The sequence below is a fragment of the Montipora foliosa genome, chromosome 7 (genome assembly GCF_036669935.1).
Source record: "Montipora foliosa isolate CH-2021 chromosome 7, ASM3666993v2, whole genome shotgun sequence".
In the NCBI taxonomy this organism is placed as follows: Eukaryota; Metazoa; Cnidaria; class Anthozoa; order Scleractinia; family Acroporidae; genus Montipora; species Montipora foliosa.
In genome coordinates this window covers 26,231,948-26,296,947 of record NC_090875.1, presented here as the reverse complement: position 1 = coordinate 26,296,947, position 65,000 = coordinate 26,231,948, and the positions used below count along the sequence as shown (strand labels likewise).

At 38.7% G+C, this 65,000-nt stretch overlaps 4 protein-coding genes and 1 long non-coding RNA gene across 7 annotated transcripts in view; 1 reads left to right on the top strand and 4 right to left on the bottom strand.

The window, feature by feature from the left end:
• The window catches only part of LOC138011584 (transient receptor potential cation channel subfamily V member 5-like), a 25,632-nt gene extending 25,321 nt beyond the window's left edge, over positions 1-311 (bottom strand). Inside the window, exon 1 of the mRNA XM_068858658.1 lies at positions 1-311. This exon is cut by the window's left edge and continues 275 nt beyond it. The gene's annotated coding sequence lies outside the window, so the exon portion shown is untranslated.
• Positions 312-30,374: 30,063 nt separating this feature from the next.
• On the bottom strand, positions 30,375-58,056 carry LOC138011580 (dynein axonemal heavy chain 6-like). Of its 3 annotated transcripts, XM_068858656.1 has the most exons (15): positions 57,750-58,056; positions 56,406-56,588; positions 55,881-55,975; positions 51,057-51,221; positions 42,389-42,542; positions 42,074-42,226; positions 39,761-39,928; positions 38,529-38,710; positions 36,853-36,949; positions 35,756-35,923; positions 35,403-35,441; positions 34,561-34,664; positions 33,041-33,150; positions 32,497-32,615; positions 30,375-30,844 (listed from the first exon to the last, which is right to left on the bottom strand). In XM_068858656.1, the coding sequence occupies exons 9-13, from the start codon at positions 36,934-36,936 to the stop codon at positions 33,102-33,104; spliced, it is 444 nt and encodes a 147-aa protein (XP_068714757.1). In that variant the 5' UTR covers positions 36,937-36,949; positions 38,529-38,710; positions 39,761-39,928; positions 42,074-42,226; positions 42,389-42,542; positions 51,057-51,221; positions 55,881-55,975; positions 56,406-56,588; positions 57,750-58,056; the 3' UTR covers positions 30,375-30,844; positions 32,497-32,615; positions 33,041-33,101. The 3 variants fall into 3 exon arrangements, with proteins under 3 accessions (XP_068714757.1, XP_068714755.1, XP_068714756.1); XM_068858654.1 differs by lacking the exons at positions 55,881-55,975; positions 56,406-56,588; positions 57,750-58,056 and adding exons at positions 51,388-51,568; positions 53,035-53,329 and having other exon boundaries at positions 30,377-30,844; positions 35,324-35,441; XM_068858655.1 differs by lacking the exons at positions 55,881-55,975; positions 56,406-56,588; positions 57,750-58,056 and adding an exon at positions 53,035-53,329 and having other exon boundaries at positions 30,377-30,844; positions 35,324-35,441.
• LOC138010046 (uncharacterized) lies at positions 44,703-46,493 on the bottom strand. The gene has a single exon (XM_068857012.1). The coding sequence runs from the start codon at positions 46,491-46,493 to the stop codon at positions 44,703-44,705; it is 1,791 nt and encodes a 596-aa protein (XP_068713113.1).
• LOC138011582 (uncharacterized) lies at positions 53,354-55,071 on the top strand. The gene is made up of 2 exons (XR_011124744.1): positions 53,354-53,517; positions 54,106-55,071. It is a non-coding gene; the product is annotated as an uncharacterized lncRNA (long non-coding RNA).
• A 4,151-nt stretch (positions 58,057-62,207) lies between the features above and the next one.
• The window catches only part of LOC138011578 (constitutive coactivator of PPAR-gamma-like protein 1 homolog), a 13,708-nt gene continuing 10,915 nt past the window's right edge, over positions 62,208-65,000 (bottom strand). The window contains exon 7 of the mRNA XM_068858652.1: positions 62,208-64,705. Within this exon, the coding sequence (XP_068714753.1) occupies positions 63,650-64,705 (1,056 nt within the window). The 3' untranslated portion in view covers positions 62,208-63,649. The remainder of the gene's footprint in view (positions 64,706-65,000) is intronic.

Here is a 65,000-nt window from a genome sequence, read left to right as displayed (position 1 = left end):
GGGATTCACCCCGGGGCTCCCTCTTGTAATCATCCTTGGACATCAGCAGGACTAATTTCTGAAGGTAACTAGTCATCTCGCCACCAGGAACTTCACTACGCTTGTCCTTCTTCCTCTATCGTCAAGATAGGCGTCCGCAAGAGCAAGCTTGACTGTGCGTACACGTCCATCAGAACCTTGGTAGACTGCTACAACACGTGCCAGCTGCTAACGATTGCGTGGGGCGTTATCTTCCTTAATGATCACAATAGGCCTTATCACGGTTTTCGACGCCATCTTGATGGGTAGGCAAAGCGGTCAGAAATTACAGTGTTTGTATGGGAATCCGATAGCAAGTAACTTCTTCCAAAATTGAAATTTCCACAATTTCTGAATCGCAACGTTAAAATACTAGGTAGAAGATTGTATTCACCAAGTTTGAAGGATGTAGCTTGGCTAGAAGACGCTCAGTTATTTTTTTTAATTTTCCACACATTCGTCTGTAAATTTGGCTGGGTAGACAAACGTCTAGACGCGGTTCGCGGGAAAAAATTTTAAAGACAAATGTATGGAAAATTTAAAAAAATTAGGTCAGCGACTTATAAGAAAGCTACATCCTTCAAACTTGGTGAATACAATCTTCTACCTAGTATTTTAACGTTTTGATTCACAAATTGTGTAAAATTCAATTTTGGAAGAAGTTATTTGCTATCGGATTCCCATACAAACACTGTAATTTCTGACCGCTTTGCCTACCCGTCAAGATGGCGTCGAAAACCGTGATAAGGCCTATGTCGTCAACACACATATCACGTCGAGGCGCTATCCACTTCTGACGCTGCTGTAGGCCCAAAAGATATTCCTTGCGCCATCGGGACCAAAATTCATTAGCCAGATGCTGGACGCGCCTCCACCGTTTTCGGCAGAACTTGTCCGCTGACGGGAAAACACCGGGTGGCGAAAGAACGACCTTTGTCTTCAGCGTGAGTAAGTGATTGGGCGTCAATGGGTTTGGCGAACTTGAATCGGCAAGGAAATCGACTGTTAATTGTCGGCTGTTGATAATAGCTTCCACCTCACACGTGAGGGTTCTTAGTGATTCGTCGTCAAGCTGCAGGCTGTTATCTTGCAAAAGTGGGGAAAGAACACTTCGCACAGACCGGATTTGCCGTTCCCATACTCCGCCCATGTGGCTTGAAGACGGGACATTCATCATGAAGGTGAACCAATCACAGTTATTCTTCAGAAGTTCCTTCTTAATGCGCTCGTGATCGAGTTCTGCGACAGCAGCTTTCAGCTCATGCTTGGCTCGTACAAAGTTCGTTCCTTGGTCGCTTCGTAGTTGACGGATAGGTCCCCTGCGGCATATGAACCGTCGCAGCGCATTAATAAAGGCGTCTGTTTCAAGTGTTAAAGAGGTCTCCAAATGAACGGCTCTTGAAGCTAGACACGTAAGTAAAAAGAACTCCGTATCTCTTCACCTCTTTTCTGCCCTGTTTGATAGTGAAAGGTCCGAAGTAGTCAACGGCACAATTCGTAAATGGAGGAGCCGGTTCTAGGCGATCCTCTGGCAAATCACCCATCTTCTGCTCTGCAACTTCAGAACGAAGCTTTCTGCAAACGATGCAGCTCCATATATAGCTTCAAACTGCACTCGTTCCGCCGACAATCCAATAACCATTAGCTCTTACCTCGTTCAACGTCATACCTCGTCCCTGATGTCTTATTTTCTCGTGAAAATATTTGATGATGAGGGTAGTCACGTGGCTTCGCCGAGGTAGGATCACCGGAAACTTTATCAAACGGGAGGGAAGAATTTGCTAAGCGTCCTCCGACGCGTAGAACTCCTTCTGCGTCACAAAATGGATCCAGCTTAAGGAGTGGAGAGAAAAACTCTTTAGACGACCCTTTCTCTCTCGGGCTGTCGACCTCTCTCCAGAAGACTGAAAATCTTGCGTGGATCTCAATGACTTGAGTTCTTCGGGAAAAGCGGCAGATTGGACTGACTTGATAATCACATTTTCAGCTCTCTGAAGATCTCCAACCTGGATTGTTGTTCTTGATCTGGATCGTTGCTGGATTGTTGCTACCCTTGCACTCTACAGATATTTTCTCTCGTAGCTTACAAAGGTAAAGCCAACTGAAGGCGATGGCCCTTTTTGCACGGAACCAATCTGAGAAGTAATCCAATCGGTCGGCGATCTTCAATTCTTTCTTTGTTGCCATTGTGGTTAGAAGTATGGCTTTCTTCACCTCAGGGTCAGAGGGTAATACTTCACACGAATCAAGCATATCTTCATTTCTGCCGAAAGGCCACTTATCTTCGACTTACCGCAAAAAGGTTGGTCCCTTTAACCACTTCGACGTTAAGAGAGTGCTTGGACTAAGTCCATTGATCTACCGAACTCGCATCATGAATCAGCTGAACTCGATTGGCTACAAAGACATGGAATCTTCGACTTTCATTTGCGATGTATCCCAAAACCACTTTGCTATCAGACCAGAAGAACTCTGGGACATCATTAAGGCTCAGCTCTTGACGTATCTGACGGCTGACCTTCACGGATGTCACTTGAGGGGGGTTACTCGTGACTTGCCGGCTACGAAAGAACAGTGAATTCTGCCAGAATTATCTTGAAGCCTTAGATAACTACATTGCCCATAACCCTTTGTACTTGCATCCGAGAAATGATGTAGCTCTTTCTTTAGGACAGATCCAAAGTTTTCGGGCTTGAAGCATCTGGGAATTGAGAGACGTTGAAGGATAGGAAGCTCAGCTCGCCATTTTTCCCATCTTTTCTTAATTACGTCAGGTATGGGGTCATCCCAGCCCACACCGTCACGACACAGATCTTGTAAGATGCTCTTTCCCTCCAATAGGAATGGTGCAACAAAACCAAGCGGGTCAAAAATTTAGCAAGGATGGCACAGTCGGTTAGTGCGCGGCCTTGGTGCAAGACGGAGGCCAGTCCTGAGTTCGATTCTCGGATCTCGCATCCTTGTTTCGACTCCTTTCCTTTCCGTGTAGCTAGTAGCTTTAAATACCCGTAAAACGGAGCACTGGTGGAGAGGGGAGAGTAAAATGAGCGCACCGTCGACCTCAGGTTTGTCAGTTTAATTACTGTTACGAGTTATCGACGTTAAATAAGGTCTACTTTACTTTACTTTACTTTTAAATTAGCTTATGTTGGACAGAATCCCTCTCCTTGTACAAGGACGATCTTTCAGCGTTAAGCGAAACTGAAACGTGTCTGACTGGATACACCAATGCACCCCGAGTGCTCTCTCTATTGGCAGCTTGTCCAGATCGAGATCTATGTTCTTGAGGTCATCAGCTCGGTCAGAAATTGGAATGCTTCTCAAAACCTCTTTCTTATTCGAAACAAACTTGTGCAGTTTTAAACCTGCTTTCTTGCACATCTCTTTCACAGACGATACCAGCATGGTTGCCTCCTCAACTGTGGAACAGGATTTCAAACGGTCGTCAACGTAGAAATTCTTTCGTAAAAAGTCCGCGGCTTCAGCTCCAAACTCTTCCTCACCATCCTGTGCTGTCTTCTTAAGGGCAAAGTTAGCGCAACCTGGCGATGAAGTCGCTCCAAATAGGTGCACCGTCATTCTGTACTCTACTGGACTCTTGGATAAGTCACCGCCTTCCCACCAGAAAAAGCGCAGCAAATCTCTGAACTCTCTTGTCACGTGAACTTGGTAAAACATCGACTCTGTCGCACATAATACCCACAGGTTCTTGACTCCCCATTGCACTCTGCGACCCAGTCAAACACCACGCGAATTTTATTATCGTCGATTTATATTCGTCGACTCGGGAAACAGGGATTTCTTCCTTTCCAAGCATGCATGGTGCTGAGAATGAGCTTCGAATTTACGCCGGGGCTACCAAGTTTCTCTTTGACGTTGGTCGTAATAAATGTTGTATCACTTGCGTTGTCTAGTAAGGCGTAAATCATGATTTTGACCTCAGGATTATCCTTATGATGCACAAAAACTGGCATAGTGGCATGATCAATGACTTGGTTACAACACCATGCCAATCGACTGCGCTACACACGCTGGCAGTGGGCTTGGAGTTCATATTTTCGACCACGACTTCAGAGCTTGCTTGATGACTATGAGCTGAATCGGACGAAGTTGATTGTGAGGTACTATGCTGACTTTTGTTCTGTTCCTTGTCATTAGGAATATGAAGAGAGGTGGGATGCTGTTTCCCGCATTTCTCACAAGTCAATCGGGCTCGACAGTTTTTTGACTGATGACCTTTCTTCAGGCATCCAAAACAAAGGCCTTTAGATCTAATAATCTCCATCCGTTCATCTACGCTCCCCTTGCGAAGCTCTCCACACTTGTCAGGTTGATGACTACCGCTGCACAAGGGGAATAAACTTGTTTGCTGTTTTGGCCTTGGTACTTCATTGGATTTCCGTCTGCTTTCCCTAGACCGGGTTCGAGAGGAAAGTGACACGAAACTGTTTGCTCCTTGAACACTCTTTCCCCTGTTCTTATCGGTCATCTTGTTTTTTTTTTCTCTTCAGGGCTTCGGGGGAAAATACTGGATCATTTGCGAGGTCTGCTTCTTCCTTGACGAAAACAACTAAGTCGTGAAAGGATGCTGTTCTGTTTGTCTTCTTCAAAACGTCACGTGCCTCGCGACACCACCTCGAGCCCGACCTGAGTGGTAACTTGGAACTGATTTCCTGCAATATTCTTGGTGAGTTCAGTTCTTCCATATACTGCATGGATTGCATAGCTCCTTCGCAGCAAACAAGAAAATCGGCGAAATCTTGGATACCTGCACTATCTCCTTCCGCTATCTGAGTCCAACTTCGCAGTCTGGACTTGTAAGCTTCGACCACTCGAAACGGATTTCCGAACCGCTGAGCCAAGAGTTTGCGAGCCTCTTCGTAACCTTTGTCGGAGTTCCAAGTCAAGAAACCTTTAATGACTTCGTGGGCCTTGCGGGAAGTATACTTGCACAAAAAATACAACCTATCCCTCTGTGAGTCCACCTTCTTATCTATCATCGCCTCGAAGGCAGCGATGAACGTAGGATAATCGAAATAGTTCCCACTAAACACTGGCGGTTCTTGAGAGGGCAGCGTGCTTGCTCTCTGCTGGCTCACAAACTGAGCACTTAATTCGGCTTGTTTGGCTTGAAGATTCACTATTTGTTGAAGCGTCGAATCTTAGGGCCTTGTTGTCCCTTCTGAAGCTGGCCTCTGCTCTTTTTTAACTATCGCGCCTACTGTAGACAACGGTGGCTCGAAAGAACTATGTTTTATGGGAAGTTTCCCTGCTTCAATTTTAGTTTCAAGTGCACTTTCTTGACTTTCCTTAATCAGTTTAAGATTTAGACGCGCTGCGCTGTTGGTCTCTGCCTGATCGGTCATGACCAATCTGATTGCTTCTTCTTCAGCGTCTGCCAATGCAATCTCCTTCTCTAACTGAATCCGCCTCAAATTGGTTTCATGTTCGAGATACTTCATTTCCAGTTTAAGCTTTGCCGCTCTAGCAGCCGCCTTTGCTCTCTTTTGCTTTGTCAAGCAATGCACCAAAGGCTCTATGCGCTACGTTCAAGTCCTCTTTAATTGAGTCTAGATTTTCCATTTCCTTTTCTAACACTTCACGACCAACACGAGAGTCAAACAAAGAATAGATAATTCCAATATGTTTTCGTAATTTCGTCTCAAATTCTCTTTTCTCTTTGCCGCGAATTTCCAACTGATAAGCTCTACCTTTATCGGTCAAAGTTCGCTCGTGCGGGGCACGCAATCCTGAATGACCGCATTGTATGTCCGGAAGACTTTGTTCTTCATCTAAACCAAAGTTTCTAACATCATGTAACCAATTTGAAATTTCGACATTTGGAGCTTCTTTATCTTCCGCAACGAGAATCTTTTGAACTGTAACTTGAGGTGAAGGGGTACCACGAACACTCATCTTCGACGAACTTTAATTCAAACCCAGGCGTCTATTACTTACTTACTTACTTACTTACTTACTTACTTACTTACTTACTTACTTACTTACTTACTTACTTACTTACTTACTTACTTACTTACTTACTTACTTACTTACTTACTTACTTATGTGTCATGCAATGTAATAGCCAATGTAATGGTCAAAATTTGTTGTGGACTCACACAACCATGCCTGGTGAGTCCACAACATTTTGACCACTGTGATGACAAATATCGTTGTCGATAAGATTACAAACAACGCTGAACCATATTCAATTTCTTAATTAAAAATGCCTTTTGTGAGAAAAGTTGGTTTTTCAATTGTGTTCCTGTTTGAAGTCTGTGTAAATTCCCCCATTACTTCAAATTTTTAATTTTAATAGCACTGTTTTGTTTTGTTTTTTTCAGAAGCCAGACATTGTAGTTCATGAATCTATGGTCGACAAGCACAGAGAACAAGTAGTAATAAATTTAAGGAGGCAATCGACGACTTTTCCTGACCAGTGGAAATACATTGTAACCATTTTGAAATTTGCTTCCAACTGCTATCAAACCTACATGCACACATAAATTGACCAGGGCTCCTACTTTCTACACTAGCTCACATGTATGTACAATACTCTTGTGCAACTCTGCCTTAGCGTTTGTCTGTGCTCTTAAGGACGGTGCCTACTAATTCGAAGGTATTTTTGCAGGGGTTTACTGAATATGCGTGAAAAGCAGATCTTAACAAGTGTTATTGAAATCCAAAAAGAAAACTGGGGGTAACCACATATTTTTAGAGGATAATTAATAAGCAATATTTGTAAAAAGCCTTGAAATACAAAGCAATGTATGGCATTTTTTGCCAAATTGAAGCTTAATTATCTCTGAAAAATGCATGGTTACCCCAATTTTCTTTTTGGATACCAAGAGCACTTGCTAAGTTCTGCTTTCTCCGCATAGTTTTAAACCGCACAAAAATATCCCTGTATTAATAAGCACCGCCGATAGGAAATCTGAGTATCTCGAGATGCGCGGAACGTATGCGCAATAACAATAGTAGGTACCATCGTTAAGTTTTTGTCCTGTGTGTATTTGTATGTGCCTTTAGTGTTTCCATTTACTCTTGTGTTTCAGTTATTAATGTCTGGCCTTTTCTGTGCCTGTGCCTTTTGTTTTAGTGTTTGTATGTACACTTCCTTCTCTGTATCTTTGTGCTCACAAATACCCTTGTTTACCTCTGTCTCGTTTGCCTATACTCTTGTACATGTCTCAGTGTTTGCATGTCCTCAGGTATGCCTGTGTCTTGGTGTTCACATCTACTCCTGTGTATCTACAGTATGTCTCGATTTTTGCATCTACTCTTGTGTGCCTCTGTGTCAGTGTTCACATCTATTCTTGTGTGCCTCTCGTGTGTCTGGTGGGGGGGGGGGGGGTACTGCCATATATGGATATATGGGCTACATAGGAATGTGCCCGCTGTGGAGGGTATGGTTTTCAAGCAGTTTACTTTAAGATAGGATAAAAACCAAAGCGTTTGGGTCTAGAAATAGGATTTCATTTTTCAACTGACCAGTTGGTTGACAATTTTATGTAGACTAAAGAAAATAGGAATTGCCACTCAAAAATATAAAAAAATTAAATTGACAAGTTTAAATTTACACAACTCAGCCTCAACAGTGTAGATAGATGTCTATCATTTTAACACTACTGGATATTATTAACTGTCAAAAATCGGGATTCAGACGGAAATCAGTGGTTTTAATGCTGGTTAAAATTAAACAATTTATTGCTCTTGATAATGCGTACATGCATGCTTGCCATTGCTCAGCATGTAACCTGCGACGCGACAAACAGGGAGTTTACCCTAGTATAGGGTAGCAAAATTCAGCTGAACTAGCTCTGGTATAGGCTGAAGGTTCCAGGGTCCCAGTGGCACATCCCCACCCAGAAATCCTAAAGTGCCCCCCCCCCCCTACCCTGGGGTGTCAGTGTTTGCATCTACTTCTGCGTCTTCTGTGTGTTTGTTCTTATCCCTCTGCACCTTTGCTTTGCCTAAAAAGTCTCAGCAGATGCCCAAGTGGCGTGGAATAATTCACAAAAAATGTGTGTTCTGCTGAGAAATTGCTTTGCTATCCAGCTGTATTTGAATTACCGGTAACCATCTGTTCAGTGAATGAACAGGGATTGCTAAAAATTGTTATGGCAGCTAAGAAAAGCTAAGAAAAGAAAGCTGCATTGACTGATTTTACTTCCATGATTTGGACTCAACCCTTTTGAAAACAAACATCTTATGATCTAGTTGTGAGGCCATTTCTTCCATGTTTCTCCTTTCCGTCTCTTCTTGTAGTTGTCTTTATGTTATGCTCTGTAACTTTGGTCCACAAGAAGCACTCATTACTGCAAAGTAATGCGTTACCTTAGCAACAAAAATCCATGCTGAAACACCCTATATTTTGTCTTTAAACGGGTATATCTCAAAAATACATTCAGTGACCCCTATTTTTTATTGCTGGAAAGTGATTATTAGGCTAAGGTAAACTCGCTGCCAAGTTTTTAAAAAAAATTATCTGCAGCGGATTTAGAGCCACCTTAAAATTTTTCAATTGTTGAGGTGGCTATGAATACGCCCCAGAGAAGTTTTTTTTCACTAGTTGTAATATGGAAATAAAGTTTCAGAAACGCATTTTCCAGTCGAAGTGAAATTAATTTATTCATAGGTCCGCAATTCGTGTGTGTATTGTAAAGAGGCAAGTTGGTATGAAAAAAATTAAGGCTGATTTGATGTTAAAATTAATTTGTTATTTTGAATTGTTATTAAACAGTTTTTAAACAGCTTAGTATCGTTTCGTATTGGGATTGGGTGCTGAAAGAAGACACCACGTTCTTCGAATTCGACGAAGCTTAGAGGACACCTCCGCCAAATAAGCGCCGGGCCAGCGGAAGGAAGAAATTTGCTCTGTCGTTCCAAAGGCTTTTCGCCGCAAAAGGAAGAGCGGTTTTTTGGTGGAGAAAAGCCCTGGGAACGAGGATGGCAAAGCTTTCTTTCGCTCATTCGGCAGATTATTGAGGGTACGGATATGTTAACAAAGAAGTTCAATCTTACTAGAGAAGTTGAAATTTTTTTTGCGATTGCTGCCAACGTTTCTGATTCTGTTCCAGGGAGAAGCCTTTAACGAAAATAATACTTGTGTCCATGGGTATGCGCAAGGAATCGTTCTCTGAAACCATTTTTAAAAAGTTTACCGGCTGTGCTTTGTCATTGGAGTAGTTTTGGTGTCTGTTTATAATAAAGAAAACAAACTCAGAACCATCATCCCGTGCATCCTTGTCTCCCATCTATGCATTTTTTGCATAGCTTAGCCTCCTAACGAATCTTTATCGGTTGTATACTTGTGCTCATTTAACTTTTATTGAACGAGTTTGTTAGGATTTCCACCTTCAGTATTTTGTATTATTCTCTCTTTCCTTCATGGAGAAGATGCTTTTAATGGTACCTCGCCAACTCTGTTTGAGTCAGTGTATCCAAACTCATTCCTAGAGCTTTTCTCAGAGGTTGTTTGTGTTCATAGACCACTACAACCGTTGGTCCCTTAAGCCAAAACTTTGCCAACTAAAACAGACGACCATTTGGGTTAAGGATGTAATAATTATTACATGTACATGTATGTGTTATACTATATGAAACCCTGGGAATTTCAAAAGCAGGAACAATACAGTCGCAATTAGATGTCGGACCGACCGTGACCCTGCACAATCTTTTGTTTTTGGTTCGCAAGTTAATTTCGAATAAATTAGTCGAAACTTTCGATTGGTTATCCTGCCGAAAAGAGCGTGTTTTTGTCGGGTTTTGTGCAGGGTCAAGGCCAAAAAAGCGAACAAAAACATGAAAGAAAGAAACTTGTCGAGTTTCATAACCAGCCTACATCTATTAACTATGATGAAACGTTCACCATTTATGGCTTAACAAGATGCACTCATTATTTTGACGTAATTAATCATTATAGTGACAAAAAAGCTATCTAATAACACGCTATTTTCTGCATACTATGGCTTGGAAATTCTACTCAAGACAAAGGTTTTGAGACGATTAATAAAATTGAAAAAAGAATTCAGAGACTGAATTTGGCTCCAAAAACATGAAGCCACTGATAGCCGGCCTCAAACGGTCTATAGATCCTTGTTAATAAGTACAATATATTTTGTTTGTAACCAACCCCTTCAGACAACGTTTATAGCAGCCGCATAGGTACAAAATTTGCTTGACAAAAGAAGTTAATGAGAGATTTCTTGTTTGCAGCATCCGACAGGGCGTACATGACATAACACGTAAACCACATATTGTTGTTTGTCGGTTATTTTGTAAAGCTTTAAATTGTCCGTGAGTTTCTCAGGTTGTTACGAAGAGGATTCCGTGTCCAACAGAAATAAACTTGTCCCGTGCTTGTGTCGTGACCCATATCCACCCTCTTCTGAGGTCAAAATTTTCTCGTCTGAAATTTAGGGCTCAGCTTTTGACCACGTGACTGATAAAATACATTCTCATTGGCCACGTACCAAAAACCGACAACAGGCAACGTAGTCAACCCGACTTTTCACTGCTCCTTGAATTAAATAAATGACAAAGAAAAAATGCTTCTGCCATCTTTTCTTATTATTTCATGTTTTCAATATGTTTCAAAACTAGAAAGAATGTCAGTTGTAAGGTCTTGTTTTGTATTTTAAAAACAAAATAAACAATTCATATTTAAATGTCACCGTTTTTCACGAAATCCTCACGGATTTGTACCAAAATGCTCAACGCGCACCTGAAGCGTGCATCACGTGTTTTCAAAGCGTTTTTTCGGCGGTGTTGTCGTAACAAATTATTACAAAAAAATCTGCACATGATGATTCTTTCCCATTAATCTTGCACGAAAAATGATAGAATAATTTGGTCAACGCCCTATTGCAATTTTCATTAAGATGAGTAGATTTGCATAGGAAACCAAATTAACAACAATGGCTCTGATTTTTCCAGGGAAAGCACGTCGGTGACGTTTTTTCTCGAGTAGATGTTACAAACATGAAGTTGCACGTGGCACACTTTGTTGTCACTTCGATTAGGCATTGGAATTTACGCGTACCAGCCAATCAGCGAGCTTCGTGAACGAAATAAATTGAGGCCCAATTTGGACACTCATCGTCTCAGCTTTTTGCCTTTGCCGAAGATGTTTATCGGAAGAAGTGATCTTGAAGAATATGACGCTGAGTTCCAGACACAAGGACGACTTCGGAGAAGACAAAATTCAAAGACGGAGCACAGTAAAGGTGAAGTATGGGCGTTTAAAAACAAGCGCGCGGTGCACAAAGTTATCACACTTAAGTGGGAAGCTTTTTGTCTTGTGGTGCATTTCTCTTGAGAATTAGCTCGCGTTAAGTGAATTCTGCCGTGGAAGGGTTGAGTTTTTCTAATTTATGCCCTATATTATATGCCTTCACAGCACTTCGTTGTCTAAAATGTCTTCCAAAAAAATCTCCGTCGAATCTTGGCAAGTCCAAAAGTTCCAAAATACTACTTTTCACATTTCTACACAAGTGTTTGACGAGAATTGAGCGAATTTCATCGATAACAGACGCAGCTTACAAACACTGTTGCATATTGTCGTTGCGCTTTGCGAACAAGGAAAAACCTTCTCTCCACACGACTTGAGTGAGCGTGCAACTAACGATTTGGATCTTGCAGACATCTTAAATTTTTCTTTTTAAATAAGCCGCGTTTCACCTCCTTTCATAAATGTAGGACGCGATGCACATTTAACTTTTAATGTTATTACCTTCTTTGCAGTAATTTTTAAAGTGTACAAGCTTATCACATTTTCGTTGCTACAATTGATGTCCTTTTGATATTCACTATCACCAACAGCCAGACTTGCAAACCACATACCCGCTCCGAGGTCGAACAAACCAATTCCTAGGAGAACGTTCGGCAACTCCATTTGGTGTGGTCTATTAAGATTTAATCTTTTGTTACCCACTCCTTTCAATTGCGTCAAATGCAGAAATATTTACATTTTTTGAGGTGTGACGTCAAAACATTTAGTCAAAATCCATCTTCAAAAAACGTTAGGAAACTCCTTTCTTTTGCGATGTCTTGGTCATGTCTTCATCATTAAGCAAATAAGGTATACTGACACTTGACAAAATAATATCCACGCCCCTGAATCACCTAAACATGTCACCTTGTCCTCCCCTCCCTGGTTTCCTCCAGTCTTATTTCCATTTTATAACTGCATAGCCCTTTTCCTCAATCTCTATTTCCCCTCGATCTCCTCAACGAGTACCCATATTTTTTTCAAAATCATGATGATAAAAATTTTAAAATGATCCCATTTTAAACTGTGACCCGTTGATGTAACATGCTCCGTAAGAGCCGACGTATGATTAGCATTAATTAATGCTTTAAAAGTGCCCAGTTTTTCTGTCATGCAATCGTCTTTTCTTTTTTGTCCGATATAAAAATCATGCAGTCCCAACAGGCAGCTTTATATATAATTTTAGCCATTAATAATGGTCATCAAACATCGGCTCTTGCGGACCATGTTACCTCAACTGATCACAGTTTAAAATGGGATCATGATAATCACCTTGGAAATTTACTCCCACTAATATTGTCCTTAAAATAAAGACTTCATGAGGTCATGTAATTCTCTTGCAATTCCGTCCTTGCACTCAAGCCCCTGTCATCATAAATCCATTGTTTTCATGAGGTCATTGTGTAATCGCTCCCCCTCCCGCATAGTTGAATTAAGATTGCATGTCCATAAGGCACTCGCAAAAAGGTTGGTTCTATATATATTTGAATTGGCAAGAATTGTGTTGATGTACCCTATCTAGGACCTTTCTATGACTTAAGCATCATTAACGGACTTGGTTGAAAGGAAAAAACTTTCATTCAATTCCAGTATTCATTAACTAGACTTTCCAAGCCGCTCCCGTTGCCTGACTGTAGAAACAGCAAATTGGTACTAAAGGGCCTTTAAGTACTGGGAAATATGTTATCGATAAGATAACCATCGCTTGAACTTACAAAATGAATCAAATACCTAGTTAAATTCGTTAGATGTTGTATGTAATCCATTTGGAACAAATTTGATCTTGCAGAACACAATCAGGACCCTAGATATTTCTACTATTCTTTCCACCAGCGGTATCCATCTATCTTACAAGCATTATAAATAATGAACAATACAGTGTACCTGACAATATCTAACGTATTAGCTGTTTGCACGTAATAGGTAACTATTTTTTTTTACAAATATTCCTTTCTTATAACAAGTCTGAAGACCGAGTCAATCTTCAGAGAACGCAGATTAAGAAAAAATAATTATGGAGGGAAGAGGTTAATTCCGACAATTTTTGCGCGACGCGTTCGATCAAAAAAAAAAAGTGTTTGCTTCTGCAAATTTGATTATGCAACTAAAAACAGTACAGACATAAAATATTGATATTCTTTTTGTGTGTTTTCTGTTAAATAACTCGTAGAGTTGAATAACATAAGTACTCATCCATTTTTAATACTACCGGTCGTGTCTATTTTCAACTTTTAGCCGCTTTCACTTATCTATAAAACAGTGTATGGACAACTGTAATTGCAATAGAAACCGTAAGTACTCTTTTTGGTCTACACTTGTCTTAATTAATACTCTATATAATTCTCCCTAAAAAAAAATAATAATAAAATAAATTAAATAAAAATCCCTTATTTTTACCCGTAGCTGGAGGTTTTATTATAAAAAATTCAAATTTAACACGTTTATTTTTAGGGTCCACAATACGCAATCCATTTTTAAAGTCATGATCGCCATCATCAGCCCCCATTTTTCGATTTCCGTGTCATTCATTGTAAAAATAAATGTTAAAAAAACTACTGTTTCACACTAAGTCACAGACCTGTTTATTTTCAAATTTTAGCGGTGTTCACTTTTAAATCAATACATGGACAACTAAAAACGCACGTAATAGCGACGGAAAGTGTAAGTAATTGTTTTCGACTACATTACCTTTTTAAAATACCCTACATAAATTGACACTGAACCTGCTTCTCTTTATCAGTAATAGCTAGGGGCAAATTGCAAGAAAGTCACTCCGCTACTGGACACTGCCAACATCGCCAAACTGTGAGTACTTCTGTAACACATTCATCCACACAATATTAAATCTGTCCTCTTATTCAGTTCATTCAGTTACGTCAAGTTCCCAAAAGACATTCCACGCCCTTCTCCAGCTATCATGTCAACTAGTACTGAACAAACACAACAGGTACAGTCATTTTCCACTTAGTACATTCCGTTTTTTTTTTTTCAAATCAGCGTTGCAGTTAATAAAGAACCTCTACGATGAAAGTAATGCCCTTTCATTCGCAACTAATCCCACGCCATGACATGACATGATATCCGTATTTTCCTATGCTTTCGAAAACTGCTCAATTCCTTCACCTGCAAAGCTACAGGTGCACCAACCCCTCAAGACAGAACGCCCAAATCAGAGCCCCTTGAATTTCCTCCGGGACATGAAATTACATAATAGCACAACAAACCGTCCTTTTTTCGATATTTCAATTCATAATTTCAAAAATATATTTCTTTTTTTTTTTCCTCTATTCCGCACGCCATCCACTAATCATAAATTTTAAAAGCCACAAAAATATAAAAAATAAACGATAACTAATTATTGAAAGATTAAAATGACTTCATTAAATCCTTCTATATCTTTTCTCTTGTCTGTCTTTCGTTTTCAACTTCTTTTAACTTATCAGGATTCCAGGCTCAACTCGATACATACAGGGAGAAACCACCTCGCCCAACCCAGATCTAGCTCATGTGCTATTGCACGCTACATCACCAAAGACTTGTCACACAATGACCAAAATTCCAGGTAACTAATATCTTTTTGTTATGGATATAGGTATCTTTACACTTCTTCCCTGAAGTTTTTGCAGTAAAATCTTACACCGTTGTTAACGACTACCAACATCAAATTGTAAGTACACTTCTTCTTTGACACTTCATTCGGACAATATATTAAATGTGTCCCGTTATTCGCTCCATTTTCAGATACGTCTTGTCCGCAGCAGACAGTGAATGTTCTTTCCTCTGTCACACCCACGAGCAGCGTCCGCACAGTGAGTACCTCCTTTAAAATAGTCTTCTTTTGCAACTAATTAAGCGTTCATGCAATTTCAAAGAATACTCGTCCCCTTCATCTAAAGCAATGCAATACCACCCGCTGATGAGAATCCCCTTCGCAACACTGTTCAGGGAACCCTTTAAAACAACAACAGAGAACGTCGATAAGACTACTGAGCCCAAATTGATATTCATTACTACGATGTTCAAACGATAACTGAACTAAATTTTCTAAAAATACCAGTCTTGTCTTTCTCTTTTCCGCATATTATCCATTCCATTATAATATTTAAAAAGAAGAAAAAATAATTATAATAAATTAATTAAAAATAAATAATAAACCATAAAACTGATTTCTTTATTTAAAAAAAGACTATTATACTTTAACCCTCTTCCTCCTCCGCCCCCCCAATCCCAGCCCTAATCAATGACCAACTGATTTCTTGAAAGGATTACATCTCAATTTCCGCCCCAAAACCTTTCCCTTCGCTTTAGAGAAAGGTCCCGGGAACAAGGCTTGTTACACCCTTGATCTGCATCACAGCCTTACTGACACCAATCACAAAAATCCAAAATCGCTAATAGGCTTTATTTTACAACTATATTAGCAAAACAGTTGGTCATGCGGTTCGCAACATCAAGTCTTCTAACTAAACTCACGAAGCTTGCAGTTAAGAGATCTCCAAACCGTAAGTATATATCATTAATAGCTTTTATATATTTAAAATCACTCCTAGAGTAAGATAACAAATAGTACTTATCACCTTTTTTATAATTATCCTACTTTTTTTTTTTTTTTTTTTTTTTTTGCTTTCAAACCTTTTTTAAGCCGTATTCACTCGAAAGTCGGTGTACACATATCTTAAACGCAAGTGATTGCCATGGAAACCGTAAATACCAGTATTGGATCTTCACTACCCTTTATCCACGCCCTGTGATGTTTATGCTCGACTTCCCTGTTTTATTTTTTCCAAATTCAAATTCCTCACCGTTAACGGAAACTGTTAAAACTGGCCTAATTGTCCACAATATTTAAACGTATCCACTTATTCCATCCATTTTCCAGGTGAGTCTTGTCCGTAAAAGATGATAATTTGCTTCTCCAGTTTCCACACTCCTTACATCGTCCACAGTGAGTACTTCTTTTCATACCCTTCACAATTCCTTAGAAAAATGCCGCGTTACCTTTGCAGCTAATCAAATGTTCGTATACTTATTTCCTTAGTCTACAATTACAAATTACCAGCCGCTGACAACACCACGATCAATGCCTCTAAAAACTCCTCAGGAAACCTTAGACGACCTCATCACTTCCTCAAATTAAACATCGCATCAATTCAAGAATCAGGTATTTGGTTGATCAACGGATCAACCTTAAGTATTATGCCTTTATGAAAAAAATAATCCCAACCTCATTCTCCAAATTTACTTTAACTACTTTTGTAATATCTTTTTTTTTATATCTAAACTAGGTCTCATTAGCACAAGAAGTTTACAGCAAGCCTTTCATTGCAAGACATTTGCTATGACCCATATTTATTTGTACTTTACTCACATTCACTCAAGGACTGTACAGGTGAAGCAGATCACGGCCAATGCAGGAAATGATCAGAGCCAACCGTAAGTGCCTTTATTTTAAAATTGCCTTGTTTGTTGCTTTTCGATTTGTTCCTAGAATGGAATTTCTTTTACCTTCTCCTATAGGCGACCCAGCTTGCAACAAAATAGGCAGATACTAACAGATATCCTTAACCTTGGCCCACCATTCTTCCACCCCTCCCTGCTCAGTTCCCTACGTATGCCTATCCCACTCCTGCCTCTCCCCCACCCTACCCCAACAACGACATCGGGTACACAAAGCTTTCCAATTATCATGCAAGTAAATTTTTCGGCCAAAAACGCACCCCGTCAACTTCTTTCACATCTTTTTTGCGAGCCATCGCTCCTGGAGCAAATACTTTTCACAAATCTGAGGGTTACTTATGTAAAGAGGCGGCTAGCCAATATATCATCCTTTTTCGAATGTTGGCCTCTTTTACTAAACAATGTGTGACTAATTTGCATGATAATTTGAAAACCATCATGGCATCATAAGGACATGTAATTTTAAGGTGGGCCTCTGCTCTCCTCCTTCATAATTCACCCTCTCCCCCACTCTACCTCGGTTTTTACGTACATGAGGTCATTACAATTTTCAAACTCCCTTGATCCCGTTTGATAACGTTTCACTCCATTCTAGCTCCCTGCACACGTTTCAATCATGATGTAAGTTGTGCTTTAAAAACGTGACGAAATCTAATAGTAGCACTAAAACACAGCCAATAAAAAGTATCGAAATAATAACTAAAGGGAAATATACTTTTGTCTCATTTGAAAATCTTTCAAATATTTTTTTAAACACATCTCCTTATTCTAGTGGTATTTAAATTGTTGGGCATGAAAATAACTCGCCGAAAATAAAAATATATCTTGGAAATTAATAGCAAGCTTAATAGACCAAGAATTAGTTTAAAGGCTCCCATAGTATCCCTTTTTATAGTTGATTTTTGTTTCAAGACATTCCTTACTCTCTTGGATTGACAATCATCTAAATTCACAAATTAATGGTCTCTTTTTAACCGATGAAACCATGCTTTTATTTTCAGCTAACAAATTGTTGCCTTCATTACAAGGGTGACAGCCTGCTGGTAGCACAGCTCTCAAAGTAGGTGAAACTTAAGGTACCTTATTAATTTTGTGACTCCCAAGAAAAGGATAATTTAGTAATCGTCAAACATGTAATTTTTCCCTTAGTACGTTAAAACAAATTCGAAACTCATGGAACCAAGAAAAGCATCATTAATTCGAACGCCCATTCAGGCACTTTCACAACGTAAGTGCGGTTTTTGACTGTCTTGATAAATAAGATTAAAGTATTTATTTTTTGAAGCAAAACAAACCCAACCATTTCACCTACTCTTTTAGGTATTACCGGTGACTCTAATTGACAGCAGACAGTTACCGGAAAGCCCAAAGTTGCAAGTCCAAATGTCAATTCTGGAACCGTAAATACAATTGCATCTTCCTTTTTTTTTTTATCGTTAAGTAATTCGCAAATGCCGATCACCACTGGACCAAGCCAATATGATCCGAGTTTTCAGCATCACTCCAAAGGTAAATGCATACCTCGAGTTAACTAAATTATTCGAGTTTGGTGATGCCCTCAATGCCATTGTCTAACTAAGTTATTCCAGTATACATACACGGAGGATCACATCCAACTGTAAGTACCTGTTTTAAATTACCCAGTTTATTACTTTTCGACTTGTTCCTTAATATAATGGAATTTATATTTTTATTTTATCTTGTAGGTGACTCGGGTTGGTTTGCAACATAGCAGCTAGAAAGTCATCAATTCAAAAACCCTTACATCGTAAGCACAATCTCTTTTACTTTTTTCATTCAATAAAATATCATCAGTTCACTTCGCAAGGCAAATGTGATAATCAATTGGACTTTTTAATACAATTTTTAACTCATTTTTGAGCAGATCTTTTGACAGTGGAGGTAACAATTCCTAATTTGCAGCTGGCACTCATCTAGAAGTAGGACAACGCAATTTCAAATCAGTGTAAGTACAATTGCTAGTTTTCATCACCAACTATTTGTGATGTTTACAAATTAACTGTTTTTATTTGTTATATAGTATTTAAAAGTACTAATTATTAGCCTCCAAATTTAAATCTCTTTTAAGCACATTTCCTTTTTTTTTTCAGCTGCAAACATGCAAGCAAATAATGAGAAATTAAGGCATTTCACTGTCCAGTTAATAACATTCGTACTGTAAGTACATCGCACTATCAATGTTTTGGTCCTCCTTGTTTTTTCGCAGACGACACCCGCTAATACTTCTGACACTATTCATCCACACAATATTAAATCTATCCTATTATTCAGTTCATTCAGGTACGTCTAGCTCCCAAAAGACATTCGATGCTCTCCTCCAGCTATCATGGCAACTGCAAACAATCACACAATAGGTACGGTCATTTTCCAATAACGACATTCCGTTCTATTTTTCAAATCAAGTGTTGCAATTAATATATTAAAAGAACCCCTACGATGAAAATGATGCCCTTTCATTCGCAACTGGTCCCACACCATGACATGACTTACCCGCATTTTTCTATGCTTTCAAAAACTGCTCGTTTCCTTCACATGTAGCTCTATAGGTGCACCAACTCCAAGACAGAACACCCAAATCAGAGCCCTTTTGATATTTCCTCCGGGACATGAAATTACATAATACCACAACAAACCGCCCTTTTTTTGACATTTCACTTGATAATTTCAACTTTACAAAAATTTGAATAACTATTTCTCCTTTTTTCCCTCTATTCCGCACGCCATCCACTAATCATAAATTTTAAAAGCCAAAAAAGATAAAAAATAAACCATAAAACTAATTTTTGAAACATTAAAATGGCTTCATTAAATCCTTCTATATCTTTTTCCTTCGTCTGTCTTTCATTTTCAACTTCTTTTCACTGTATCTCTCCCCTACATCACATTCTTTGCCAATTCCTTAAACTACTGGCGACAATAACTTGAATCAGGATTCGACGCTCAACTCGATACATACAGAGAGAAACCACCTCGCACAACCCAGATCTAGCCCATGTAGTATTGCACGCTACATCACCAAAGACTTGACACAAGGCCCAAAATTCCAAGTAACTAAAATAGATCTTTTTGTTATGGCTATATGTATCATAATTTACAGATACCAAGAAATTTGCAACAAGAACCCCTTGCAACAAAACTTGCAGTTAGAAGACCTGCAATGCGTAAGTATATCATTGATAGCTTTTACGTACGTAAAACGATAATAGTACTTTATCATGTTTTATATCAGCAGCCCTCTCTATTTTCATCTTTAATTTAGCCGTGATCACTCTGAAACCAGTCTACAGACATATCAGACCCTAATAATGGCTGTACAAACCGTAAGTACATTTTTCATTTTCACTAGCCTTAATTTATTCCCTACATAATATTCATACTGAACTTGCGTCTTCTTACCAGAAGTTTTTGCAGTAAAATCGTACACCGTTGTTGACGACTACCAACATCAAATTGTAAGTACTCGTCTTCTTTGACACTTCATTCGGACAAATTATTGAATGTGTCTCGTTATTCGGTCCATTTTCAGATATGTCTTCTTCGCAGCAGACAGTGAATGTGGTTCTTCACTTGACATACCCACGAGCAGCGTCCGCACCGTGAGTACCTCTTTAAAATAGTCTTCTCTTGCAGCCATTTTTAAGTTCGCCCACATCATTAGTACAGTTGTTGCAATTAAGCAATCCCTCAAATCATGCACTACTTTTGCAACTAATCAAGCGTTCATGCAATTTCAAAGAATACTCCTCCCCTTCATCTGAAGCAATGCAATACCACCCGCTGATCAAAATCCCCTTTAAAACAACAACGGAGAACATCTGTAAGACTAGCGCAAATTAATATTCATTACTACGATGTTTAAACGATAACTGAACTAAATTGTCTAAAAAAAAAATACCAGTCTTTTGTTTTCTCTTTTCCGCACATTATCTACTCCAGTATAATATTTAAAAAGAAAAAATGATTATAATAAATTAACCAAAAATAAATAATAAACTATAAAACTGATTTAAAAAAAAAAAGACTATTATACTTTGACATTCCCCCCCCCCCCCCCCCTCCCCCATCCCAACCCTAATCAATGACCAACTGCCAACTGATTTCTAGAAAGGATTACATCCCAATTTCCTTCGCTTTGGAGAAAGGCCCTGAGAACTAGGCTTGTTATACCCTTGATCTGCACCACAGCCTTACTGACACCAATCACAAAAATCCAAAATCACTAATAGGCTTTTATTTTACAACTATATTATCATAACAGTTTGTCAAGCGGTTGGCAACACCAAGCCTTCCAACTAAACTGACGAAGCTTGCAGTTAAAAGATCTCCAAACCGTAAGTATATCATTAATAGCTTTTATATATTTAAAATCACTCGCAGAGTAAGATAACAAATAGTACTTATCACCTTTTTTATAAAAATCCTCTCTTTTTTTTTTCTTTCAAACCTTAAGCCGTGTACACACATCTTAAACGCAAGTGATTGCCATGGAAACCGTAAGTACCTGTATTGGATCCTCACTACCCTTTATCCACGCCCTGTGATGTTTATGCTCAAGTTCCTTGCTTCATTTTTTTCCAAATTCAAATTCCTCACCGTTAACGGAAACTGTTTAAAACGGGCCTAATTGTCAACAATGTTAAATGTATCCACTCATTCCATCCATTTTTCAGGTGAGTCCACAAAAAGACGATAAATTTGCTTCTCCAGTTTCCACACCCCTTTACATCGTCCACAGTGAGTACTTCTTTTCATACCCTTCACAATTCCTTAGAAAAATGCCGCGTTACCTTTGCAGCTAATCAAATGTTCGTATACTTATTTCCTTAGTCTACAACTACAAATTACCAGCCGCTGACAACACCACGATTAATGCCTCTAAAAACTCCTCAGGAAACCTTAGACGACCTCATCACTTCCTCAAATTAAACATCGCATCAACTCAAGAATCAGGTATTTCGGTGATCAACGGATCAACCTTAAGTATTATGACTATATGAATAATCCCAACCTCATTCTCCAAATTTACTTTAACTACTTTTGTAATATCTTTTTTTTATATCTAAACTAGGTCTCATTAGCACAAGAAGTTTACAGCAAGCCTTTCATTGCAAGACATTTGCTATGACCCATATTTATTTGTACTTTACTCACATTCACCCAGGACTGTACAGGTGAAGCAGATCGCGGCCGATGCAGGAAATGAGCAGAACTTTCCAAGACCACGTAATGATTACTTCAAACAGTAAGTTATAGCTTTCTAACTAAAATGATGTTGAATTCTTTGCCATCAGTGATGTCTTGAATTCCATTGACTAACCTACTCTCTCAGTTTCAAGCAGCTGTTAATAACGGAGGATTAGAGCCAACCGTAAGTGCCTTTATTTTAAAATTTCCTTGTTTGTTGCTTTTCGATTTGCTCCGAGAATGACATTTGTTTTACTTTCTCCTATAGGCGACCCAGCTTGCACCAAATAGGCAGAAACAATCGTCACTTAACGCACATTTCAAAAATCCTTATATTACAACGTAAGCACAATGTTTTTTTTCTTTTTTCATAAAATAAAATAGTCACTTCACAATGCAAATGCAATTTTCACTTTTGGCTTTTTAACACCATTGAACCCTTTTTTTTTGTTTGTTTGTTTTTTCGAGCACATCTTTTGACAGTGGTGGTAGCAATTCTAATTTGCAGCTGTAACTCATCTAGAAGTCGCACAACGCAATTTCAAATCGTAAGTACAATTGCCAGTTTTTCATTGCTTGAAACATTTACTTATCAGAGGCGGTATAATCTCTAACCCACATTAATAGGCCTCCAACTATTGCGATCCCAGTTGCTTTTCAAACTTAGCAACATTTAATACTCACAGTAATTAAAAAGTATTAATTATTTGCCACCCAAAATTAAATTTCTTTCAGACCACATTTCCTTTTTTATTTTATTTTTATTTTTATTTCTTTCCAGCTTCAAAACGTGCAAGCAGATAACTGAACAACCCTTGGGAAATTTGAGGCCTTTCAAACCAGTTAATAACATTCGTACTGTAAGTACATCGCACTATCAATATTTTGGTCCTTTTTTCTTCAGTTGACTCCATTCTCCCGACATCATATTTGCCTTTTGCCTTTTTTTTTGTTCATACATAGCAGCTAATACTAACCCTAAAAATACTTCTTCACCAACATCCACATGACTTTTCTATAACGTCATATAATTCTAAACGGCAGCGCCTAGCCAAACTTGTCCTTCCTATTTCTGCTATTTTTTTTTTTACAATAAATGTAACAATTTTCTTTAATGGCGATGTTAGAGTAACCCATGTAAACCTAAACACAATTAATTGTGACAAAAAGAAAAAAAAAACCTGATCCCTGTTAAAAATTAAATGAAAGCTGAAGAATACATTGGTAACAGGAAAATTTCATTGCAACTTAAAACGCATTAAAATTAAACTTTAAAACCACTATCAACAAAATTCGAACGCTCTGCACAGATGTCCTTAACCTCGGCCCACGATTCTTCCACCCCTCCATGCTCAGTTCCCTAATTATGCCTATCCCACTCCGGCTTTTCCCCCACCCTACCCCAACAACGACATCGGATACACAAAGCTTTCCAATTATCATGCAAGTAAATTTTTCGGCCAAAAACGCACCCCGTCAACTTCTTTCACATCTTTTTTGCGAGCAATCGCTCCTGGAGGAAATACTTTTCACAAATCTGAGGGTTACTTATGCAAAGAGGCGGCTAGCCAATTTTAGCATCCTTTTTCGAATTTTTTCCTCTTTTTAGTATACCATGTGTGACTAATTTGCATGATAATTTGAAAACCATCATGGCATCATAAGGACATGTAATTTTAAGGGGGCCCTCTCCTCTCCTCCTTCATAATTCACCCTCTCCCCCACCCTACCCCGGTTTTTACGTACATGAGGTCATTACAATTTTCAAATTCCCTTCACCCCTGTTGATAACGTTTCCCTCCATTCCAGCTCCCTGCAAACGTTTCAGTCATGATGTATGCTGTGCTTTAAAAACGTGCCAATCTAATAGTAGCACTAAAACACAGCCAATAAAAATATCACAATTTGAAGCAAAATTAGAACGATAACAGCACTTGTATCCCTTTTTTTCTTCTCCTAGTTTCACAACTCATTTTCAATAATCCTTACCACTGTTTTGAAACAATACTAATTCTTTTCCACATCAAGTTCTTGCAATTATAAATAATAAGTTATATAATAACAAAAGGGAAATATACTTTTGTCCCATTTGAAAATCTTTCAAATATATTTTTAAATATATTCCCTTGTTCTAGTGATATTTAAATTGTTGAGCATGAAAACAACTCGCCGAAAATCAAAAAATATCTTGGAAATTGATAGCAAGCTTAATAGAGCAAGAATTAGTTTAAAGGCTCCTATAATATCCCTTTTTATAGTTAATTTTTGTTTCAAGACATTCTCTACTGTCTTAGATTGACAATCAACTAAATTCACAAATTAATGGTCTCTTTTTAACCGATGAAACCATGCTTTTATTTTCAGCTAACAAATTGTTGCCTTCATTACAAGGGTGACAGCCTGCTAGAAGCACAGCTCTCAGAGTAGGTGAAATTTGAGGTACCTTGTTAATTTTGTGACTCTATCAAGAAAGGATAATTTACTAATCGTGAAACGTAATTTTTAATTTCCCTTAGTACGCCAAAGCAAATTTGACACACATGGAACCAAGAAAAGGATCGTTAATTCGAACGCCCATTGAGGCACCTTCACAACGTAAGTGCGGTTTTTGACTGTCTTGATAAATAAGAATAAGGTACTTATTTTTCGAAGCAAAGCAAACCCAACCATTTCACCTACTCTTTTAGGCACTGCCGGTGACTCTAATTGACAGCAGCCGGACAGTTATCGAGAAGCCCAAAGTTGCAATTCCAAATGACAATTCTGGAACCGTAAATACAATTGCATCTTCTTTTTTTCTCGTTACAGGTAAGTTGAAATTCGCAAATGGCGATCACCACTGGACCAAGCTAATGTAATCAGAGTTGTAAGGATCACTCCAAAGGTAAAAGCATACCTCGGGTTAACTAAATTATTCGAGAGTTTGGTGATGCCCTCAATACCATTATCTAAGTTATTCCAGTTTGAAGCAGGCGTTAATGGGGATATATACACGGAGGATCACATCCAACTGTAAGTGCCTTTTTAAATTACCCAGTTTATTACTTTTCGACTTGTTCCTTAATTTAATGGAATTTATATTTTTATTTTATCTTGTAGGTGGCACGGGTTGGTTGGCGACATAGCCGCTAGAAAGTCATCAATTCAAAAACCCTTACATCGTAAGCACAATCTCTTTTTTACTTTTTTCATACAAGAAAATATTCACTTCGCAAGGCAAATGTGACTATCAATTGACTTAACACATTTAACTCATTTTTGAGCAGATCTTTTGACAGTGGAGGTAGCAATTCCTAATTTACAGCTGGCACTCGACTAGAAGTAGGACAACGCAAACTCAAATCGTAAGTACAATTGCTAGTTTTCATCACCAACTATTTGTGATGTTTACAAATTAACTGTTTTTATTTGTTATATAGTATTTAAAATTACTAATTATTAGCCTCCAAATTTAAATTTCTTTTAAACACATTTCCTTTTTTTTCAGCTGCAAACATGCAAGCAAAAAACGAAAAATTGAGGCATTTCACCGTCCAGTTATTAACATTCGTACTGTAAGTACATCGCACTATCAATGTTTTTGATCCTCCCTTTTTTTTTCGCAGACGACACCCGCTAATACAAGCCCTAAAATTGTTCTTCGGCGAACATCCACATGACTTTTCTATGACGTCATAAAATTCTAAACGGCAGCGCCTAGCCAAACTTGTCCTTCCTCTTTCCGCCTCTTTTTAACAATAAATTTCACAACATTTTTTTAATGCCCATGTTAAAGTAAACCTATTCATAATTAATTCTAAACAACGAATCCCTATTAAAAAATTAAACGAAATTAGCAGACGGGAGAAAAAAACACAGGAAAACAATTGATAGCAACTTAAAAAGCATTACGAAAATCAATTTTAATCGTGTTGTGTGAAATTTAAACGCTCTGTGCAGATGTCCTTAACCTCAACCCACCGTTCTACTATCCCTCCCCAGCTCAATTCCCTTACTTTTCCTACCCAACCCCTGCCACTCCTCCCACCCTAACCCAACAACGATATCGGGTACACAGACCCTTTCTAATTATCATGCAAATAAATGTTTCAGCCAAAAACTCGGTTTTTGTTCACTCCGAAAGTGGCATTCTATCAACTTCCTTTACATTTTTTTGGCGAGCAATCGCTCCCCAAAGAAATATTTTTAGCAAATCTGAGGGTTACTTGTGCAAAAAGGCGGCTAACAAGTGTTATCATACTTTTGAATATTGGCCTTTTGATATACCATATGTGATTAATTTGCATGATAATTTGAAAACCACCATGGTATCATAAGGACATGTAATTTAAGGGACCCTCTCCTAACTTCCCTGACCATTTACCTTCTCCCCCACCCTACCCCGGTAGCACAGGACCCTTTTTACGTACATGAGGTCATTACAATTTTCATTCCCTCAAACTCCTTTCATCACATTTTGTTCCATTCTCCCTGCACACTTTTCCGTCATGATGAAAGTTATGCTTCTTTTAAAAATGACCCAATCTAATAGTAGCACTGGAACACAGCCAATTAAAATATAGCGATTTGAACCAACATTAAAACGATAACAAACCGCATTTTTTAAGTCAAAAACTTCTGACAACTCTTTTTTAAAGCGTGCTAATAATTTGCCACGTAAAAAAGTTCTGAAATTTATATGAATACCTAATTAAAAGTGAACTTTTCGTCTCCTTTAAACAGCCTACCATAATTTTTTAAAGGCATCCCCTTAATCTAGTAATATTCAAATCTCATCACTCCAAATTGCTATGCACGAAGATAACTCGCCGCAAATCAAGAATATCTTAAACTAATATTAAGGTTTAATGGAGCAAAGATGGGTTTAAAAGGTCCGATAATATCCTTTAATAGTTACTGTTTGTTTAAAGATATTCTCCACCCTCTTAGATTGATACTCAACTAAATTAACAATTCGTTTTTTTTCAGTTAACATTCGTTAACTTCATTGGAAGAGAACACCCTGCTGGCAGCACAGCTCTCAAACTGTAGGTGAAAAGAAGTTATCTTATTAATTTTGTAATTTTAATATAACAATGTTATTAATAATAATCATGGAACATTTCATTTTCTCTTAGTACGCTAAAGCAAATTTCAGAGTCGTGGGAGCAAGAAAACGATTGTTAATTCGAACGCCCATTGGGGAACGTACACAAAGTAAGTGCAGTCTTTGACTGTTATCCTTTTCAGTACTCTTTTTGGCACTAGCAGTGACTCACAGCAGGCAGCAGCAGACAGTTATCGAGAAGCCTGAAATTGCAATTCCAAATGACAATTCTCAAACTGTAAATGTATGATTGCATTTTCTTTTGTTTCTCGTTAGATAAGTTGTAGTTCGCAAATGATGATCTTCACTGACCAAGCTAATGAATCCAAGCTGTTAGCATTACTCAAAAGGTAAATACATTTTTATTCTTTACAAAAGTATTTCCATTTACTCACTCTTATCACGCAGCCTAGTTTAAACTTCAACAACATTTCAAGCAGAATACAATCAAGGAAGAATGAAGACTTGCAAGGCCATCTAAGATTCAGACTGTAAGTACAATTTCCTTTCCATCGTTCCGTCTCACTATTTTTATTAACGTCTGTCCCTAAATAGTTTCTCCTTATAATAAAGATTGCACATTTTAATTAGTTAAAAGAAATAGTATCCTTACATGTAAACACTAAAAACTAAATTAAACTGTGGAGCGATTACTAACATATATCACCAAATACAATTTATAACAATAAAAAAAAACCAAATACTTAATAACCGTCAGATTTTTAAAACACCTTACGGCAGATAGACCTCAATGACCCCCTATTCCCAACCCCTTCTTCTCAGTTACCTAACGGTCCCCACCCACTACCATTCCTCCAAAGTTAAGCCCAAAGAAACATGTCACCATAACTATGATGCCCGTTACCTTTTCTTGTATCATGCAAATAAGACTACGCACTCCTTACCAGGCAAGTAAAATTTGCATGATAATATGGAAACTCATGATTTCATAAGGACATGTACTTTAAATAGTACCCCTGCCTTACCACTCCCTCCTTACACAGCAGCTTATCTTTTGTATAAAAGACCATGTCATTTTCATTTTTCGAAACCCGTGCATTTCTTTGGTAATAAAGTTTCCTTATAATACAATTCCTAATCCTCTAAACATCTAAATCGTAAAAATAATAACTAAACCTTAATCAGCCAATAAAGAATAACAACAAACCTCAATATTATAAAAAGACAATTAAAATGTATATGCATAAAAATAAACTACTCAATTGTAATACATTCTTGTGCATAAGGTTTATTCTTGTTAGTTTAAAGAAATGATATTTATAGAGACCCTTTTTATCCGTTTTTTATCACTTAAAATGTCTTACCTAATTTCAGAAAATACTTCAACATTTATTTTCTTTGACATAATCTGGTATGGCAAGGTCGAACAAACCCAATTACTAGGAATCAAGGTAGCTTCTAGGATTTAAAAAATATTAAGTTATTTAATTTATTTTTTACTTTTATTTGAGGTTTTGAAAACAAGTCAATCAAATCTGCAGGTGAATAACCCAGCTGGCCAGAGATTAGAGTGAAGGATAGGCTACAAAGGGAACCTGGTAAAAAACAGACTTTTCCTCCATTCGTGCATAGTCATTAATTGCTCTCGATTTCATGCATATTTATTAATTGCTCTCAAAGTCATGCATATTCATTAAATTCGTGCATATTCATTAATTGCTCTCGATTTCATGCATATTCATTAATTGCTCTCAAATTCATGCATATTCATTTAATTCGTGCATATTCATTAATTGCTCTCAAATTCATGCATATTCATCAAATGCATGCATATTCATTAATTGCTCTCAATTTCCTGCATATTCATTTAATTCATGCATATTCATTAATTCTTCTCAAATTCATGCATATTCATTAATTGCTCTCAAATTCATGCATATTCATTAAATTCGTGCATATTCATTAATTGCTCTCGATTTCATGCATATTCATTAATTGCTCTCAAATTCATGCATATTCATCAAATGCATGCATATTCATTAATTGCTCTCAATTTCCTGCATATTCATTTAATTCATGCATATTCATTAATTCTTCTCAAATTCATGCATATTCATTAATTGCTCTCAAATTCATGCATATTCATTAAATTCGTGCATATTCATTAATTGCTCTCGATTTCATGCATATTCATTAATTGCTCTCAAATTCATGCATATTCATTTATTTCGTGCATATTCATTAATTGCTCTCAAATTCATGTATATTCCATAATTGCTCTCAATTTCATGCATATTCATTAATTGCTCTCAATTTCATGCATATTCATTAATTGCTCTCAAATTCATGCATATTCATCAAATTCATGCATATTCATTAATTGCTTTCGATTTCATGCATATTCATCAAATTCATGTATATTCATTAATTGCTCTCAAATTCATGCATATTCATCAATTTCATGCATATTCATTAATTGCTCTCAAATTCATGCATATTCATTAATTGCTCTCAAATTCATGCATATTCATCAAATTCATGCATATTCATTAATTGCTCTCAATTTCATGCATATTCATCAAATTCATGCATATTCATTAATTGCTCTCAAATTCATGCATATTCATTTAATTCGTGCATATTCATTAATTGCTCTCAAATTCATGCATATTCATCAAATGCATGCATATTCATTAATTGCTCTCAATTTCCTGCATATTCATTTAATTCATGCATATTCATTAATTCTTCTCAAATTCATGCATATTCATTAATTGCTCTCAAATTCATGCATATTCATTTATTTCGTGCATATTCATTAATTGCTCTCAAATTCATGTATATTCCATAATTGCTCTCAATTTCATGCATATTCAGTAATTGCTCTCAAATTCATGCATATTCATTAATTGCTCTCAAATTCATGCATATTCATCAAATTCATGCATATTCATTAATTGCTCTCAATTTCATGCATATTCATCAAATTCATGTATATTCCATAATTGCTCTCAATTTCATGCATATTCATTAATTGCTCTCAAATTCATGCATATTCATTTAATTCATGCATATTCATTAATTGCTCTCAAATTCATGCATATTCATTAATTGCTCTCAAATTCATGCATATTCATTAATTGCTCTCAAATTCATGCATATTCATCAAATTCATGCATATTCATTAATTGCTCTCAAATTCATGCATATTCATTAAATTCATGCATATTCATTAATTGCTTTCGATTTCATGCATATTCATCAAATTCATGCATATTCATTAATTGCTTTCGATTTCATGCATATTCATTAAATGCTCTCAATTTGATTAATTTCTGTCTTTTCATTAGAAAAGAAAAATATACCTTTCTAGGCAATTTGAGCCTCAAAAAAAGAAATCATACAAGTCTCGCTTCTACACTTTGAAGTTTATTCATAAAACTGTCTAATGTAAAAATGTACAGAACTCTTCCTAACTTAGCACAGAGGGAAATTGCGCAAAAGAAAAGACAAATAAATTTAATATTAATACAGTGTTGTCTTTTTATCCGAAACTACTCTCACTCCTTAGATATTACCGAAGAAATTGAAAAGAAAATTACTTGCTTTGAAACCCTGATTTAAACATAAATCTCATTAAGCTTTCCTTCAACTATCAATGATGATTCTTAAAACAAGATGATTTCACAGAAACAGTCTGAATAACTCAAAGCTAAGGTGACAAATGAAGTTCTTTTTTAGTCTTTTATTAATTCAGCTGACACAACAGAGCTGTTTCCTTTTCAATCCAGAAGAACATCAGTTGGTAGATAAACAGCAACAACGAAGTTTGTGGACTGCATGACCTAAAAATACAAAGGCATTTGTTTAAATTTAACCCAACTAAATCACTTTCACAAAAACTCATCTAACTGAGAATTCTTTTTCGGAAAACTTGTCTGAGGATACCACAGCCAACACTGAAGGATTGAGGAAAAAAAGTACCTTCTTTTTAGGAGCACAATAAAGTTATTGTTTTGTTTAGGGTTTTGATAGGAAGCCACACTCACATTGTATATCATGACTGTTGCATACACAGAAGAAGCAAGTCTTTGACTGGTTCAGGAGCGAAGGATAGGCTTGCATTGATCCACATGGAGGGATTGTGGTAAAAATAAAATTCGGTCAGCATAAGGGCAATCAATTAATCTTCTGTCATTATTTAGATTATGCATAATCTTAATTCATGATCAAATCAAACAGATTTTTCCCATCCTCCACCACAACTTTAAAATCATTGTCATAATTAACGTCTTAAATAAAATAGTTACCTGGCACTACTCATTGTGCTCTCTTATGTGTTTCCTTGTTATTCATTCAATAAATATCCATAATTTCTCATTCACTCAATGGATATCTATCATTTCATGTATATTTGTCAATTTTCATACATATTCATGCATTCTCCACATTTTATGCACATTCATATATTCTCCTATTCATTACTATTCATTAGGGATACAATGAATTATTCATATGGCTTAACATTGGGGCTGTTGGCAAAACCCAGATCGGATCAACAACGCAATTCCCGCCCAAAGTAAACACATGAAATCCCTGGGTCACCAGTTAAGGTTACTTCCGACCTTCCCGGATGTCCTTCAGGAATAAATTCGTAAGCGCATTAGTTTCAATAAAATCCCTAACAAACTATACATCAGAAGAAAGCTCAATAAATGTCGTTTACGATAAAAATATTGTTGAGGCGAGTTTTCCTTTTGGTAAGTGTCAGGATCGGACCGGTAGGAATGAAACAGTCGAGGTTTCTTCTATTGAATTTATTGGGTATCGGATGCCGCAGAACAAGCAAAATCACTGCACAATGTTATTCACATGGCATCAATAAAGAAAAGTTTGTCAGGAAATTGATATTTAAAATATTTTTCCAGTGGCGTCCATTTACACAACAAATCAGAATATCAAACGGCCGAGACACTTTCGTTGATTGATGTCTTGTGAATAACACTGTGAAATCATTTTGCTCGTGCTGCGGCATCCGATACCCGATAAATTCAATAGAAGAACCCTTGGTGGTTTCACGTCTTACCGGCTCCTGACACTAAAAGGAAAACTCAGTTAAAAAATAAACTTTATCTTGAACTACATTTATTAAGACCAAGAACAAAATAAGTATGCAAGGCTGGTTGTACAGCTGTGAGGTTGCATATTTTATCTGTTAGGATTTTATTGAAACTAACGCATGTAAGATTTTTTTTCCGAAGGACATCCGCGAAGGTCGGAAGTAACCTTAACTGGTGACCCAGGGATTTCATGTGTTTACTTTGGGCGGGAATTTGTTATTGATCCGATCCAATCAGGTCTGGTCCAATCCGGGTCATTTAAAGAAAGGCATATGAAAAATATACCCCTTATTAATGACAGAAGCATTGCCCAGATAATACCGTGAAGCACCTACAAATTGTGAAAAACTTGTCGTCTTTTTTAGGTATTTGCCTACCTTGATGACTTTAAAGAGAGAATTAAATTGGTCCACTTCTTGTCCAAGTACTGTAGTCAAGGACTGGCATTATAATCGCTGTTCTCTAGGAGCCCATCAAATCAAGGAGGGAAAAACACCTACAGACATCATACAAAAAGGGTTAATCACCAATTCGATGCTAAACATTAGTTAAGAGGTATCAAAACCTATAGGTTTCCATGGTATTTAACGCTGGTTAGTGCTAACCATGCTTCCAGCAACCCAGGCCAGGATGCTTCGTGTTGATGATTTTGTTTCAAAATGGTTGCCGTGAAATTAATTTCACTACATTCAAGCAGCCCTTGTTACGTTCTCACAACCAAACAATCTTTAATTCTGAGCAACAGTAACAGGCAAATTAAGACTTATTCTAATGGAGAGAATATTAAGAATCACGGCTATTTTAGAGAAAAAAGGAAGCAACTATATATATAGTAAGTTTGGTCATGTAAGGAAATTGAAAGCCATTCACTGATTGGGCTTAGCAAACAGAGCTTGGTAAATGGAAAAATTGTATTCTCACCCGAGCTAGAACACTTGTAATTGTCCTCAAGAATCTTCCTAGAATTTTCCTAGAATGGTTGTCAGGCACCGCTGGTCCCAAGCATTCGTAAACCATCATCCACATGTGATCTGTAAAAAAACAAACAAATAATAAAGATGTGAACCCCTGAGTTCCATTTCTTAACCATGCAAGTTATATTGCATGTGTGATCTGCTATTACTAAAAATATGAAATAAAGTTGTAAAACAGTCTTAAAGCTTGTGTAACTTTCTTGACTTCTTTCCACACCGCAAGCAACCTCTCAGTTTTCTTTTTGCCCATCTTGTAAGGATGCAACCCTCGCGACAATTTTCATGGTTCCACTCATTCATCTTGGGAGGATCGCATTCTTACTTGACTCTCAAAGAGGAAAACGAGACTGATTGCATTCTCGTGATACCATGACCTTTCTAAACGTCTTCTACCCAACAAGAATCCATAGCCACAATTATAGGAATACTACAGTTATCTCCCCAAATATAATTCCAACAAAAAACCGTTCCCCCATCCAAAGCAAAATGAAAGTGCAAGTAGAACAAAAATGAACCAAATGTAAACTTTGGATGCACTTTGTGATGGCTCAAACCAGTTTCAACAATTTGAAGGGAATGTCTTATTAGAGGGATTGAACCTACAACACCATTTCACGTAAAGAAAATGTTATGATACGATATGAAACGCCAATTATAACTAAGACGACGTTCTATGTATGCCAATATAAGCTAGCATAGCAACTAACGAGCCATCCACATACACCCTCTATTTTGACTTCTAAACGCTTACATCAAAAACAAACTGGGTGACTCCCAAGTTTTGTTGCTGGGAAGTGATTACCAAGCGAGGTGAAGTCCTCTGAGAAATTATTAAAATTCAGAGCCACCTTAAAATTTTCCAATTGTAAAGGTAGCTCTGTTTCCGCTGCTGATAATTTTTTTAGCTTTGCAGAGAATTTTGTTTTAAGCTTGGTAATCACTTCCCAGCAATAAAAATTGGGAGTCACCAAGTTCATTGTTGAGATCTAACTGCTTACAGGCAAGAAATATGGTGTATATAGATGGATCTTGTTTCTATGGTAACCTATTACATCACCTTTCTAATGTACATTGTCAAGTAATTATTGTGGTTTTATATGGTGTTATAATGACAGCCGTTACGTGAAAAAGTTGTGTAGATCCAATCAATCTAAATAGTACATTTTCTTGAAAGCGCTGAAACTGGTTTGAGCCTCCTTAAAGATGCGTTTCCAAGACAGAGTAAAAATGGGACAGAACAATTTTTTTTTTTAAAAAAAGCCGATAACTTTTGAAAAGAAACAGTTACTTTTCATACGTTTTGTGAAGGAATCATAGATGCATTAACACGCAGATAGGAACTCACTGTATCTTAACAAAAAATTATCGAACCCGTGCCGTTCCATTTTTGCTCCGTGATGTAAATGCACCTTTATTGTCTCCTCAAGAATAGTTGCAACTGCCATTTTATAGAACAAACCTTTTTACCTGGCCAGTGATATAGGTGAGGGCATCCCAAGGAATCTGCCTTCTGTAAAGGACATCTTTAAATTGTCCAGAGCGCTCTCTCGACCCCAGTCTCTGAACTTGTACTGTTTAATGAACATCAAAGGAAAAACAAATCAGTACAAGCATGACAATTGTTGTGGGACAAAATTTGTAATTAATCAACAAAACACAGTTAATTATAATTAATAATGATAATAATAGTGATAATGATAAGGATGCTAATAATAAAAACAGTAATAATAATAATATTAATAATAACAAGAATAGCAGTGAAAACAACAACAACTTTGTTGAGGTTACCTGCATGGCCAAAGCACAACTGCGGCCTGTTACTTAAAACCCCTGATACTTTTTGGGTGTCAATTTTGCCGGGCACCGCCAACTCTTGATGTGTTATGATTGCCCTATTGTTCTGACAAGACAAGCTCTTGTATAATTACAATAGGGAACCCATAACATGTCCCAATTTATTCAAGATGGCAGCGTCAAAAAAATTGGAAAACAAAAATAAGCGATTTTGAAATTCACTTAATATTTCCAAGAGAAATGCTCTCTCATCTGTTTAGCTGCAGTGGAGGCTTCCTTTAAAGTGCTGAGAAAGGTGTGACCAAATTATTGAAAAAGAAGAGTTTCCCACTACAATGTGTCAAAGCACTGACCACTACACCAATATGTACAACTACTATCTTTCCTCCATAAACTCACGTCATAAACCAGGAAAAGAATACTTGAATGTATTTACCATAAAGGAAATTTCTTGCTTTGAAATAGGCACAAAAACCTCTGCTGTAAACTTGTTCCCTTATACGTTTACTGCTTACCCTGACATTCCAGTCCAGTTGACCAAACTTCTTTCTTTCCTGAATTATTTCATCCAAGATGCAAATGCCAAAGAAAAAAAATGCAAAAAAAATGGTCAGGCCTTTGAATCCAAAAATTTTAAAAGAGGTTGAACTGGAAGCAAGAATTGACCTGAAGAAAAGACTGGGGACAAGGGGTCTCTTTGCATTGGTCCTTCCTCATCTTCTTGCTCCTTCGCAACATTTTGTATCTCAACTTCCACGGCCTGAACTTGTGAGAATGACTATAAAAGTAACAAATCTCCAGTGTGGATGGGAAGAGGAGCTGGACAAGTAGCATACAAATACCGGTAACCAAAAACGAAACAACTTACTATGACTCTCAAATGTATCAGCACTGAGTTCACCAAAAGCTCTTTCAGGATTTGCTTTGAGCCCTTAGATGGCTTATTTGCTACTTTGACACTGTTCTGCAAAACCGTCACAGGAAAAGTCTTGGTTAGCATGCAATTCAGAAACAGTGCGAAGTCCTCCTGTACTTCCTGTACATTATAGAAAATGATAAAAAAGAACATGAAAACCAAGAAACCTCTATTACTAATGTTATCATCAAAAAGTTCATTCTAGCCAACACAAGCTGACAAACTAAATGTTATGCATGAACAATGCATAAAATTAATAGGATATTTTGACGATTTGGCAGCCATTTTGATTTCAGATTGTTTAAAAAGATATTATGGGATGCTCAAGAAGCAAATTACCGTAATATGCATTTTGCCCCCTGGGCATCCCATAATAGCTATTGGAACAATATAATTCAAAATGGCGGCTGTGTTGTCGAAGTAATTTCTTGTGCAGGCATTAGAGAGGTGACCAGAAAAAAAAGCACTTGGGATCACAGAGCCTCTAAAATGCAATGAAAAGTAAAATGTTGCAATTCCTTTGGGAGCTGTCTGACTTGGGCATTTTCTAACAGCAAGGTTGCCCTACTATAATTACTTGCCTTTGTTCTCGTCAACTTTAGCAGTTAAGGTATATTTGACGCAAAAATGACAGTTGACAAGCATGTCGATCCCTTTCAACTGATCCTAACCCACCTGCCAACAAACTAGCCTGCTCGCAGGCGGTTGGATGATCGAAAAAACTGGAATTCGTAGTGAGGTCTCCATCTTAGATTCGCGCAGCTGGGTCTGGGCCGGGTTGAGGGTCGGGAGGGGGGCGGGGAGAGGTGAGAGAGAAAAACCGCCTGCCCGAAAACCAGCCCCACTTGAGTAGCATCCCACCGACCATGGCGCTTCCGCGCTTCTCTCTCCTCTCCTCGCAACCCTCCCGACCCTCAACCCGGCCCAGACCCAGCCGCGCGAATCCAAGATGGCGACCTCATTACGATTTCCGGTTTTTTCGACCATCCAACCGCCTGCGAGCAGGCTACCAACAAACTCGCCTATGAGTTTTACTCACTAGTTTTTACCTGGAGGAAGATCCTGTCTCCTGTTTTAGTTGCATTGGTGATCATTTTCTCGGCCACAGGCCAATGACCTTGACCCAACAACATGACCTGAAGACTCCTATGAATGAAAGGCAAAACTGTACCTAAGCAAAAAATGTAATTTGAGCAAAATAAAATGAAACAAACCAACATACGATTGTTTGTGACTTAATTCATAACTTTTAGGGAGGGGGGGGGGGGGGGAATGTTGCAACATTTGGAAGTAGTAGCCACTGCTGTTCACAGCAGGACATTTCCTAGCCTGAATAGACCAATCTCAATATATTAAAATTCAACTTAACACAATAAACATGATTTTAAGGCTGTGGGGAATAAAAATACGGATTTGCATGAGTTTATTTCCCAGGGCCTGGAGATGATGCATTTTGTGTAGGACTGAATTTAAATATATCGAAGTTGGGTTATTTTGGACGACACCTTTTGTAAATCATATCAGCTGGAGTAGAAAATACAATAATACTCTAAATTTGTTTGTACCCCAAATTTGGAACAAGCATTGTGAAACAGGAAGCAATATGCTTATGCAAAATTTGAGGGGACAAACAAAGAGTATTATGGTATTTTCCGACTCTGTCAATTGCAGTCTTAAGGGTCGTCACACTTCTCCCCATACCTTCTAGTAGTCATGCAATGCTACTTCTGTTTGGACCAAAATCCTGCTGTGCAGCAAAATTAGAGGGTCCATTTTCTCGCTGACAACAAGAAATAACAGCTTGCTAGGAGATAGGGAAGATTGAAGACCGGTTGAAATGGCCGTTGGCAAAACCCAGATCGGATCAGATTGACAAAACTCAGACTGGATCAATAACACCAGACAACGCACTCAAATTCTGTGCCTTTCTCTCTTGTGCAGTCGTCTCCTCATTTATCAAGACTCGTCGAAATGTTTTTTTTGTCAAAGGTGATTACAAATCCCAAAGTGGAATTATGAAAGATAAGATGTGACGAATTGACGTCAATAAGCGAATTGACTGCGTACACAACGGTCTTCTTTTTCAAACATAAAAACTGACAATTCTTTACTTTACCCCAGTCCCTTCTAATTGCATAATAGCCTAAGTTAGAACCAGAACAAACGGGAACTGAATGTCAGTTGACAATGGCGCACGCACCAAAAATATCCATATCAGGCCATATTAGTCGAGTAGAATCCCAACTATTCTGCTGGCTCTCCTTTCGTCAACTGACCTTCCCTTTCTGTTGCTAAATCAGGCTATTGTTTAATTGTCAGGGACTGGGGTAAAGAAAAAAATTATTGTCAGTTTTCATGTTTGAAGAAGAAGACCGTCGGGCACGCAGTCAATTCGTCACATCGTATCTTTCATAATTCCACTTTGGAATCTGTCATCAACTCTGGAAAGAAACATTTAGATGAGTCTCAATAAATGAGGAGACGACTACACAAGAGAGAAAGGCATAGAATTCGACTTTTCCTGTCTTCAGCATGGTGTCTGGTAACCGTCTTCTTTTGGCGGGGATTTTGTTATTAATCCGGTCCGTGTTTTGTCAATCCGATCTGGTCCGGTCCGGTCCGGTCCGATCCGATCCAATCCGATCCGGATATTGCCAACGGCCGGTTGAAATTGGACTAGTCAGTAACGAAACATCCCTAATGCTAAGGCGTTACTAAGTCTCACCTTTATCTGTGGCTCATTTCTCGCACAAATCTCAGGAATATGTTCATGGGATCCAACCCAGTTGATAAGAGGTGTGGTGGGTCCCCACATCAGCATACAGGGTGTTGAGGTCGATTGATGGACTCTCCATGAACGTCTTGCCATAATTTTCACACAACAAAATCCAAAGAGCCGAAGATGACCTGTGTGTAAATACATATGTACAAATTTAATTCTACAGTTTTTTAATGTGAGCCTATAGCAACAAAGGTACACAATCAATAAGCCAATCAAAGGTAAGCGCATCCAACTGGCTCTGAGTGCAGAAAAATATGCTGCTGTGATTGGTTAACATAGCATGCAGTTTGCTCAACTTTCTTTTAACCTTCAACCAACCATTTGTCAATAAACCACTTTCAACTATTCAACCAACCAAAGAACATTAAAAGGCAAAAATCAAAACAATCAAAGCCAACACGAACAGGACTGCAGTTAAAACAAAGAACTGAAGATTAGGGGAGCAGAGAGTAAAAAAGATGTGGTCCTTTTTCTCCAGTGGCCCAATAAATTGCTTTCCGATTTGTATGGAAAGCCACAACTTTCTTATGTAATCCTTATTGTTTTGGTGTCGAAGGTTTGTCTTGATGTTTTGGAGTGGACTGTGAAAACATTATTATGTGACGAGGTTTGCTGGTTACATGTTGTGTTTCCATCACAATGTGTTGAGGTCTTTTGAAATGCTGTGTTTGTAATCACACAGAGGGAGAAACTAGACAGGTGATAAAAAACCTCACCACATGAAATGTAAACACAGCATGTCAAAAGAAGACCTCAACACATCGTGAAGGAAACAACACAAATTACACTGTAACCATTAAACCTTGTCACATAACGACAAAACCTCACCACACAATGACAAAACCACACCACAAGACAAAACTTTAACATCAAACAAATAAAGATTACATAAGAAAGCTCTAAGTTCTTTAGGCAACAGCAAGATTGAATAACCAAGAGGGTGCAGCTCCTAATGTTTTAGAGTCCCAGCACTACACAGATTGAGCAGATTTTAGACCATTATTTCTACCAACCTGGTATAATTTATTATTCACAATAAATAGCCTGGCATGAATAGTGATGCATGGCCGGCAAGGCTCCTATGCGAGTCTGACTTCACAAGGGGAGTCAGTTTTAAAGAATGGTCTGGTCTTGAATTAGCTGGGTAAAAATGTCATAAATTACAGAAACAGTACCTTCTCTTCTCTAAAAGCCTTCACAAACACCAATCACTGAAAACTTGTCAGACATTAGCCAAAACTGCCTTGCGGACCTTCACTTTCCTCAGTTATTTCTGTATTTTCACTTGTTGTTGAACAGCCATCATCTGAGCTTTCAGAGGGCAACGAAGGGTTTGGGCAAAGCTAAGAGATCAAAAACAAAGAATTGGCATTGATATATGTCCCTCATCCTCTGCCCCAAATGGTACAGTATTGCAATGCCTTTCCCATAGACCATATTCATAAATGACAGTCCATAAAATTATTCCTTTGTCCTTGTGCTAATAAGACCAACTAGCCTTGTTCGCATGGAGATAATACCAAAAAAACCGAGCCCGGTTGTATGGTCTCATTCGCATGATGATAAAAGACTAATAATTATTATTTGTTGTCTGTCATTAATGAATACAGTCTAATATCTCATAAAAAACTGCTCATCTTAGTGCACGTGATCCGTTTGATTTTCAAGATATGAAAGCTACATTGTGTCTTGTTATCTCCCTTTTTAACTTCTGTTCATGCCATTGTTTTGCAATCACTTTGCACTATTGCCAGAATTATCTTATAATCTTCTGAATTGAAAGAGGGTGCGCAAGCAATACCCCCTTCCCAGCTGGGCCCTTCTGCTATCGATCTCAGAGATCCGTGGACGAGGGCTTTTTTTCAGCCCACTTCATGGACTGTTGATTTCAGTCTGCGTTTGAAAAATTCTGATCACATGATAACATTTTTTGTGACTCTGTGGTTTTGAAAATACTGACCATGTGGCGCTAGTCCTTCATTCTTTCCACAGCCGAGAAAAGAAAAAAAGCCTGAAGAAAATTTTCCACCTTCTTCTCATTTCCTCGGTCAAGGCTTTTCCTGGGTTACCCATAATAGCAAGTCGGCTGGTTTTAATCGTTGTCAACATTGTTTTCTCTTTGGGGAGAGCAACAGAAAATAGCATCACGAGATCAGTTTTTCGAAACTGCAGAGCTGCAAAAAATGTTATCACGTGATTAGAATTTTTTAACCATAGACTGACATCAACGGTTTGTGAAGTGCATGGGCTGAAAAAAAGCCCTTGTCCACGGACACCTGAGATCGATAGTAACACAATTTTGATCAGAAACAAGCAAATAACCCAGCCCTGTCTCATCATTGTTTTGGAGTGAGGAGATATCATAATACTTAATTTATGAAGAAAAAAAAGGTTTTTTTTAAATGACAAGATAAAAATCATCTCAACAATTTTGTCTGGGATTGGAGGTTGGAGCAATTTTGAAGATTAGGCAAAGTAACGGAGATTTGAATTTCAAGCTACTTTGCTGGAGACCCCTCCCCTTACTCTAACAATATGCCCAAAAACTACAACAACAAAAACGAACAAAGATACATCATATCTCTATCAATGCTATGTTAACAATGACTGGCTTGCTGACTAAAGTACTTCTTCCTTCAAGCTAGCGAAAGCCTGAAACATTAGTCCTAAAGTGAAAAGGCACAATAATATTTACAAGAAGCAAGAAGCCAGTAAAATGTTAAAGTGCATATGCAGCTTTGACAACAGATGTTGTACAAATGAGACCAGATCGAGTTTGGAGAATGTAATAAACTGATTGATTTGCACTCATGTACAACATTAACTGAGAAACTGGTACATGCATCACTGTGAGCCTACTCTGACGATGAAGGCAATAATGCTTATGATGAGAATGATGATGATAATGGACATTGAGGACAGTGTCTTGGATGATAATAAACATTAATAATGGCAATGTACAGTAACTATGGTAACCTTGACAACAACAATAATATTAATAACTGCAAGTTTAAGAAGAAATGTCTCTAAGATGAATCGCACCCTGGAAAAGAGCACAAAGCATGATCGATAGTCACTTTGCAAGGCTCAGCTCCCCCACGTATGCAGAGGAGCAGTGCTAGAGCATAAGTGCACAAAATTTATCATGGAAAGTGTTCAGGTTCACACGAAGCTTTCTGTTGCCAGCAATTTACAGTTCACAGTTATCACAACGGCAAAGCGGACTGATTCACAAAACAATGGAGACAAAGTAATATACCACAGCAACAAATATGCACAATCCCAGTAAAATACAACAGAGATACATGCAATACCAATCCAATGAAATTAAAAGTTGCAAAGAGACACATAGTGAGTGGGAAAGTTTTTTCTTCAGTGCCCCAACTAAATGACCAACTCTTTGCTCTTTATATCTTTGATTTGAATGCCCTCATCAAAAAAACTAAGAAGCCTTCTTTGCGAGTAAGATTTTTTCACACTGAACATACCCATTAGATTTTGAGGTCCTACTGTTTCTGGATCAAGTCATGAGCACATCATCTCCTGCTTTCCCTTTCAACATTGCTGTTTTAGATCTAGTGGCTGCTCTAACTTTTTCTCTTCCACAAACGTTGGTGGTGATAATGTTATCTTTCAAGAGCCTTAAACACAAAGTTTGAATGAGGCTGATAAAATAATTATGTAATAAGCAAGCAACTGGGGGAGGGCTTGGGTTACAAACATCTAAAGTTCTGGGATTAATATCCTACAGTTAGACACCTTAAAAATTAAGCAAGTCACAAAAAGAGTAATCTCCATCTTGCCTCAACAAAAGTCTGCTTGAACAAGATTGGTTCCAAGGCCGGGTCCAGGGTCTCTTCGACTTCTCCCAGAAGCACAGGCATACCAATAGGAATGCAATTCTTGATCACTAAGTGGTCCATTCTTGGCCTCTTTTGCTCTGATCCAACGGTTAGCCTGAGAATTGTTGTGGAGAAAAAAGGAAATTTGAGTTCTTGAAGTAGCTCTCCAAAGGCATGAGGTGATTTTTTTTTGGCTACCTGAACTGAAACTTACGACTAAACAATAGAAATGTTAGTAATGAAATGAAATGAAAATAGATGTTAGTTGTTAATAACAATAATAATAATAATAATAATAATAATAATAAATGATATTTTAGAATAAAATAGATGTTAATGCTGGTAAGCAAATACTGGGCAGCGCCTGGGAGGAGAGCGTGACTTCCCATCACGTGACTACCTTATTTGGCTATTTCATTCATCCTGCCATGCGAGCCTTCTCAGTTTGACATTTCCAAAGCTCAACTAGTTCTGTTTTTTCCGTTGAGCAATTTAATCCCTCCCTCCCGCCCTGTTTGCTTTCTGGTTCTCTTGTATTTTATTTTATTTTTTCCTTATGAGCTTCTGTAACCTATTCAATAGTTCTCCTTAATAAAATATGGGCGGGGAATTGCTGCCTGCGGCACCCCTTCAGCCCTGTGCTGAAGCCCCGTTAGGGAGGGGGCATATTGTTACTCTGCTGGACTGGGTTAACTTGGCCCCAGGACATTATGCCAGCAACTATGCCCGCCTTGCAATACAGGCATGAGGCACCCCCTCGGCTAGTTGCCGAGGCCCCTCATCCGGTGGTCCATACCGGCGGTGGGTATTATCCGCGCCTTGCCAGTACATTCCCTGCCCCTCGTTTATGCCCAAGTTGTGTGTATTGTCTTTTATTGCGCACCAAAGCATTAATAATAATTTATTACATTTGTATAGCATATATAATTATATTACTCTTTGGCACTTCCCCAATTTGAGAAGAAAAAATATCAAATACAGAAATAAAGATAGATATCTACAAGGATAAAATATGAAATATATAGAAAAAAAAGAGAAATGTATGTAGTTGTAAACAGCTTACATTACCAGTGTACATAACCTTGAATAAGCATTCTATCTGCATGAAAAAATAAAGACAGCAGCACCTTTTTTCGTCGAGTATTTATACCTAAAACAATGACTACTTGAAACCTTGTTCCTACTACTTCCGAATTGTACCCGAGGTCATAGGATCTTATATACTAACCAGCTCTTGGGGATCAATCATCAAAGGCCAATGACGACCTCAAGTCACTAAGATGGCATTCTCAATTGACTCCTAGCTAAATAAATATTAGTCAATTATACCATTGTACATAACAAATGGTTATGCCCAAAACAAGAAGGTAAGTTGTCTTAAAGTGGTAACCTGTCCTTCCTTCCACACTTTGGCAGTGATGTGCCATTTCCTACATGTATGTCATTTTGGTGTAGGCCTTGCCTCACAAGCCTTGTTCAAAATGTCTCTGGGCTGTTGGCAAAGGATATGCATGAAGTGGGCCAAAGGTGACAATAGGGTGCTTAAGAAACCATGACGGTAAAGGCAACAACAGCGCCACAAAACAATGACATCATTGGTTAAAAAGAGGAAAAATAATTGTGGTACAGGGTTTGTAGAAAATATTTTTCAGGTACTCTGCATAGCGATGACGTGAAATCACCAATTTTGAGCTTTTGACAAGGACATGAGCATGAAACAGAGAATCATTCATTCTCCACTTTCACTCTGATGTGCGATCATGTGCACGATGCATGTGATATTCAAACACAACGATATACTTACATCACACAATACAATTTTCCGGCTGCGACACTCTCCCCCTATTTGATTCTGTAGGTATGAAATACACAATAAAGCACTTGTTCAGTTTACAGTTTCTCTTGTTGCGCAATATCCTTAATACGCTGTGCGGCAGCAGCAGCCGCATAACCTCTGGGTCGGAACTCTCTGGCTGTTGGATCAAGCACTGGAACTCCCCGCTCCTGATATCTGTCACACGACAACTCCCTTGGACATAACTGTTGGATTGCCTGCTCAAGGAACTAATTTCCCTGCCCTCAGTCTTGCTGCCCTGACAACACCATCTCTGCCCTTGATAAGCTTGACTACAATCCTTATGTTCCATTTACCGGTACCTCTGTTCCGTTTGTCACTTCGAATCAGAACAACGTCTCCGGTCTTAATCTGCAGTTTTCCTTTCCTGTGGTTGAGGTTATGTCTTTCTCGAAGGCTCCTTATGTACTCCTCGGTCCATCAGGTCCACATTACATCCTTGCGGCGACGGAGATACCTTGCATACTTCCTTAAATCCTTGCTTTCAATTGCATCAGGATCGTCTTCCAGCAACTGATTGGGTTGACCAAACATCATAGCATGTGGTGTCAGGGTGGGTAACTGGACATCATCTTCTTGATAGGTAAGAGGGCGGTTGTTGAGTGTGATTTCAACGTCTAAGATGACCTCTTCTAGCTCACTACACGTGAGATTCGCTCCCCCAATAAACTTGTACAAGGCCCCCTTCACAAGTACCACCATCCTCTCAAACTGACCACCCCACCACGGCCCTCGGTTCAAGTTAAAATGCCATGTGATATTCTGGTGAGCCAGGTAGTCCTGCATCATCTCATCTCTCATGATGCGTGCCAACCATTTGGAGGCTGCAACAAAACTCCTTCTGTTGTCAGAGGAGACTTTTTGTGGCCTCCCTCTTCTGGCTATGAACCGCTTGAAGGCCTTCATGAATTCTTCAGTGGCTTGGTTGCTTAACAGCTCCAGATGGATAGCTCTGGTCAGACTACAGGCAAATAACAGGATATAAGCTTTACCATCTCTCTTCTTGTTGTTTCTGCATAGTATTGGGCCAGCATAGTCCAAATCCAGCACTTGGAAAGGGATTGACCCCATGGTAAGGTCAATTGGCAGGTTCCTGGGTGGTGGAACTTCTTCCTTCTTGCATCCGAAGCAACCATTGATGACCTTCTTGGTCAACTGCCTCAGTCGGGGTATCCAAAAATCAAGTCTGATCAACGCCATTGTGAGACCAACTCCTCCATGTAACATCAGCATGTGCGCATCTTGAACCAACTTCTCCGACAACATTGCACTCAGTGGTAAATAGATTGGGAAGTTTCCTTGTATTCTGCCGCGGCACTCGTACAGCCCATCGCTGTTCTTTTGCAGGTTGAGGGTCAGCTTGTCTTCTTCAAACTTTTCTGTTCCACACAAGCTTTCTTGTGCTCTTTGAACCCACCACTGGTCTTCCTTATCGGTCTCGGTTGTCATCAGAGGGCCAACGAGTCTCGCTGATTTCTTCTGCTTGCAATTGTTCAAGAACCGTCTTATCCATGTTGTGATTCGCACCGTTTTCCAGAAGCTGTTCTTTTTGAAAACTTCATCAAGGCTATCCTTGGTCTCGGTAATGGTGGCAAAGATCTCTTTCGTATGTTTGGCTTCCGCTTTGGTTTCTTTGTTCAGTTCTGTAAGTATGTCACCTGGCCAAAGATCATGCTCTGTTAACCATTCTGGCCCTTTAAACCATAGCTCGCTCAGCTTGTCTGCTTGGCAACCTCTGGTGCCAATATCAGCAGGATTCTGGTCGGTACCAACATGTCTCCATTGAATGTATGCCTTATCTCTTATCTTGTTCACCCGGTTCGCCACAAACTGTTTGTAGGCACTGCCTTCTCCTCTGATCCAATGTAGGGCTACAGTACTATCCAGCCATCCATGGACTGATCTAACTGGCTGGCCTTCTTGGGCGTTCTTCATGTTTTCCGCAAGGTTCGCTACCATGTGTGCAGATACAAGTTCCAGTCTAGGAATGGTCAAACCCTTTTTCGCCAGGCGTGATTTTGCGGCCAGTAAGCCTAGGTTGACACTGGAAGCTTGATGGACCACTGCGTACACGGCAGCTGATGTTCCGGCCCCACTTGTGTCTCCAAACATGTGTAAATCGATAGCTTCCTTAAAGCCTGCCAAACTGTGTCGAACTTGAACTTGGTCTGGAAGGCTCCTCTCAAATCTCTTCCACTGGTTTGCGACCATCTCGGGTACTTTCTGGTCCCATGGGAGATGTTGGTCACAGACTTCTCGATACAAAAGTTTTCCCACAATTGATACCGGTGAAGCTAGACCAAGGGCATCATAAACTGAAGCAAGGAACCTCAAAATTTTTCTTTTAGATACTTCTTGGGAGGCATGTCGGAGTGTGACAGCGATGGTGTCTTCGGGTTTTGTTCCATGGTAGCCCCAACATCTTGGTTTCTCTGGGTGTGATCATCACTTGCTTCTAACTCTGGCTCATTTGAATGCCACTTGTGTAATTCAAACTGTGCTTGTCCAAATACTGTGACAACCGATTCTTTCAGCTTGCGCACCTTCTCTGTCGTTTCTCCACCGGTGATAACATCGTGGATGTATAGACTCTTCTTGACTTCTTCCACTGCACATGGGTATCTTTCTTTCATACCTTGTGATGATGCAGTGTTCCTCCTAACAAGAATGGTGACTGGATAAGTCCGAACAATGCATGGGTAAATCTCAAAACTTCTACATTTCATGTTTCTTTGTCCTTGATCCAGTGAAATCTCAGGGCATCTCGATCCTCCAGTCGTATACGGACTTGCAGGAATGCCTGTTTGAGGTCACCTACCAATGCCACAGGTTTCAATCGGTTTCTTACCAGAATGTCCCACAGCAAGTTTTGGAGGGGTGGTCCTGTTTCAAAACAGTCGTTCAGTGACGGACTTCTTTTGTTCGATCTAGCTGATGCATCGAAGACAATTCACAGTTTTGTGGATTCTGCAAACTCTCTGACAACAGGCTTATGTGAGATGTAGAATTCTCTTCCCACTGGATCTGAAGACACTCTCTCTATGATTCCTTTCGCCAACTGGTCTTGAATGACTTCATCATACTGGTCCAGAAGGTTGGGCTCTTTTTGCAGTTTCTTGAGGAGGCTTTCCAGTCTTCTCAGACTTCCCTGTTTATTGTTTGGGAGGAGATCACGGCCATGTTTCCATAGTAACCCTGTTTCACACCATCCATCGTCACTGTGTCTCAATTGCTCCTTAAAATCATTGTACACTGATTGCTGATCACCGTCTGGTCTGTCCTGAAGACCTAACACGTCTAGACTGCATAGCTGCTCGTAACCAGTGGACGAGGTTCTGGCAAGACAAATGCTCCACATGTGTGCTTCTTTTCCAGCCAACATTATTGTCCATCCCAGTGAAGTTAGCTCAGCAACTGGTTCGCCAGCTTTTCCAATCCGTGGCTTTGTGTCAGTCTTAACTCTGGAGTACTCACTTGCTCCCAGTATCAAATGGATGGGTAGCTCTGGCTTCTTGTCCTCATCATTCATGAATACTCCCTGCAGGTGGGGGTACTAGTTAATCTTGTCAGCATATCTTGGGTCAGGGATGGTCAGCAGAACACTTCTATCTACCTTAATGACTGATGTGGCCATGTTAAAATCTCCCACAATGCTGGAAATCTTGACATCATACTGATAAATCTTCTGGTTAGTCAAACACATCATCATGTCAATTCTCTTGTGCTCCATCCTTGATGGTTGTTTTCCAAGTCGCTTGATAAGGGCTGCTGAGGCATAAGAACTTCCGGCACCAGTGTCCAGTAATGCTCAGCATTTTATGCCATCTACATCAACAACAACAGCGGGGTAAATGACTGCTTCTTCACCAGCAGCTAGCAACATCTGTTGGGAATCCCTATCACAGATTGATGTGTAGTGTCTGCCATTACATTTTTGACAACTTCTAACAATACGACACTCTGCAGCTGGGTGCCTTGTACCAGTGCAGTTGAAACACAACCTTTTCTCACTGAGGTACTTTTTCCGTAGTGCCACGCCCATTATATTGTCACAGTCAATTGATTTGTGCTTGCTCGATTCACAGTACACGCATGGTCGTGTTTTCCACTCTTCTTGCCTCAAGTTAAACATTCTGTATTGTGACTTTGGGAATTTAGGTGGTGGTTTGAATGGCGGCTTCCATGACGGTGGTTTCTCGTGGTCAGGATCTTCATTGGGCTTCGGTGGGTTCCTCACGGTCCAATTTTGCAACGCCTCAACAAGCTGGTCGAATTTCCATCCTTGCCAATCGTCATCGGTTCTCACTAAATCTCCTCTAATTCCTTCTACTTTGTTCAGTGTCATCCTTATGTAACCATTCACCTCCCTGAGTTTTCCCATTGTTTCCAGTGCTTGAACGGATGAGCATAATTTTTCATAAAACTGCAATACCTTGTTTGGGTTTGCTCTGTAAATCACTGGAAGTGACATGACACTGCTTACATAGGCATTTACAATCTCACTCTCCTTCCCAAATTTCGTTTTCAGGATATTCTTCGCTCGCTCGTTCGTAGCCTTCGGTGGTGAATGGAAGACCATCTATGGACGATCAAACTTGAAGCTCCAAAAGCTCCTTAAGGTTAGAAATCTTTGTAATCTGCGAAACATTTGTCGCATCAACTTCCGCTGTAAATTGGCCCCAAAACCGCAGCCAGTCAGCAGGTATGCCCTTGAACTTGGTGATGACAAGTTTTGGCAGCTGATGATGACAAGTTTTGACGTTGATGTTTTGCTCCTTTTTCTCTTCGGTTTTCTTCTCGAATTATACCTGTTGCTCCAAATTATTTAGCTTTCTCGAACCGCATTTCCTCTTCGTAATGTTTCTCCCTGAGCTGTGCGTCATGCTGCTCTTTTTCTTTCTCTTCCGCTTGTGTTTCGACTTGTTTGCATTCTCTGATCACCGCGTCGAGCTGGTCGATTGTCTTCTCAATCATACCAACACGTTCTTTAATTTCTTTGCCCTGCTGTACGATTTTGTCCTCCTCCTTTTCTGCCTCAAACATCAGTTCTTGAATTTCGGTCTTCAAGTCATGGACTTCTTCCACTTTCTTCTTTAAAGCGTTTTGTATCCTTTCCATCGATAGAACCGCTTTATCCCCGATCGTGGTGATCGCTTGTCCTTGCGTAAGTTTCAGGGTTTGCAGTTTTGCGTTGACCGCTTTCGTAAGCTGATCGATCGTTTTTGCCATCTTTCTCCGGTCCTGGCAGGGTCGCCACTTTTCTGTTGGGAATTTGGTTTGGCCGACAAAAGACACTCATGTTATTTAAACAATCTGGTTTAATGGATCTCACTTTTTGCTTTCTTACAACTTCTCTCGCGCCAAAAAACGCACAGACCACTTCAACATCTGAGATAGTTCAAAGTTCAGCGATCACGCCCACGGTGCAAGTGATATTGAAACACAACGATAAACTTACGTCATGCAATACAGTTTTCCAATCGCGACACTGAAACTGCTGGCACCAATTTATTTTCACAGTATTTCACCAGCATTGTAGGATTGTAGGACGTGAACTAGATGGAACAATCACGAAAGACTTAAAACAAAGCTAAGTTATATTTTGAGGTGGCATTTTCATCGCTGTCACTGTGGTAGATCTGACAGTCCCTAATACCTCACAGAGGAAAGTTAGTCTTATTATACTTCACCTTGCACTTCTGTGCAACACCAGTTCATAAATAAAAAATATATATATAAACATAGATAACTGAATAATGAGGTAAGAAAGAAGGAAAGAAGTAAAGCATAGAAAAGGAAGGATGAAAGGAAGGAGGAAATGATAAATCTATCAATCAGCTTAGATTCAATTCTAGCACATCATTAGAAAGATACAAGCACCTGCATTTCTAGACAGGTCTCTGTAGGAATTTGCCCACCAAAGAGGAAAGTTGTTTGTCAGTTTGATGTTGTACTTTAGCAGCATATTTTAGATAAATGAGTAAACTCTGAGGCCTTGAGCTGCTTTTGAAAACTTTGATCAATTAAAATTTTGAAAAGCAGCACAAGGCCTCACAGTTTACTCATCATCTTGTTTAAGTCAGTTGCTAACAGTGATATTTGATTCAGTTGATTACCGGTATAATAAATTGTACACAAAAATTTGGTTTTATCAACAGAGTTGATAATGTAAATTGACCGCTGTACAGGGATTCTGAAAGCTGACGTTTCGACGATTAGCCCTTCGTCAGAACAAATCGGGGAATTATGGGTTGTGTGTAGTTTTTATAGTAGGGTAGGAGCTAAGAAGAATGACAAAGATGCATCTAAGCCAGTCGCTTGTCATTTTAATCTCCCTAACAACAACACCTGGCTATCTGCAGCCTTCCCCTACATCTACATGTAGGTATGACGGAAAGCCTCACGAATCTAGAACAAAAATTCATCATCCAAGTCGGCACCCTTAATCCCTACGGTATTAACGAATGCTTTTCATTTAACTGATGTATTCCGGTTTTTCATGTTGCCATGTTACCACCAATAGCGTCGCTCCTACTCTACTGTAAAAACTACACACAACCCAAAATTCCGTAATTTTCTCTGACGAAGGGCTAACAAAATGTCAGCTTTTAGAATCCCTGTACAGTGGTCAATTTACATTATCAACTCCAATAATAAAACCAAATTTTTGTGCACTACTTCCCCATCGACGCAGCACCACAGTTTCTTTAGGAATTACCCCCTTTATAATAAATAAAAAAGTCAATGGTTACAAAAACTATGTGTTGTACTTACAGAATCTCTTGGCAGACCATCCGCATTCAATTCCACTGCCTGATCTCAAAAGGATCTGTCAACACACTGACAAGGTTGAAGTCATCCAACACAGGTATTTCCAATTCCTTACAGCGCTGAATCCAGGAAGAGACAAGCCCACAATGGTACAGGCTCACGAAAGCCCTGAAATATGCCACACAAACTGAAGCTACAAACACAACTGTTGACTACATTGCCAAAATTTCCAACTCAAAAGCCTGTTCGTTTAAAATCAGAAGACAACATAGTACAGGCTTTTAGAAAGATAAGGAAAAGATGTACACGAAAAGCATAGCAATACCCAACTTACATAATGGAATTTGAAGCTTGCATGGTGAGGCAGCAATTCAAATTAATGCAAGAGCTGGCCAAAAAACACCCAAACTCTTTTTGCAAAGCATCGTACAGACAATGCATTTGGTGTTCAGGGTAAACCACAGGAACATGCTGCTTTATTTTTCACAAATACATAGTGTAAAATTCCAGTGTACCTAATGAAGAGTGGTAATGGCCAACCAAACATGTAAGAAAGAAAAGTAGACATTGAGAACCTCCTAAGAACTGACACCAGTAAGAACTGTCATCTGTGTAACTCTTAGAATAACAATTAATGGAGTCGGCAGAGTTTCTGAGTTTGTTTATGAATGAAATGAATGAAACTTTATTGAAAACTCCCCTGAGGGGATTTTCGGTGATCAATACATCATGTTAAAAGCCTGAGATAAAATAAATTACTATAATATCATACTATATAAAAACAATATATAAAAGGGAAAAAATTAATGATTGGAAATCTAATATCTAAATGTCTAATAACATTTGCTTAAGTTTATTTGTTTGTTTGATTTCTTTTTCCTTCTTTTTTAAAGGTAGTTAGGTAAGGTGTCCACTCAGCCCTGGTGAAAATCCTTAAAGGATCTTTAAAGATCTTCAAAGATCTTCAAAGACCTGACAAAGATCTTTAAAGATGAAGATCTTCACAGGATCCTTGAAGGATCTTTAAAGGATCTTCAAAGATTTTCTAACATTGAGGACTCTTGGGATACTTTATCAAGATCCTTGAGGAAATTATCAGGATCTTGCAAAGATCTTACCAAGATCCACACACAAAATCTTGGAAAGATCCTCAAAGAGTGACCGAGGATCTTACAAGGATCTTAAAAGGATCCTTGAAAGGATCTTAATAAAATCTTTGACAGGATCCTTAAAGATCATACTAGGATCTTTTGAGGATCTTTGAAGGATCCTTATAGTGATCTTGAAAGAAACCATAAAAGGATCCTCGAAAGATCCTCAAGGATTGTATGAGGATCCTTTAAGGATCCTAAAAGGATCTTCAGAGGTATTTTGAAAAGATCTTTGTTGGGATCCTTGAAGATCCTATGAGGATCCTTCAAGGATCTTAAAAGGATCCTTAAAGTGATCTTGAAAGGATCTTTGTTACGATCCTTGAAAGATCCTATGAGGATCCTTCAAGGATCTTAAAAGGATCCTTAAAGTGATCTTGAAAGGATCTTTGTTACGATCCTTGAAAGATCCTATGAGGATCCTTCAAGGATGTTAAAAGGATCCTTATAGTGATCTTGAAGGGAACTTTATTAGGATCCTTGAAAGATCCTATGAGGATCCTTTACGGATCTTAAAAGGAACCTTAAAGTGATCTTGAAAGGATCTCTGTTAGGATCCTTGAAAGATCCTATGAGGATCTTTAAAGGATCTAAAAAGGATCTTTAGAGTAATCTTGATCCTTCAAGGATAAGGATCTTATAAGGACCTTTATAGGAGTGTATAAAATCCCTAAAGATCCTATAAGGTATTACGTACATGTACCCTCAAGTATCATTAAGGCACCAAACTTTGAACATAAAAATAATCACGCTGTACACGAATCAATTAAAAAGAAAACTTTTATTCTGATGTAATCCATTGATTGTCGGAAATATTAGTAACAGATTACCTTGTTTGATGGACTCGTAATAGCAGCAGGCCGGGCCAGAAGCAATATGAAACAGTATACTCTCGAAATATCAAAGAATTCGTGTCAGCACGTAATCCTTTAAAAAAAGACCAGGGCTAAAATACAGAATTCAGGGCCACATCTAGGGACTCTAGTGACGAATCGGCTCGATCAGTATCTTTTTACATTCCTTTAAGGGTTAATTCGATGAGTCTGCTATGACTTTTGCTCACTTTTTCTTTAAAGTACAGACGAATCGGAGAGTTGTAATCCTCCGCCATCTTGGATAACACCCGAGAGATAAGACTGGAGACTAGTGAGCCATTTCCCTTTTGGTCAGCAGTCACCAAGGATGGCTCCTTTTACAGTTCGGCGGTTTTATTTAAGTTTGAATCAACGAGCATAAATCTTGATTCATGATTGTTTTACCCTTTAAAGACTGATTCAAAACGAGGAAATGCGTACAGCAATCCAAGTACAAAGGTAGGCGCTAATTATAAGCAAATAATATTTGAGCTGATGACTTATTGGACATCCTTAAAAATGACGATAGACTAATTCGGCTAACTCAACCAGTTCAAATCTCTCGGGGTTAAAATTCTTTGTGTGTTGAATTTGCATGACAATGAAGCATTCACATTTAAAATGATATGGAAATACTGGAACAAAACGTTTTATTCTGAAAACATTTTAATTGCGAACAACATTGAGTTAGCCGAAATTCGAACTTTTCAAACTTCAAGTCCCAAAATAATTTGACATGTACAGTGTACAGCCAAGGATTATAATTCGGCTTATTTACTTGCTATTATTCTGTAAAAAATAAGTGAATCTCTAACGAGATTACTTAATAAGGTTTACATCAAAAGAGTGGTTGTTGCAAATTATATGATTGGCAAAGGATCCCTTCGATTCTCTGTAAATGCTACATGTGTCTGAGGTTCATAGCAATTTTCAAAGGTTAGGTGATGCACATTTATTTCCACTTCCACGGCATGACTTGCGAGTACATTTGGAATTCATGATAATCAATATGAGTAATTTGCCCTTATGGTTTTGTTTTTCTTTCAGGATGCGTAACTGCAAAATATTCAGAAAAAGTTCTAAAAAAGCAGCCTCAACCAACAATAGCACCAAATACTGAGTGAAGAAAAAAATTAGTAATGAAAAGATAGATAAAATGAAACAAATACAAATGTGTTAGGTAAAATCAAACCTTATTGTTGTAGTACATGTACTTGTACTTGTAATGTTTCTCTTTCGCTGTTTTTCTAGGCTACAATTTAAGGTTTTTGTCTTATTTTTAAGAAACATTTTCTCGATAAAAATGTCTGTTTGTGAAAATGTGTTGAATATTCCCAGCCATATCTTCGATATTAATGAGTACTTGATAAAAACTGTATGAGTATCTATATTTTATCTCTATTGTTTCTATGATTATTAATATACATTCAAGTCATATTATAGGTAATTTTAAGAAATTGGTTCACTGTATGCAGCTAAACTTTTAATTAATGGATAACCATGTGACCAAATAACTCCAAAAGCTACTATGATTGTCAGTTGAATAAGATGTGAGCAAAGTTGTCAGAGTTTCAATTTTAAAACAACAATGTTGTCAAAGGCAACTTTATCCACATCAAGTCTGTGAAAAACAATAGTCAATGCATCATTTGTTCAGGTTTGTTAGATTTTTATTGTATTCTTCCCATCCCTTTGACCCAAGAGTTAGTGCACATTTTTGGATAATGAGCCAGGGTGATAAGGGTTTGCCTTACCAAACTTCACTTGCATCTTACTCAAGTGAGAATTGTAGTGTGTGGCTGTTTTTCGTTCAGTTCAATAAATAATGCTAGCAAATAAAGTCGGATATTGATTTCCCATGATTCATCATTGTTATTTTACTTCAATCATACTTAGCATTATAACATAAATAGTTTACAGACAAATGAAGCAATTTATGTATTTAAGTTTCTCTTCTACAGAAGGAAAGCTCCTTTTTCCAGGTGTTTAAATAAAATAATTTTGTACATCAAACTGCAGTCCAATAAGTGCAATTCAGGGTGAGAAGGTGGACAATAAAATTGATAATCTTGGCTAAGTTCCTGTAAAGTCCTAAATGATATTTAAACATAAACATCCTCAAGGATCTTGCACATGATCTTGGCAAGGGTTTTTGAAGATCCTCAAGGATCTTGCACCAGATCTTTGAAGATCCTTAAGGATCTTGGATATGGTTTTTGAAGATCCCCAAGGATCTTTGGTTGGTTCCTTCAACATCCTCAAGGATCTTTGATGATCTTCAAAGATCTTGGTCAGGATCTTTAAAAATCCTTAAGGATCTTGCACAGGATCTTTGAAGATCCTCAAGGGTCTTGGACAGGATCCTTGAAGATCCTCAAGGATCTTGGACAGGATCTTCAAAGATCCTCAAGGATCCTTGAAGATCTTGGCAAGGATCTTTGAGGATCTTGGCAAGAAAGGCTAAGATCTTTAAGGATCTTCAAGGATCCTAGGTAGGATCCTTGAGGATTCGAGAAAAGATCCTTAGAAAGATCCTCAAAAAGATCTTTGAGGAGTCTTTAAGGATCTTCAAAGATCCTTCAAAGATTTTCACCAGGGAGAAGCTTTAGTTTACACTGAGTGAAAGTTAGGCTTTTGACATGTTAATAAAGCCCTTACTTTTTATATTATATATTAAACCATTCCACATTGGATTGCTTCCTGATTTTATATTACATGCTCATACAGCTGCTTCAACAGTTTTGTAGTTTCACCACTGCCCCCCTCTCCCCCTAGTTATGGAAGCAGTAGAAGCAGTAAAATGTCAACATCTGTTGGCTGACCTTGTTAGCAGCATCCAGGGGAGGAAGAGTCTCATAGAGTGGGTTCCATTCACCTTTCCTTTGATGACTTCTTCTGCCGATATGACTTAACGCACCTGTTTGTAAACAATAGACAGGTATATTGCAATGGATTAGTAAATGAATCAAGGAATGATTGACAAGTGACTGATTTCCTGCTGGCTAGCTGAGTGAATAACTGACTTTGCTTGATAGACTGGCTCACCAACTGATTGACTACTTGGCTTTATGACTTAACTCACTAACTGACTGACTGACTACATGTAATTACACTTTTGAAGTTGTCTGACAGACTGACTGACTGACTAGTTGCCTGATTGAATGACCAGCTGACTACAATGTAGCCAGAAAACACCTGTAACCACCCAAAAACCATTCCTTCCTGCAGAGGCCACCAAGTCTTGCAAACAGAGTAACAAAACCTAGTGTGTTGATTATTTTTGCAGTTATTTGTAGAACAAGTGATTGAAAAAGAGCTTTCTTGATCCCACTTTTCTTAACACTGACCTTCTCTGCCTCATCTTGGTCAGTCCGTAACTTGTCCATAAGCTTCTCAACATCAAGTGATTTCTGTTTCAGCTGCGGGTTCTAGTGCCACTTACTCCACCCTGCATATTGTCTTCAAGATTGTTTGTTTTTAGAAGATTCTTCAAACCATTCTTCAGTCAATCCTGAGCACAAATAAGCTGCCTCTAAAGAAATAATTGACATGAACAGCCTTTACTTTTAATTAACAACTACAACTGGTCATCATAGATCCTTATAGCCCCCATTGGGGTATAGGGATGCAACTGCAACTGGTGGAAGAGAATAAAATTTATGTAATTCTGAGTAAATGCATTGCGTCTGTAATACAGGCAACAAATGCAGAGAAACGTTTCCTGATAACATTTCAATACAAATTGATATCATCTTCAGACTGAGGCGACAACAAGTAGCAGAGATTTACATACTATAGATGGTACATTAGCATTAATAAGCACGTGAAGATGATACAGATTTATATCGAAATATTATATTAAGTAAACATCTCTCTGCATTTGTTACCTGTATTACAGGCACAATGCATTTACTCGGAATTACATTTATTCTCTATCTTTTAAAATTGTGTAGTTCCAGAAAATATCCATACCTCCACCATGGAGCGAATTTCATATAGGACCCCCCACCCCTTCGGATTTTCCATTTTAGCGAGGACGCAGGAGGACGCATTAACCCCCCCCCCCCCCCCTCCTCCCTGGAAATTCCAAAAAATGTCGAACACCCCCTATACCCCCTGGAAATTATGTTCTTCAAAGCAAACAACAAACAAGAGGTCGTGTATCTAGCGTCAGGCACGTATCCCTAGGAGTAACGACCCCTAGGAGTAAGGATTGCACAGTGGGTTGATGTGCAGCCTTCTGTGTGAAAGGTCCCAAGTTCAATCCCTAGTGACCTCACACCTTGCTTCGACTTCATTCCATTCTGTGTAGCTTCAGGTAGCTTTGAATACCCATAAAACGGAGCACTGATGGAAAGAGGGGGGTGAAATGAGGGTAAAGGAACCAACGTTAAATAAGGTTTACCTTAAATACCTTTACCCCCAGACCAGGGGTCAGTGCCTTCGGGTCACCTGTTGAAAAGACCTGCCACAGTCAACGAGCAAGTTCATACATACCAATGTCCTTTGGAAAAAAAACTCATTTTTGAGGCGCGTGTCAAAAACGCAGACACGCGTGCGTAATTTTTGTTGACGCGTGTAACACGTGTCTTTTGGACGCTTCATGTTATATGTCTGCACTGCACTGTTTATGTAGAAAGTAAGTAATTTTGATAGGAAAGCAATGCTGCACAACACAATGAAAGGCTTACCTTAGCTTGTAGATGATTCAGCATCCATTTTCTGTTACATTCTTCCTAAATGAACAAAGGTGATTGTTGTAATTTCAGCGATTATCGACAGAATGTCCACTGTACTTTTCGTCGCTTTTATGAATTCCACCTCCATTTTCTCACGCTATCTCCTACGTGGTATTAACTTTCCATTTTTCAACTCCACAAAGGCATATTTTGTTTGAGGACCAAACGAAAACGCATCTGCATTAACGCCCGATTCCCTAAATCGACGCCATTAAATGAAACGCCACCTTTCTACTACGCCCTGAATCCTTCTTAAGATAGGCACGTGGTGACTGGACACAAGAAATACTTAGCATGGGAGGTACGAGAAAACAGTTAAGATTTAAATTATGGATCCTTGGAAGGATTTTCCACGGGAAACGGTGGGTTTCCAAAGGAAAAGAATTGCAACACTGTCGATCCTTTCAGTAGGAAAACGTTTTGATATTTGTCACGCAATTTTCTTAAAGTGTCTTTAAGTTTTATTTATTAATATTTTTTTTGTTAACTTATAATGCACGAATATCAATGTACATTTTCATCGGCGAGTTCCTAACTGTTGCCGTGGAGACGGTACAGCATTGCAAAAGTACCTCTCTAAACTTCCTCGAATTCTTATTTTCGCAAACCCATTAAATTGTGTCAGTGTAAAACGCAGACTGCAGGCCTAAGGTTAGCATTTCTAAGGGGTTTGGGCATTTTCAACAGATGCATTTTAACCTTAGTCTGCATTCTGCAGTCTGCGTTTTACACTGACCGGTTTCTTAATACCCGCTATAAAAAGATTTATCCAGTGGCAGAATGAACTTAGTTGATTATGAAAATGCTGTTTGAGGATGAAAAAAAATCCAGTTTTTATTAATGTTTCATCATAGCCAGCTGATCAGTCTCCTGTAATAAAAATGGGGTTCACCGAGTTCGTTTATGAGATATAAGTGTTTCAGATACCGGATAGATAAGGTGTTTCTAGACTGCCTTCCTTCTGCTGGTGACCCAGCACACCACAATGATGAGTCCGTTCTTGTCAAGAAAAAAATTGGTAAAATACAATAAAAAACGTTCTCTGGCTAAAAATTTTGAAAAAGAATATAAGCTTTCGGCTGTCGATCTACAGCCTTCCACGGATAAAACGTTGAATGTAAATTAGTGAAATATATACAAAAAAGGCGAGATAAAAATGATAAAAAGAACAGAGTAATCAGTATAAAATCCTTTTTAAACAATAGCCACCATTTTTCATACCTTTACTCTGTTCTTTTTATCATTTTTATCTCGCCTTTTTTGTATATATTTCACTAATTTACATTCAACGTTTTATCCGTGGAAGGCTGTAGATCGACAGCCGAAAGCTTATATTCTTTGTCAAAATTTTTAGCCAGAGAACGTTTTTTATTGTATTTTAATATGCCTAATCCTGGCTGCGCTTCAATTTTTAAAAAAATTGGTGTTTCATTTAGTGCCGTTACGTGAAACAGTGTTACAGAGTAAATCCTCATGATAAGGCAGTCTCTTGAAATTGTTGAAACCGGTTTGAGCCCTCCATTGACGTTTTTAGGACAATCACAGGATATATGTTCTACTGTGAAAAGCTGAACTGCGACACCACTTACACTGGAATTTTAATTCCAGTGTAAGTGGTGTCACCGATTCATCCATCTCCAAGACTTAAAAGTCGTGAAACCATTACGGAAGATCTCGCAAGTAGAGTCGTCAGTGGATTCATCTCTCCTAAACCTACAGACTTTGGTAATTGCTGAAAGTTGTATGTTGATAGTTCAATTTTAACTGTCGTACACGAGCCTCCAGGTCGAATACTCGGGGCAACCTCATCCCTCGCAATGACTCTAATAAATGAACTGATTGAATATCAGGTTCGATCACGAAGTTCTGCATATTATTCGCCTTGTTGTGTATGGATCACGCATTTAAAAGACAAAAATTAATAGAAAATTGCATATTTGAACTCTTAAGCCGGAAAAGAAAACGCGCCCCGGTAACTTGGGAGACGCGGTTTGGAGCGAACGTCTTTGATATATGAACTTTCTTCCTAATAAAGAAGAAACGACAGTTACACTTCTTTTAGCAAACTGTATAGAACTGGAATCTAAACTGTTTGAAAAAACGCGAATGTTATGGTAAATACTAAAAACCAATAATTGCTTAATAAAATGCGCTTATTAGGGTAATCGGTTGCCATGGCAACATAAGGCCACCTAAATCACCCTAATTTTGCATTAAAACTCGTATCTCAAAAACAAACTGGCTAACCCCCAATTTTTATATTTGGAAAGTAATTAGCAGGCCAAGATAGAACTCTCTGCAAAGTTGACAAAATTCCCTTGACCGGATTCAGAGCCACCTTAAAAACTTTCTAGTTTTGAAGGTGGCAACGAATCAGAGAGTATTAATCTTAGCCTATTTATAACTTTTCAGCAATGAAAAATGGGGGTCAGCGAATTTGTTTTTGAGATATAAGCGTTTTAAAGACAAAATATAGGGTGTTTTTAGATGGCTCTTAGGTTGCCATGGTAACCCGAGTATTCACGTCGTCCACATAACCCCAAATCCACGTCGATGTCAGGATTAGAAAGGCTAAGAAATGTACCGAAATGAAAAACGCACGAGCAGAACGTGCGAAAAACTATTGTTTTTGTTCCTAGGCTAAAACCATTGCTTTGTAGCGTTCTCGTAGGCGTCGGCGCAAATGCTTTAGCTCCCTAATTTTATCAACACTTTCCGTTTAAGAAAGTGGTTTTTAGAGAATATAAGAAGTGGAAATATTTTCGCAAAACACTGATTCGGAAGGTGGCATACTTAACCCATCGGTTGCCATGGTACTAAACCAAGTCAATCGCTGCCCGTGCTTTGAACAGCAAGGATAAGGTCATCATAAAAGCATTTGTTTCGGAAGCAACATTCACACCAGAGAACTCAAGTATGTCATTACATGATTCAGATACAGTTAAGTGTGTCCCGAAAGCAAGAGTTGCTTCCGCCAACAACCTTACACGCCCAGTTTGATCGGACGGGAAAAACAATTGTGTACATGACTAAAACGATTATTGCGCCTTAGTTACAGTGAATTCACCCCAGTAATTCTAAATACCCGACAAAGCTAGGGCTTGGAAACCAAGTACGCACAAAAGAATCAGATGGACAAATTGAAAACAGAAAATAAAGGTCCGTCCATAGAGGCAGAAAGATGGAGACACGTGCATAGAGGAAGAAAGATGGAGGCACGTGCATAGAGGAAGAAAGATGGAGGCACGTGCACAAAAAAATACACTCAATGGACGCAAATAAAAGCAAGCTTAGCAAAGCACTGTATATACGCGATTATCACTGGTTTTGCACTTTTGAACTGCGTTAATTTGAGTTCGATTAAAGTCTATCCTCTCTAGCCTGAAATTCCTGAAGGAATCACCGGCCAAAGCATGCGCAGTGAGTTGAGTTGAGTTTCGTCAATCGAGATGTTTCACACTTGTATTCTCTTTTGCTTGAATCGCGCTTGTGTTGCCGTCGAAAGAATAGAACAAGCATGCATAAGTAACACTTATCATGATGTGATTGCCACAACTCGAATTTCATATTAAAACAACAATCTCAAGCTGTGATGCCGCTTAGGGCAAACAAACGAGTGATTCTCCACGCAGTGTTGCGAGTTTTTTTGCATTGCAGCGCGTTGGTGGCTTAATATTTGGGAATCATTGAATAACATAAACCCTACCTTATGAAGAAAAGAATGATTCATCCAGCCAGGATGATGTCAAAAGCCAGCTTGCTACTCAGAATATATAGCATTTAAAGCAGAAACGATGAAAAGGCCTTGACACATTAACTTCAGTAAACAAGACAGCGTTGGCAAATAAAGAAAACAGGCAGAAAACAATCGTCACTAATTAAAAGGGCGCAGCTAATGAGCAATCAACAATTACATGTCCTCTGAACGCTTTGCACGTGTGATCAATTCTACATTATGCATTTCATTTCTCCAAAAAAAGTGAAATCTTTCATCACCGTTACAATTTCTTGGCGGTGGGAACAATTTGGAAGTATGAACAAAGTACACTTTCTTCTACTGGAGAACAGGGAAAACAGAAAATTGAAAGGACGTAATCAAGTCTAAGGCAGCCTTTACTATGGCCGACTTTAGTATACTTTTTCACGGTTGACCAAAAATGCAGTCTGGAAATGAGGCCTGCTTACAAACGAACACATTGACCGGAAAACACAACCAACTAATCACCTTTGAACGAGATTTATTGTGGTGAAGATCCTCAGGCAGGAAATCAACAAGTTAAACAGAGTCTTTTTCGAGAATGTTAGCCCCGGCAAAAAAATTCAACCAGTAATTAAACAAATAAAGACGGGGGGGGGGGGGGGGGGACGGGACCATAAAAACAAACGTTACACGTTACACGTGTTATCATATAAAGAAAGCTGACAAGCAGCATTTATTGGAAAGACTGCTCATTAACTTTAATCTGACAATTACCAAAGTGCTTTTTCAAATTGTTATATTCGAACTTTCTTGCTCAAAAACGATAATTATATTGACAAGTTTTCAGCTGAGTTTCAAAACCCAAGAAAATTAAATTCAATGCCTCTGTCAGAACCCAACAAATCGGGGCATAACGCCAGCGAACAAAGTACGTCTGATTGGGTGAGTGAAAAATGCGAAATTTTGAGTCCAATCACGTACATGAAAAATCAAACCAATCGCAATCTTGCCTTCGAGACTCAACTGAAAACCAATGGATGAAAGTAACGAAACTCAAAAGCCATGTCACTTGCAGTCAAACTACGTCACGCGTGACAAAAGTCACTGAATGAGCCAGTGAAGACATTTCGAGATATTCATCTGAAATTAAGTGAAAAATGACTTCAGGTCACTTAAAACCCATCCATACTCGACGTAGGTTGGCGGCAAGAACCGTTTTAATCAAGCATTGCTTAGCACTCTTAAAGGAAAAAAAATTTTCCTCACATATTGTAATGAAATCCTTAACGAATCAGATGAAAGCGAAATAGGATGTTACCAAGGTGCAACTTGTAAAATCCTTTGATGATATCAAATTTAAATTGACTTCTTTTCCCATAAACCAAATGCAAATGTTACAATAATTGTTCGAACTTTTTCGAGCTGAAATCACCCTGCTCAATGTTAATTGAGCGAAAACGCTGGAAAAAGAGCAAAAAAATAACCCTCTCACGGAGCTATGTATCCCTTACTAGAGAAGAGTATTTCAAATTTAATTTTCATAATTTGCCAAGAACAGCTTGTGCCTGCCTTAAATAAAGTAAAGGCTTGGGTTAACAAATAATGTATGCCCATTAACATTCTTGGCTTTCTTGTAACTTCCACTCTTATACTTCCGTAATTTAACGCTTTAAACAGAGAAAACTTGCACATGATTTTAACTAATAAATTTCATAAAACGGACGACAAAAGATAAAAAGAAAAAGCCTTCAAGATTTACGAGGAAAGTGTCTTGCCCATTTCGTTCTATTGGCGAGTGAATATAGCATAAAGTTTTCCGAATATTAAACAAAATGCTATTTTTCCTCACAGTTTAAGTCGGAGTGCTATTTCGAAAACAGGCCTGGTGTCCTTACGGCGTAATTCTTTTTCGTCACGCAAGTCATGAGAACAAAAACTATGCGAATTTCCAGAAAGCGAGACTATCCTGAAACATAGCGGATTATTATGGCATATTTTTGAATAGTTTCTCGGCCATGAGATATAAACAGTCCAGGACTTAAATAACAGACGGTTTTTGGCAAGAGGAGACCGGAAAAACGAGCGATAAGGTAGAATTTACACAAACAGTGTTAAAGATGGTAAACAAACCATTTTGTGGCAGTTGTAAAAATCACGATTGTGGCTGTGGTTGCTGCTGTTGTTTTTCCCACCACCATCCCCTCCCTTTACTACCGGCATCAACAATTTCCATGGGCATGTGATAGGGAGGTCCTTCCCCTCCCATGCCAATGCTTACGCCACGCCCCCGTGCCATCCCCGTGGGTACCATATCACCGGGTTTGGTTAAGATAACTGGGACTTGGCTTCCTGGTGCCTTGTCAAGACCGGATGGGACTGGTATATGGGGAACATCTGGTGCGGGCTGCAGTCCGTATGTTTGTCCATTGAACTGGACTGGTGGTGTCTGTGGCATGGGGATCATCTGGCCCGGCAAAGCATGGGGGAGCATCCCTCCTTGAAGTGCCATGCCAACACCAAGACCATCACCAGCAAGGCTTTCCGTGTCATTGGCGCCATCACCGCGTCCTCGCGCTATCATGGGAATATCATTACCGCCATCGCCACCTTCGCGTACTTGACTGATGTTTGTAGATTTCTTCCTCGGCTTCACCGGTTGCTCGACATAGCCGATACTTCTATCGTAATCTTTATCCACATCAATTGCCCAAGAAACGTTTCGAACAGTGGTATTCACACCACGCCTACCCCGTGGAAAATATCCCCGGCCACGCCTATTAGGTCGCCCCATCTCAACACTGGAAGGCCCTCCAACAACAATACGCTCTTTGTCGCTGTAGCCACGCCCAGCTTTGTTACCACCCCAACGTGCAATAGGTACTCCAGCCACCTCTAACTGGCCACCTAATCCCGACACAGGCTGTCGGCTACTTGGACCTCGGCCTCGCTTGGCATTCATTCCTCTGCCTTGCATCTGCGGTATGTTGGCTCCGGCTGGAAAGAACGCAGCATTAGGTAATGTGACACTCTGCAGCGCCGGCGGCACTGGGCCAAAGGGGAAGTGAACAGGGGTAGGTAGTAACCCATCACCATGTTGTCCAGGGAATCTCGGAACCATGTTAGTGGGCACACCGGGGGAAGTCAAGTCTGCTTGCATGCCTTCCGTAATGCACCATCTCATACGCTGAAGCTTTTCCACTCGCCCCGCCTGATAAGAAACAAGAAAACTCTAAGTTTCACAGACTATGATAAGGTCATTGTTGTCTGTTTCCGCAGGACGTTTCTAAACGAGGCGGTTGCACGACAACCACGAAATTAAACGACAGCTAAAAAAGAAAGCAGAATGTTATATTCCACGATTAAAACTGCAAAACTAGATAAAAAGGAAAACGTCTTGCCGATCTGCACTCTGTAACGGTGTGCTTTGCTTCAAACATTTCCCAACAAGTTGGCAATTTTCAGCTTGTTGTAAATGTACTAGTCGATAAGGTGATAGTTGGGGT

Coding starts and splice junctions, on each gene's coding strand:
- LOC138010046 (XM_068857012.1), bottom strand. CDS start 46,493: ATGGTCGCAAACCAGTGGAAGAGATTTGAGAGGAGCCTTCCAGACCAA.
- LOC138011580 (XM_068858654.1), bottom strand. CDS start 36,936: ATGTTGTTGGGTCAAGGTCATTGGCCTGTGGCCGAGAAAATGATCACC. Junction 35,924..36,852: donor GAGACAGGATCTTCCTCCAG/GTAAAAACTAGT, acceptor TATAATGTACAG/GAAGTACAGGAGGACTTCGC. Junction 35,442..35,755: donor TGATACATTTGAGAGTCATA/GTAAGTTGTTTC, acceptor GAAATAATTCAG/GAAAGAAAGAAGTTTGGTCA.